The sequence below is a fragment of the Ixodes scapularis genome, unplaced genomic scaffold (assembly GCF_016920785.2).
Source record: "Ixodes scapularis isolate PalLabHiFi unplaced genomic scaffold, ASM1692078v2 PGA_scaffold8__174_contigs__length_109621045, whole genome shotgun sequence".
NCBI classification, from domain to species: Eukaryota; Metazoa; Arthropoda; class Arachnida; order Ixodida; family Ixodidae; genus Ixodes; species Ixodes scapularis.
In genome coordinates this window covers 8302210-8374298 of record NW_024609883.1, presented here as the reverse complement: position 1 = coordinate 8374298, position 72089 = coordinate 8302210, and the positions used below count along the sequence as shown (strand labels likewise).

Genomic DNA, 72089 nt, shown 5'->3' with positions numbered 1-72089 from the left:
CTAGAGCCCTGACGCAGACAGGGCGAGGATTCTGTCGGCCCCGGTGACTTCGAGGGATCCGCTGCGCTGCGCCCGTCGTCCGTCTGCGTGCATAAAGAGGACTTATGCGGTAACCGCTTGCCAAGTGCTTGTTACGTCAGTTATAGTTTCTGGTAAAAATCTAAACGGCCCTTTTCAGGACCCAATATTATGCAAACGGAGTTTTTTTCTGAATGCGGCACCCCGTGTTTCTGTAAAAAATTCACAGGAAAAACCCAGCCAAGGTATGTAATCCCCTACCTGGATATCGCGTGTGTGATACAAATAAAAATTGTTCTTGCTTATTTCGCGCCTTTGGTCCCAATAAATGCCCCGTTGCAGTCGTCTCGCGGTTCCGCTGCTTGCTCAATCGCCGTCGCCCTGCCTCAGTTTCGTCGTCTTTGTCAGCGGCACACCGGCGGAGGCGGTTGATCTGACAAACCGCGTTCGGCTTTGGCTATTAGCGATGTGCGCCGGTGCCCTCCCCAATCCCACTCCCTGATTATGTTTTGGCTAATAAATCGCGTTCTAATCTAATCTAATCTGACAAACCGCGTTCGGCTTTGGCTATACTCTGTTTCACCTTATGATATACCGCAGCAAAGGCTACGAGCGCGAGCTCCTTGTTCTAAGGCACGTCTCGGCGGCACAAGCTCTCGTGCGTTAAGAGCAGCTCCCAATGCTATAAGCTCGCGGTTCTAGCCTTCTCTGCGGTACAACATAAGGTGAAACGGAGTATAGCAGACGGAGTTTGTAAAATCGCGTCAGCTGTTGCTGGCTTTACGCGGCGGTACCGTGCGTGCTTCCATCCATTCGGCGTTCGTTGCCATGGTGACGGGGAGGAAAGCAGACGAACTTTATGTTGCGGAAGAACGCTGCGGCGTAGCGATACCTGGTGCGTTCTAAGGCCCTTCCCGCATGCTTTTCAATAGGCGGAAGGCGAACAAAAGGAGTTCGAAATAAGGACTTAACGCAGAAGGCTGCACTTCTCCAGCGCCTCATTATTTGACAAGCCTTAGACGAAAAAGGCGTTTTTCTTCGGCCATCCCGCGTCCTGGTTGGCTAGCAGTCGTAGACGGCACTGGCTACATCTGTCGACACACTGGGGAAGACTAAATTCACATTGTTTAAATATCCATCTACTTTTTTTAACCGGAATGGTTAAACAAAAGTGTTCCACACCGGTTTAATAATTTTGTTTATTTTGACGCGCCGCATAATGACGATTACCTTCTAATTAGTTGACTGGTTCAATGAAAATGACAGAAAAGTTAGGTGCCCCTGAATCCATTAAACTGCTTTAAATCAATACAGACAGTAAATCTAGGGCTTCATCTGCTACTAGAATTCACCTGCCCCTATCGGTGACGAGTTGGCCTCACGTTCAGATTTGCCCCTGCTGGTCACTTGTGCTGTGGTTTGATTTTCGCCATACAGAAACAAGTTCGATCGTAAACGCGTTTCGCAATCGTCATATATCACTGTAGTCACCCACAAAATGAGAAGGGCAGGGCGCGTCTTTCGGATGCCCCGGCCGTCAGCACGCGCTACATGCCTTTTACCGTGCTTTGGCTGCGCGGGCGCGCGCGCTCGAGGTGCATTAGGAAATTGGCAGACACTGGACGGCCAGTCCTTGATAGAGATCACTACACAAGGTTTGCTTCAGAGTCGTGACCCTTGACCCATCTTGTGGCTTAAAAATGATCGTTACCATTCATCCGAAGCTTTAATTCCGATCACAAAAAACGGTGTTTCTACCTTCAGAAATGCTAAATAGAGACCACAAAGAGCAAAATTATGTCGCCTGTGGCTCCCGTCGCCATACCTAAAAGTCAGGAAGTCGCATTTTTGAATCTAACTATCTCCATAGCCTCCTCTATACTCACAAAGCCTGGCAGTTCGACGACGGAGGCATTTTACAGTGCCTGGTCGCAGATTTGGAGCGCGAGGATCTGGTAGCACAGATCATTTCTCGGGGAGCCTGTAGTCAGCGCACAGCTTTTGCAGCGGCGAGGACCCGAAACATGGTTTTCAAACCATGGCCTGCGAGATCCCGAAGCGCGCGCGCTTCGGCATTTCGAAGGCCATGTCCAAACCCGACAAAAAAAAAAAAAAAAAAAAAAAGGCGTTAGCGCGAGGAACGCGAGGAGCACGAGCGGACATTTCATCGCTCGGGACAAGTGTGTTTTGGCGTCTCGCCGCAGCAGGGCGCCCGTTACATCCCTCCCCTCTCATCCGTTGTCTGCCGCTCAGACTTCTCACTTTCGGCGGCCGCGTCCCGTGGCGATCTGCCATGCTTTGTCGGTATAGAAAAGCTATCCCCCATTGCGCTTGCTCTGTCCAAAGTACCAAAATGGCGGTGCTCACAAGAATATCAGGGAACGGAGTGCATGCTACCCTAAGCTTGGAATATTTAGTGGTTGTAGTCCTTTACAGACAGATTCACTTGTGAGGGACAAAAACGAATTAACATCGAGAAGCAGCAAACATAAATTTCGTAATCATTTTGTCCTTGCGCATGATGTCATCGTTGGAGGGTCCCCGACCCGCCCCAAGCGGCAGACACGCCAACTCACGACAGGCTTTGTCTTCTCGGAGGTTTCGGTCATCTTACCGTAAAACTATGAACATATGCATAAACGAAACCCCTTGTTTTTTCTCGGTATCTATTAAATTTGGCAGGGATAAAAAAAAATGAGCTTTCTTAACTTAACTATCGCATCTGTCCGTCTTGACTGGAGCGGAGGACTTGCCGACCAGGCTGGACGCTTTCCACGGTTTCCACGTCCTACTTAATCTTTCTCCGCCATCTAGCAGCAAGCCGCGGAGTGAGTGAGTTTCGATAAACGCGAATGAGCGAGGATCCGTGAAAGGGAAGTGAATAGAGGCGGACATGTTAACTGCTCGCTGATTCATTGAAGAATCGGCAGTGAAAAAAGAAAGAAAGAGTTTGTAAAAGATTAAAAAAAGATCAATGAAAAAAAAATGTCGAACCGAATATGCTTTTGTGATGAAATAAAAGTCATGTAAGTACTTGTTGACGGTGTTGGCCGAGTAGTTTTGAGGGCGCAATGATTTTGCTTGTTGTTCGCAAGGTAATGACGTCACGAGAGGGAACTATAGGAGGGCGCCACCAAAACATCTCACCGCTAATAGTGCCAGCATATGCCTTTGGAAAGTGGAAATATTTTGGCCCAGTTACCAAAACAGACACCCAAAGAATTCGCAGATGGATATTCGCTGATAGCATGAGCTGAGAAGCAAATTTGAAAAAAAGCAACACTCCAAGCTTTTTTTAACAGATATGTATTTAAAGATATACTATAATATAACATTAACATCAGAAAACTTTCTTCGTAGATCAACAATTAAAACCAACTATAACCAAGTAACGAGATAGCTGGTGTACTCGGAATATCACGCAGAATTTCTTCCGTGCCCCGAAGGCGTGCTCCAGCGCGGCCTGGCGCATCAGCCTTTATTAATGTCGGACACCTTCAGAAAAGAGGCGATCACATAGAGGCAGTGCGCGTTTAGTTCATCAAGCTGCCCGGTGAGCGCCGTCCTCCTATGCGGCGTCAGGCAAACCAGGGGTGCTATTCTGGTGGCAAACGGGTACTTTTCAAGTTGTGACGTATCGAGAAAGAAGGGGCGGAGCCTAGATCACGAAAGCTTCTTCTTTCCCAACTGTCGAGTTTGCAATCCCGGCCTCGCGCAAGACAAAGAAAGCCTACGTCAGAATGACGCGCCTTCCTATCTAGGGCGCGGATGTCCCCCCGCGCAGCGCAAAAATCCCTACATTTTCTCTTTTCCGCTGTTGCTTTTCTGGGGCGACAGAGCGAGTGAAAAATAGAGAAAACAAAATCCTTGGCTAACAAAATTATATTAAAAAATTACTCCATAAATTTTAAAAATAATGTACTGTTTTTTTTGTTTTTGTTTTTTAAACCTACGTGAAATATAACTTGTCTTGAAGTCTTCTGTTTCTACTTATTTACTTCGGTGCTTCAATTTAAATATGGCTGAAACCATGGTTGAAAGAGAATGTGTTGTTAGCGTCGGGTGCATTTTCCTTTGCGTATTCTGGCCATTTTGATGGCATTTTCGGAACATAGAAGAAAGAGTGAGTAAACGTGTGGCACGCCATCAAGCGACGACAACGACGACGGCAACTACCTCATCGACACCATATAACTTCCTGAAACAAGAACGACCGTGCGACGTCAGTGCAACCTGCGCTTCAAGCATCTATGCCTTGGGGTGGTAGCCATCTGCATCGAGTGGACTAGCTCTTTGGAGACGGCTGCCTTCACCAAAGTGAGCCACTGCTTTGTGCACCATCCGAACGGCGCACGTCGTCACGTCGGCTAGGTGTTGCTGGTTGAGGCTACTGCTTCAGCTGTCACCACCGAGAGTGGAACAGCCTATCTAGACAATAACCGCAAGAATATTTGGTTCAACTTGTATATACCCATTACATCATCACTTTTATTATAGACGCGGCACCGTGGGGCGGCTCTCCTGAGTCAGTACATTCCTACCACTATCTCAGTAAAACTGCAGTTGGGAATGTGAAATGATTAAGGAAATAAAGTGCACCTCCATGCATTGAAAGAAAACTTCGACGTACGCGATAGGGGTGGTCAAGCGCTAGGGAGATGTGTGTTTTAGATTGTGGACTTCATTGATGGGGTAGTGCGGTACATGCCTGACCATTGCGAATAACGAAACAAGATTTATATCAGCGATCAGATAGCTTACTCTGTCATTTAGTTGTTTCGGGGATCTCGACCACGACGAGGGAAATATAAATAAATATGTCACTCGAGTAAAGGTAGACCGCGAACAACAGCCGACCGTCCTCCGTGCTCGGAGAAGCGATTGATGTAGGTTGAGGATATCGGGTAATTCCATCAAGACTGAATTGTTTTCTCACTAATATATGACGAACCTATTTTTACAGTAGACAATAAATGTTATTGTAAATATTGAAGTAACTATGCTTGTTTTGTTTACATGCAGCAAGAAGATATCACCAAAAGTGTTTGTTCACCCAGAAAACGTTTCATGACATGCAACAACAAAGTTTTATTGGTCAGCTCGCCTGACACGATAAGCTAAGCTTAAAACATCCTTCTCAGACCTCCCGCGGACCGCCATTTGAGAGCCACGGACGAGAGCATAGGCCAAACGAACGTTTGAAGTTACCGCTGTTATGAAAAAAGGCAAACATACAAACAAACAATTTTCCCTCTAGGTACCATGTGCTCCTATTGGCTACACCATGCGCGCCAATGTAGGACTGTTGCCATGGAAACATTTAAGTGTTGCCATAGAAACATTCTAGAAACTAGAACACCTCAGTTGCTCGCTATACAGGCACTATTCGGCTTTGGCCCGTGACGACAAAATGACGTATGTCCTAGTCCAAACTCGATCATTTGGGGCGCTAAATCACGACAACGTTACCCTTGGCGAGTTTGGAAACACGAACAAACAAGATGGCGGCGTTATTGTTCTACTAGGCTACAAGGCTGTGAGACATAAGCGATGTTGGCTGGACCCACGAGCATGACCACGTCTGGCGTGATAACGTGTTCTTTTGCCACCGGACGGCTCCTTTCGGCGATGGCAGCGGCTGCTCAAGTGCACAGTGAGGTGACGACAAAAATCGATTGTGTTATCCTCGGCAAGATGAGAAACTCGGTTCTTACTGTTAGCTGAGATGGAAGTGATGGTGTTTTTTGTCGCTGGCTGATTTGTAACAGTAAGAACGACGTTGACGACGTTAATCACAGCCGGTCATTGCGCAAGCCGCAAAGGAGGTAGAATACATTCATGGGAGTGTGGTGTGGAGGCTTTTCTCCAGCCTCATTGCAATGGTGCAGTTGGCTTCAACGACCACTGACTAGGGCACGGTGCTGATCAACGAGTAGCTATGTTACTGGGGATATAAAACTCGCGTTGTCTTCGAGTATACAACGGTTATAAAGCCGGCCGCGAACAAGAACATGATCAAAGGACGGTGTGGCTCCTGTGGTCCGATGACTTTTGTCGCCTCCAAGACCGTCAGCGACCGCTCCGACGAAACACCCAGGCATGACGGTAAGCTCACGGTGGTGTCTGTCGTGGTGAGAGGTTGTGGCTCAAACGGCCGATGGAGGTGATTGCAAGCCTGTTTTACTGCATGTTTTGAGCTTGTAACGGACTTCCTTGTAACTTCTGTGTAATGCGTCAACGATGTAGAACCTGGATAATAAACCCAGTTTCGACAGATCTGTGTTTTGGTCGTGAGAGAAAAAGAGAAAATTGAAAGTTCACCCTTTGCTGGTGGTACGTAACGCGGCCTATTAAGGCACGAAGATTGCTGTGTGTATGTTTGATGTGCGCGCATAACGTCATGTCTCAAATGGTATTGCAAGTAGTTATTGTGGAGAAAACATATTGCCAAGCGCCTCATTTTTGTTCTCGCCAAGCTGGGATAGACCCTTTAGCAAAGTGTGTCTTTTGCTGAATGCAGGGGCACCTTGCACAATGGAAGACACAAAAGACACCAATGTTGGAACCCTTGAAATGCTACTACGTGTACTTCATCGTACGCATGTAGTACGTCTAACGATGTTTGTTGTTCCACAATTGCACAGCGGGAATTCGGAGCTTCTAAAAATCGGCACGTGGATATTGACAGGTGCCTAATCGATCGTCACGTGCGCAGTGTGCCAGTTATTTTTAACTTGTAGCATAACAAAAGCTACGAGCGCGAGGTCGAATCCTTGGAAGCTACTGACATTGCGCTGTACTTCGTGCCGCGAGAGCAGCATCATAAAGCCACGTCACGTGCAACATGTCAGCTCGCCACGTCAGACGCAATTTTTCTTCTCTGCGAGACTCGTTCCTAATTTTTGTCCGCCGTACTACAGAAACATCAAAATGAACGGTGCTGACGCAGCCGACCACCCTCGCATCACCCGGCCAGCAGGACCACGCGTAACTCAAGTTCAATGTGAACTAATAGTGGCGTTCATGGAAGAACACAGCTCTTTAGTGAACGCCGCCACGAACTTGGGGCCCGGTGAGACCTTTCAGACCCGTAGAAGCCTATGGCGCTCTCTGGCGGCTTTACTCAATGGAGCAGGCCGTCCTCAAAGAGACGTCAGGGGTTGGAAGAAGTACTGGTGCGAGCGCAAGAAGCACGCTAAAGATCGTGCAAGACACGTCGAGCTGGACGCCCAACGGACTGGTGGGGGAAAGACCATCGTGCGTCCTCTCACCGACCTGGAGGCGCGGATCGCTTCACTTCTCGGACTGAACGCCATCCGGGGCAGTGCAGCCCATGCACTGCCCCTTCCAGACGCAGAGGTAAGCATACGTCCAACTACGAAAGAAAGAATAGAGCGTCAAATTAAACAAATTGATACGTCAAGCAAGCAGAGTGCTTCAGTTCTTAATAACCTCACGCGAGCGCCGACTGGCCGGGAAACATATCACGAAGCCAAGTGACAAAATCAGACAGATTATGCACATGCGCATATATCACTAAATCTCTTTCAGCGTCGTCTGGTAGACCGTGGTGGCCTAGATGATGACGCTGGAAGCAGCTGTGTCATGTGTGTGCACGCGCCTATAGTCTTGCGGATTTCACCTCTTCTCTGTGAAAAGGCGCTGGCAAAACAACCGGTCGACGCTCGCGTCATATTCTTAAAAATTGTAGCACTGTAGAAGCCATACTGGGAGAGTAACGTTTCCTGAGCTGCCAGAAAAATTATGGCAAAATTTATTGTCCGCATGTTCCCCAGGTGTTGGACGCTGGGCCTCCCGTAGCCCCCTCCGGTGCTGCTCAGGCAAGTCCCTCCGCAATCAACCTGCCGGGGCCCTCCGGGATTAACCTGCCGGGACCCTCCGGGATTAACCAGCCGGGGCCCTCCGGGATTAACCTGCCGGAGCCCTCCGGCGTCAACCTGCCGGGGCCCTCCGGCGTCAACATGCCGGGCCCCCTCGATTCAGGCGCGTCGGAGCCGTCGGATGTCGACCTGCCACCCCCGCCATCAAGGAATGGTGAGGCGGAAATGATGATAGTTTACTCTCGATTAGTTGATGGAATATACTTGTGGCTATGGCCATATATTGTGCCCGCAACAGTTCAGTCTTGTGCACGTGCCTATCCACGCGCACACATAGGATATTTAAGAAACCCTACGTTCACGCCATTTCATTTTCCCTGATCTGTGTGTTCATTTATCATGCGCAAGTGGCAGGCGCGTAGCCGGGGTTTTCTTTCGGAGGGGGGGGGGAGCATAGCCCCCCCCCCCCCCCCCTGGCTACGTGCTTGGCAAGTGGTATTCTAAGAATACAGTAGGGAACTCGTAAACATTGTTAAAACAAAAAAAAATGGGAATATAAAGGGCGTTTCTTATTAATTACAGAATTAAAAAAAGGAAGGTAATAGGCACGTGGATGCCGTCTTCACTGTATGTTTGTAGGGCGTGGCGGGCAATAAAAGTGAACGATTAATAAAAACGAATCCGATCTAGACACTTCGCAATAAAATGACCACCTTGAGATATTGTGACATGGCCAATTAAGCTGCTAATTAAAAGGTGATTTATTGTATTCGGTTAATTAGTCAACAAATTGTGACGTTTATCGTGTCATCTGATGTACGCCAAACCCCACAAGCACAGTAAAGACAGCATTCGCGTAGATGTCACTTTCTTTTATTGTGTAAAGGATAAAATAAAAGCCCCCTGTATGTCGACTTAGATTTTCAGGGAAGTGGAAGAGAAGGAAATTTGTACAAATGCTTGTTTCACGACGTTACTATAGTTACCGCTCCAAAGGTTCATGCTGGCAGCGTTTGCCGCTCGCGTCGCGTCACGTTTCCCTGGTTCTAGCCTGCCTTGGTGTGCCAGGCCATTTTTTTTTATCACTTTGCGAAGTCGATTTCTGTTTGTCACGATTCCAGATCGATCGCTATTTTTTAAAGAACAGTACGCAACAAGCACGGTATGTTTTTCTGCCAAGGTATACAACGGAGGAAGTTAAGGCTACAGGTCTTCAACTAGTGATATATACCTCAATGTCATGCAGTTGCTCGTGTGTCCCACGTCTATAGGCTTTCAGGTGGCACACCGAGACCTGCCCGCCGCCGGTCTTTTCCCCCGAGGATCGCCCGCGCGGGCCTATCATCAGGCGATGCAGCTGTGGCTGCCGTAGTAGCCTCACAACAGCTACTAGCTGAGACGGCTAGAGCCAGGTTGGAGCTGCAGCGAGAGCAGGGACAGCAACAGCTACAGATCCTACAGCGTCAGGCAGAGCAGCAAGCACAGGTGGGGACGGAGGTCTTACTGCAGCCCCAGTGGCGTCCAGACAGAGGGAAGGGGGAGGGGGGCAGAGGGGGTGTGATTGTTAAAGGAGACGTAATTGTCCCTTCCTCCCCCCTTTCCCAGCTCTTCCGACACCTATGCACAGTGATTTTCGAATCCACAATTGTAACATGTGTGCCCTTCCTTATAGAGTTCAGCAGAACTACTGCGCTGCCTTCGCCATGTGGAAGCTGTAATGCTGCATCTGCTCTCTCGGTTGCAGCAGTAGCTACGACGATTCAACCTCTCAGATTAAATAAAAAGAATGCCCTCATACATTTTTTGTTTGTTTATTCAACTTTTGGATTCCATTTAGAGCTTTATTTTAGTAACAGTGATATACTATGGTTTTAAATAGCCTTCTATTTTATGACATTAAAATAATAAAAAAAGAAAAAAGAAACTAACGTCAACCCTACACCTGCGGTAATAACTAGTAAAGATTTGCCTTGTTGGATTGTCACATACCGGGGGACCCCTGGAAAAGCCTGTTGTTTATTTCGAGTAGGACAATAACAAAATATTTGGTTTTCGGCATAACTGACAAGACTTCTCAGACTATACAGATTCCTCGTGGCCCCCACTTGAGACAAAATGATAGATACAATGCGTTTATCGTAAGTGTATCGGAAATGGTGACAGGGGCATCTAAATTGTTGCGTGATGTACAGTGCTTATGCAGTTATAGGGCCCACGCATACCCTCAAACGGCAAGATATGTATACTTAGTGTCCAGTGTTTAGCTGGACCAAGCAAGTTTTATTTTTACAAGATTATTGATGGGGCACATCTTGTATTTTATGAGAGGTTCTTGCAAAAATCTTCTGGATTAGCTCTAAAGCTGCGACAAAACTGGCACTCGGGCTGCTACACAGGATAGATGTAAAAGCCGTTTTAATGAATGCGAGGCTTTTGTACAGGACAAAATAACAAAAACTGACGAGTTAAGCACAGGAAGTTAAGACGCGTCACAATGCCCATCACTGTGAAACACGGCAACGGGAACGTAAAAACCAACGCTATCAGAAATAAATTTTTAAGTCAGGGTAACACTGCATAACAACATGTGCAGACAGAACATATCATATTAGAAAAATAAAATAAAATGGAAAAGTTATTGCATGTAAACATTATTATTTGTGTTTTGAGTGTTTAGATAGTATTGGTTATTTGCCACACCAGACAGAAATACCAGTTTACGTGGAGCCTCTGTCATCGACACCGTCCAAACTGCTAGCCTCAAAAGGTAACGGAAACCAAGGTTTCTATCAAATTACTTTAATAGGAAACCTTCCCAGTATTGAAACTTGTTTGTTGACGTATACAACATAGGAACGACATAACATTTACGTATACATTAAATGGATCATTTATTATAATGTAAACTAGCGGTCTTTTCGGCCTAAGCTCTTTTGATACATTCCTTATGCTTCTTCGGACTCGCTCAATCACGTTATTACTTCAGCACGCAATCAGTCGCGCCTCCTAAAAGTTACAATCCTGCGACCAAATGACATCAACAACCACTCGGATCATTCTAGATAAAATGTTACCAAATGCTCAAAATGCGAAGCTATCCAATGCTGGCTAATCAAAACAAGGTTTCATAGGCAAGGGATATTTACACAAATAGAAATTAAACTGTTCTTGATATTCAGTCATACTGGCGTAACATTGTGACCTGCCATAGCGATTAGATGACCAGATGCACGTACTGCATTTTCGCTCGTCCATGTCTAGAGGCACAAGTAAGGGTATGAGAATTGGCACAGAAAATAAAAAGTTTTATGGACCTCAGTGTGAGCGTTTGACGGTGCTGTATAGCTTGGGGCGCAGGTCTCTGTCCTGTATACGAGACTCATGGCCTCTCACAACGAGCCACCTGGGAAGCCCTCGCAGCCTGTGCCCTCTCGTAGAGTTGGCCAAACTGTGCTGGAGCTGGGGGGTTAGCGATTGGCTCTGGTCGAGGGGTCTGGTTGCTGTCGTCCTCAGGCTCCGGCTGTGGTTCCGCCTCTCCAACGTACAGGCAGACGTTGTGGAGAATTGCACAGGCCGAAATTATGGTGCCGGCGATGTCTGGCGAGTAGAACAAGGTCCGATACTTGTGCAAGCAGCGGAACCGTTGCTTAAGTAGGCCAATGCACCGTTCCACCACGGAACGCATTGACGCATGGCGGCTGTTATATCGCCGTATTGCACGGCTCCGTCTGCAGGCCCGAGCATTGGTGACAGGCGTAAGCATCCATGGCTCCAGGGGGTAAGCGCTGTCGCCTGCATGCAGAAATAAAGACGAAGTACATAAATTCATGTTCCCTCACGCCGCTCGCGACATTATTTATTTTGTATGGAGATGCAAAACACCTCTCAGCTCTATCTTTAATATACACTGCAGCACCATTCGCAGATGTAGCCACTTGTTGCCAAAAGCGTGTGCCAGCCTAAATCAAATATCGTTCAAGGTGACGTACAGTACATTCTATTTTTCCTGTGGTATAAGGGTATCAAGTGTATCATGTCTAACAAGACTTGCATACCCACAAGTGTGTATACTGTTGTGATATACCTTTATACATAGCATAAGGTCGAGATATACAGTGTAGGCCCAATAGATTGACTCTTTACAAACAACACAAAGTGGCTCCGCTTGCCAGTCTGCTACTTTCGAAGTTTTCGTGTTGAAGGCACAAGGGCCGGATGCGCGAGCTGCGCCACTGTTTAATCATCGGGGTACTTCATCCAGGCCGTGTCTCCTGCAAGAAGGACGATCGCGTTTCCCGCAATACTCGGGCCAGTAAATTGCGGACCATTGAGATACTTTGCTTTCATACAACCACTTCATGTGCACCAGAGTACCTGTCGCACTTTTTACAAGTGACTGCATGCCGGGGTATTTGTACTAGCGTATTCGCCACTTGTTCTACTGTTCTTGTAATCACTGTATTGACTTAACTTTCGTCGTGTTCCTGTCGCGGTTTGTGGCTAAAATGGCAACGTTCAGACTTTATATGATTTTTTTAGTGCTGCGTTAGCTAACGCTGAAGCTATACCGTGTCTCACATTTCACTTTTATCCGTTATGTGATGGTGCTCGCACATAGTATAGCTATAGGTCACGTAGTTTAGTAATTTTTTTTTGTGGGAGCCCGTGAATAGTACTGTCCATCACTCACGGAGTACGGGTGCCCACACATTTGACTACGTTATCTAAGAAAGCTGTCCCCGTATCATTTATTTATTTATTTATTTTATTTTATTTACAGATACTACTGCCTTCTCAAGGAGGGCGTTGTAGGACGGGCTTCTAAACAATGACTGAAACGTACAATATGGGACAAGGCCAGTGCAACGAACATATTAAAGAGCAGAAACCGTGAAACCGACAACCGAAATACTGCACAACAATGAAACGAAACAGTGAGCATCATTACACTTTGCCATGTACATTTTAGCATTTACGCTAGAAAGCGAACAAGACATTGAACGATTTTATATACACAAACGACCAACACAACTTAGTTCGAGATATATAGCTGCCAAACTATTTCAGGAGCAGTGCATTGAAAAATTGGCTAACAGACAGCAGTCACAACAAAATCAAAACAATAAGCAATAAGTAGCCTCGAGGTTATTTAAATAATGAAAAGAGCGAGGCTTTAAATGATTGGATGGAAGTCGTGTTTACGATGTCAAAAGGCAGCTCATTCCATTCAGTAATGGTTTTAGGAAAAAAAGAAAACTTTAAGCAATCGGTATGGCATTGATAGTCTGTAAGTGATAAGGCATGGTAGCTACGTGTGCTTCGCGCAGATTTTAGAGTGACATAGCGTGACCTGTCTATTCTAAACCCATCGTTTATCAGTGTGTATAGGAAAGTGAGTCTGTTAATTTTCCTACGCGTTTGGAGGGGCTGGATACCGGCTATGCTGTATAGGGCACTCACAGAATCTAATCTTTTGTATTTGTTGTAAATGAATCTTAGTGCCCTCTTTTGTATTCTTTCGAGTTTATTTATGTTCGATAATGTGTGTGGATCCCAAATAATGTCAGCATATTCTAAAAGTGGCCTGATGAGAGATTTGTAGGCTATTAATTTTGTTGCAGATGTAGAGTGTCTTAAGTTACGTTTCAGATACCACAGTTTGAACATCGCCTTCTGACACAGCGAGTCAATGTGGGCATTCCATCTGAGATTCAAACACCCATGAACTAGGTTTTTGAAATACAACCACATTTCGTTAACATTATTTTCTGGCGAAGAGTACAGACTAAGAAAAACGTCATGTTTAATTGCAAATTGGTCAATAACACTTTCGTCGAGCGCGTTCTTAATATCGTACACTCTGCGTGTGCTCCTACGAGCAGGACTAGCACAACCTACACTAGAGGGATTATATTCAAAAACAACAATGCGATGATCTGAGATGCCTTCCGAGACCTCACATGAAAAGGTGCGCTTCGCGACATCACTTGAAACAAACACGAGATCAAGAGTATTTGACGATGAACCTTGAACACGTGTGGCTGTAGTGACGGTTTGATACAGGTTTAGATTGAACGACATTTCAGTTAACAAGACAGAATCAGTACAGTTGTGGTTCAAAGGAGAAAGATTTTCCCAGCTAATATTGGGAAGGTTAAAGTCACCTGCAAAAATAACGTGCTTATTTTTTTTTACAATGGGCGTGAGGTGTGAGTATACATTTTCTAAAAACGACAAGTCAGCATTAGGGGGACGATAAACACCACCAACAATAATGGGAGGAGAAAATGAGTTTATTCTAGCCCAACAAGACTCGGTTCCATCAACATCATTCATAACCGTAAAGTTCAGCGTATCTTTTAACATTATTGCGACCCCTCCACCTCGAGAGCACCGGTCTTTTCGAATGATTTTAAATCCGCTGGGAACAATTTCAGAGTCACTGATAGAGCTATGAAGCCATGTTTCAGTGATGACCAGTACATCGGGGTCATGCTCAGCTAACAAAATGTCAAGATCGTCAAGCTTGTTCAAAAGGCTACGAGCATTTACGTTAATCAGCTTAAAACTACTTGGCCCTGTAAGTTGACGTCAAGGTTGGGAAAATGAAGAAGCTGCATGCAGCCTTTCACGCTGAGCAGTATCACAGTTCCAAACATAGGCGTCACCGTTGATAAGGAGCTTATCATAGACGAGTAACTTTTTGTTTGTTAGCTCTCTCGGCTTGGGAGCTCTCCCATAAGTTACGACGCAATGACTGTACACGAACAGAGTAATCTTCGCCAATAGCGATATTAGTACCTTTTAGCTTCGTAACATTTTTCAAGAGGGCCATCTTATCATTGTAGTCAAAAAACCGCACTATAACTGGTCGCACTTTGTTTCTTTGATTTTTCCCTAGCCTATGCATGCGTTCGATGGAAGTTACCGTGACGCCTAGCATGCTTTCGAAGATGTTGACACTTAAATACTCTTTTAAACCGTAAAAGGTCTCTTGAGCTACCTCAGGAATACCATAAATTATTAGGTTGTTGCGTCGTGATCTGTTTTCAAGATCGTCCAGTTTCAGTTCAATGTGCGATACGGAAGATGTTAGACCTGTTATTTTCTCCTCGCAATCTTGTATTTTCTTTACTTCCATGCTCAGGTTTTCAATCGTCCGTTCGATAGAATCTAAGCGATTATCAAGTTTTGCAAGCGCTTGATCGAATGACGATTTCCACGTTTTGATGTCCGCTACGTCTTGAGCCATCTTGTTTTGACTCTCGAGAATCTGCGCAAGCAATTCCTGAGTTGTAGGCCCAGGGTTCAGTTCTACATCGCCCGACAAGGCCAACTTGATTATGGAGTTTATAGCGGAAATGAAATCAGAACATGCCTGGGGGCTTGGCAGCAGTAAAAGACAGATGTTATTGCTTTTGTGAGAGTCAGAATCAATTAGACCAACCTGCACGAGAACGAAGAACAGTTTAGGCGTCATGTTGGTTTGCTGCTGCCAAGCCCAGTGGCGGATGCTGGCCTCAGTCGCTCTTTTATACCCCGGAGGCGCTGGCGCTGTAGTCGAAGATGGTCTTGTGACTTGTGACGATGCAACTCTGGGGCTTACGCGCTCTTCAGATTACCTACCCAAGAGGGCCTCGCCGGGTCCCAGGATTCGACCTTGCATCAGCTGTCTACGGAGCCAGGAACTCTTCCACACGAAAGAGTCATGAGTTGAGCCAGGCATTGTGGGGTCGATGCACTCGATGCGCATATCGGCGTCGCAAATCTGTTAAAAAAAAATAAACAGCTCTGATAAAAAACGACCACATTATGAGCTCCTGTGCTGACATACGGCCGAATGTCCAAGAACTAGAGAGATGAAGCCGAATTGGTGTCTCTGCACCGACTCATCTGCAGGTATAGGTGGTGTTCACGTCACTGGACGCCATAGTGATGCGCGCTGTTCATGTCACAATCTCAAAACGAGCCCCTTCCCTCCTCCCCCATCTTAATTTGCCAAGGACGACTATCTTGATGATGTGTATGGGCGTCCGCAAGCACTGCGGAGGCTCGCATTTAGTGTGCAGTTAGTGCGTGCTCAGCAAAGACAACCACCACTTCAGGTGGTATTCAATGGAGGCAATAGTTGTGGTTGTTAGGATGGCTGGGTGTCTGTCCGTGTCCCGGTTAAGTTATCCATTGTTATATCCGGTGGGACCACCGAGTGCCGAAACAAACAATGTTTAGTGCGATCAAATGGTACCAAGCACTGGCCAAAGCTCACGTGCGTTGGGAAACGCCGGACCGCATGAACTGAAAAAAAGGTCGGTAGCTTAAATGACTAATATGTCATCAGTCTACACCATCGCGTGTGTACAAGCCCCTCTAGTTGTCGTCGCTGTTGAGAGCGCGCTGGTCCCACAGGATATAAATATGCGCCTTCGCAGTTCTTCCGAAAGGTGCATTCCACGCCATCAAGATAACCGTCGTTGAGAGACTAAAGGGGGGAGGGGGGCCATTCTCATCCTGTGCTGTGTAAATGATTACCCTGAAAATTTGCGCAGTATGCGCACTTATTGTGATTGTGTGCACTTAGAAATGGACTGTATAGGTGGTATTCACTGGACGCCATATTTGAGGTTACTGCTCACAGCACACGCTCGTGATGAGTTCTTATTTATTGTCTCCCAAGGAAAACAATTTTGATGGCGTGCGGTGTGCACGCTGGAAGCGTTGTGGAAGCCTGCCGTCAGCTCGTGCTCAGCGGCAGTGAGCTCAGCTATGGCCGCCAGTGAATACCAGATATACTAGAAACGCAACATGAACTTACCACCATGACGTTAATGGCATAGTGATGCTTGCGGCACCAATACGACGCCGGCACAACGGTGTCGGTTTCCTTTGGTCCAAGTATAGCTACGAAGGTTCCGTCGACGCATCCCACGATGTTGGTTAGCTTGCCGTGGTGGCGACGGAAGCCTTCTTTCGCGGCTGCCTTGGCCGCCTCGCTCCTTGGGAAATCGACCCAGCCGTCCCCTCCCAGCTTGTTCACAATGCCGTTTCCCACCGCCGTCACAGCTCTGCTGACCGTCGATTGAACGACGGCCAGGCTTTCGTCGGTAGCTATGGCACCTTGGTAGCCACCCGTGGCGAAGAACCGAACCGCGATTAGAACTTGCTGCTCAACGGTCATCGTCGTCTCCGTCTCTCGTTGGCGCCGTATTCCCCCTTCATCGCGAAGTTGATCGCACAGCCATGTCACTGTGCTCTTAGACAGCCGGTACTGACATCGAAATGTCTCTTCCGACATCGCGAAAGCATTGGCGTGTTTTCTGAATATCCGTTGTTGTGCGCCTTGGTCCAGCGAACGTTGTACAACGAGAAATGTGGCCATCTTATTTGGTTCAGCTATCAAATGTTAGCGCCGCAGATAATATAGTGGAACGTCAGTCATACGTCATATTGACGTCATCAGCCAAAGGCGAAAGTGACTGTTTGTGACGGGCTGAAGTGTTCGAGTTTCTAGAATGTTTCCATGGCGACAGTGCGAGCTCTCCATGCGCGCTGTGGCCAATAGGAGCGAGCGGTTCGTAGGGGGGAGGAGTTTTTGAGAAACACGAACGTGACTGTTTGCGACCAGAATAGCACCCCAGCTCGCCCTTGACCACACCGGTGATCACGAAGTAGTTCTCCAGGATGTACTTCTCCGCTTCTCGAACGAGTGAATCAGCGGACGACGCTGAAAACCATTCGGGAGGGACAGAAAGTTCGTGCGCGAAGTACTCGCTCCGCCTATATAGCTGGAAGGCTGCCGCAAAGCTCTTGTATGTCGCAATCTTGAGGACGAACTGGAGTGCGCGGCTCAGGAGGGCGCAGTTCCTGCGCAGATATTGGCTGACCCTGAATCCAGGAACGCTAGACGCTGGATAGAGAGCGGAGAGCTTCTGAAGAACTTGGTTGGAGGACAGGCCACCCGCCAGGATTACAAGGCCGAGTTCGTCAAGGGGAGCATCGTTTAGGATCAAAGCGCTGAGTGTATTGTTCTCCACAAGCATCGTGGCAATCCTTCTGCAGAGGCTGACACCGAGTTTGTTAGAACCAAAGCGGAACCTCCAGATGCTCGAGTTGGACACCAGGCCGCGCACGAGCCACATCAGGGACGTGTTGCGAACCTTGTCCGAGACAGTGACCGAGCAGATGGTTGTCGTGACACGAAGTAGGTTCGCCAAGGCCATGATACTCCTCAAGCTCAGGATGCTGTCGATTTCGAATGTTCGCACCGATCAGTTGGAGGCCAGGGCGCCGAACAGAAGACTCGTGTCGAGTGCGTTGGTCTGGATAGAAAGGTCTCGAAGCGTTTCGTGGCATCGCAGCTTCTTCGAGAGTGTCTGCATCTAGCAGGGGTACACCACGGACAATTTGATGCCTTAGAGCAATCGTTTGAGCGACAAGGCTTCGACGAATTCGTTGAATTGCGCCGCTGACCCGGGTCAGCAACCTGGCGTGGCATGAGAGTACTTCAGCGTCTTGTTGGAGGCGACGAGGCGCGCAAACGCCACAACTGCTTCTTCAGTGAACAGGTTCCCGTCAATGGAGAGCTCCGGAAGCGTCCGGTTGTTCATGAGTGAATCAGCGATTCCCACTATTTGCGACGAGATGTTTCGATGGCGCCCTCGTTTGGTTACCTTTCGTGACGTCATTACCTTGTGAACAAGTTCGATGGTGTTTGTGACGGCCACAGTAGAAGCCTGAAATCATAGCGATCTCAAAGCAACGCTGCCAACACCGTCAAAATTGAAGTTCTTACATTCCTCTTATTTCCGTTGATAAGACATCCTTTGCTGACGTCATAGTTAGCATTCGCCAAATTGTGGTGGGCCGACCACAGCGAGGCTTTCGATCGCTCACGTCGCCAATACCGTCGCTCCGGATGAAACTTCTGCACATGTCGAGTGTCCGAAGCGTCTTGTTGGACTGGAGCATCCGAGCGAGGAAAACGGCACCGGTGTTATCCAGGTGGTTGCACTGAAGATCGAGGTAGGTCAAGGTGGTGTTCAGCTCAAGGGACGAGGCGATGGCTTCAGCGCCTGTGGGACCGATGGAGTTCCCGCCTATCATGAGGAACTCGAGTGTGCTGTTCGCCGCAAGGGCTTGACCAATTGCAATAGCGCCTTTGTCATTTATCTTCGTCTTGAAGAGGCTCACACTGAGCAACTTCTTGTTTGTCCTCAGCAACTTGGCTAGGCGCTGCGCTCCTCGCAAGCCGACCATGTGGGAATCGAGCTTTAGGCATTTGATGGTCTTGGAAGTCTCGACGGCCTTGAGCAAAGCAAGGCTGTCATGGACCCTCAGCCGAGTGTCGGAAAGATCGAGGTCTGTGAGTCGTGTGTTTGCTCGATCAATGCTCTGAACCAATGCCGTCATTTCGGTGGCACCGAAACAAACGTGGCGGAGTTTTATTCGGATGGGATCTCTTCGGAGCATGACGCGAACAAGCTGACAGAGTTGGGGCTTATTCATTCGATGTCCGTCAAGGGCGATTTGCGAGATGCCAGCGGTGGGGTGGACCTGACGTAGAAGTTGGCTCTTGTCGTCGAACACTTCGCCCGTGTAGCTGAGCTCGACTTGCTGAACACAGCGGTGATTGTTCAGCAGCCGCTTCATCAGTAAAACGGACACGACACGATACTCCGACGCACTTGGGTTGCAGTTGACGAACGTTCGAAGCGTCAGCTTGTCGGAAGCACTTTCTAGAAGTTCGATGCCGACAGGGTGCAGGAGACTGTTCCACACGCCAAGGTTCTTAGCGATCCAGCAGCGCTCTTGCCGATATCCCACGATCGACGCAGATGTAAAACTATGAGCATTTGTGCAGGGAGAATTTACGTCCATGAACCGTTCCCTAAAGTATGACTCCAAGTCGGGAATGCTTGTGGGTCTCCGCGAATCTTGGAGGCTCGAGGACCGTTTCCGCTTTCCAGGCGGCGGCCTGCTTCGTGACGTTCGTGCTCGCGTTCTGAGTTCCGAAACCACGCCAAGACACAAAGGTTGTAGAATTTGCTCACTGCTTGTCCGGATGGGGAGGGCCCGAGTCCTGGTGTTACCGATGTTGTAAGCCAACGTTCGTGTAAGGCGAAGTTGGGCTGCTTACCCCACTGCAGCTGTACAGTACCGTTCCAGGCTCGTTCAGTCCCGCGCTCACGCCCGATCCTCTTGCTTGCCCCACGCGACCGCTCTTCGTCGTTTTTATGGTTCTAAATCGAAAGCTCGCGAATAACGTTTGCTCTAGAACCCAGGAATGCAGGGTTTGCGGCACATTGATACATTGGACCCATGTAAATCTAAAAAAACATCAACAAAAACTATCTTCAAATGCCGGTCTAAAAACACGCCTTTTGTGCAAGGCTCGTCAAATTATGAGGCGCTAGAGAAATGCAGCATTCTGCGTTAAGCGCTTATTTCGAACTCTTTTTGTTCGCCTTGCGCCCATTGAAAAGCAGCTCCTCCCATCAAAGACGCCGTCCGAAACTCCAACGGCTCCTTTCTTGATTTTTTTTCTTTTTAACTTTGTTACTTCATTTTGTTGTTCGGTTCGACTGCTCCCTTCTCTGTGACGATGCTGTCTGTGGACATACGTTTGGCAGGACTCTGGTTTGGCGTTTGTTTTGGCACGCGATGGTGTGGTCCGACCGTTCAACCAATGAGTTTGTTAGAACTGTGTCACGAGGTATAAAATGGCGGATGAAATAAAAATAATAAATGCAAAGAAGCGCGCAGTTCCCCCTCGGTGCTTTATTCTTCCAGAGGCGAGCAAAGAAGTGCCATGGCGTTCAACTTGTGCCGTCTTCATGGCGCCATGAAAGACCCTCTTGGAGCAATTAATTTGGTTTAGCGCGTTGGCCTGCTCCTGGCTCCTGGGGTTTCGTGCGTGTCTAGAGTGCGAAGCTTCGATGACAAGCTGCAAGTCCGCGCTAGATCTGCGGATGGCTACCTGGGGGGGGGGGGGGGGGGGGGGGGGGGGTCCGGTACGTGGATGACTTGTGAGGTGCCCAAGAGGAAGTCGGTCAAAGTTCAGTGCCGGGGCGAGGTGTCTGTACCGAGCGGTTCCTTTTTCGATGGATCGCACCTGACGCTTCTCCAAGTCGTGAAAATCATCCTCCGGATGCCAGAACCTACCGTGCGCCGTCATTCAGCGGGAAGCTGATATCGCAAGTAAGACAATAACTGATTGGGCGAGCCTTTGTCGGGAGATTGTGGTAAATGCCCTGTTTAAGCATTCAGACATGATTGGTGGCGAAGGCGTGACTGTAGAACTAGACGAGAGTATGTTCGGTCGGCACAAGTACCATCGCGAGTATTTAATGGGTTAATGGGCCAGTGGGTTTTCGGCGGTGTGGCGCGTTGCAGCGGGTGCTGCTTTCTTGTTGCCGTGGAGACCCGTGACGCTAAAACCCTGCTAGGGCTAATAGCCAAGTGGGTCCGCCCTGGAACAAGAATAATCACTGATTGTTGGGCTGGCTATCGGAAGCTTGCAGATGACGCTCGCTTCACGCACCTCACCGTCAACCACAAGCTGCACTTTGTCGACGCGAACACTGGTGCGCACACCAATACGGTGGATTGCACCTGGGCCCACATCAAATACTCTCTTCCATCTGGACGGCGCGAGAGCCACCATTTCACTGGTCACCTTGCAAAGTTCATATTTTGGAGGAGAGACAAGGCGCGCGGAAACACTGATAGATTCCAGTCGTTCGTCGCCGCGGCCGCCAATATCTAGAGCCCCGACGCAGACAGGGCGAGGATTCTGACGGCCCCGGTGACTTCGAGTGATCCGCTGCGCTGAGCCCGTCACCTGCCTGCATGCATAAAGACGACTTATGCGCCAACCGCTCGTCAAGTGCTCGTTACGTCAGTTATAGGTTCTGGTAGCAGTCTAAACGGTTCTTTTCAGGGCCCCCATATTTTGCAAACAGAGCTGTGTTTTGAATGCGGCACCCCGTGTCTCTGTAAAAAGTTCACAGGAAAGACCCAGCAAAGGTATGTGGTCCCCAACTTGGATATCGGGTATTATGATTCAAATAAAAATTGTTCTTGCTTATTTCGCGCCTTTGATCCGAATAAATGCCGCAGTTGCGGTCGTCCCGCGGTGCTGTTGCTCGCCCATTCGCCGTCGGCGTGCCTCAGCTTCGTCGTCTTTGCTAGCACCGCACCGGCGAAGGCGGCCTTTGATCCGAATAAATGCCGCTGTTGCAGTCGTCCCGCGGTGTTGTTGCTTGCTTGATCGCCGTCGGCGTGTCTCAGCTTCGTCGTCTTTGCTAGCGGCGCACCGGCGGAGGCGGTTGATCTGACACACCGCGTTCGGCTTTGGCTAGCAGACGGCGTTCGTAAAATGGCGTCAGCTGTTGCTAGCTTCACGCGGCGGTACCGTGCGTGCTTCTATTCATTCGGTGTTCGTTGCCATGGTGACGACGAGGAAAGCAGACGAACTTTTTGATGCGGAAAAACGCTGCGGCGCAGCGATACCAGGTGCGTTCTAAGGCCCTTCCAGCATGCTTTTCAATGGGCGGAAGGCGAACAAAAAGAGTTCGAAATAAGGACTTAACGCAGAAGGCTGCATTTCTCCAGCGCCTCATAATTTGACGAGCCTTGCACGAAAAGCATGTTTTTAGACCGGAGTTTGGAGATAGTTTTTTTTACAACGACATGAGTCTAAAGTATCAATGTGCCAAGATAATTTTGCGTTTTGGCAAATTCGTCTTTTCTTCGTTAGAAATATCTTTAAGTCCTGCACGAAAGCAAGCGATACAAAAATAGGAGCTTGAAACAACTGATGCTGAATGTAATCGTGGATATTCAAAATTTGACTAGCGGCTTCGTGCTTGGTGCCATGAAGGATATCGTTATGAAACGTAGAATGGCTTGATAGGCTTGTGACAAACGCTGCGCAAAAACGGACAGATCTGCCCATCTGGCCAATATTGGCTTTTTTACATGACAGTGGAATTTTGTAAAACAATTCCCACCTTGCAGTCATCATATTAAGTTTCGTGCTCTACCGAGCAAGTTGGGCCACTACCTTTTTTATTCGCAACTTTCAGGCACAGTTGAACCAACTTGCAGGGGGCAGAAAACACCAACTGAACATCGTACCTCAGCACAACGTTTTTCAAGGGGTGTTAAATCTTGTGTAGGTACGGAATGCAAAGCGGTCTTCTGCTCGTTTTCTTTTTTTCCGTGGTCGAGGTCCTCCCTATAGCTTCCTTAAAAAGGCCTCCGCAACACTCAGTAAAATAGATGTTGGGAAATCCACCGCGGTCAGGCCGTTCTACCTGCCGGCCCAAGACTATCGTTATCCACTTGGTGACACATATTCTCGAGAGTGACCTTTAAGCAAGAAGAAGCTACACTTTTTTTGACGACATTGGAGTGCGACGAATGAAATGGGAGGTGACCCTTCCTCGAACTTGGGTGATAAGACCATGCAGACGTGTCTAGCAATCAATTCAAATTTAAAATAAAATAAAAAAAAAATTAGAAAATCTTCACTCTGAAGTTTGTTAGTAAACGTGCGCCCTTCCGATTTTTTTTTAAATAGTTCTAAAACGGACTTGTGGACGCTTGCATCAGACATAATCTCAGATTTACTAAAACAAAACGAAGAAATCATCTACGTAACGAAGCACCTTACAATCCCACTCCTCATCCAGATCGTCAAAGATGGCCGCCTTTCTTTCCTCCCCAAACGCGCCCACGCCCTTTTGTTTCCCCCGACCTAGGTCAGTGACGGCACGTGCTTGGCTGCCATGTAATCGCGCGTTCCTTGCGAGTTTTTCTTTTTTGCCCTTTGTTTTACGCGTTCCTTGAGTTCCGATGCGCCCTAGACGCCTTTTGGAACACTCGTTTGCCGTTTGCAAACTCTTCCTTCTGCAAATAAAACTTGCCGTCATATATGAGAAATGATAAATCTTGACACCAAATAAAACTTCGGCAGCTCCAAGAGCCTGTAAGTACACACGCCACTAGCGTTCCGGAAGCCTATTGCGCCGTTTTTCGCAATACATACACGTACCAAGAAAAACATGGCTTTACGAGGGAATGGAGTAAAAAGACCTTCAATGTCTATAAAACTTCTCCCACGCGCGCACGCACGCACGCACGCACACAGACAAAGAAGTCAAACGAGCAGAAAATTAGGAAATTTATCAGAGATTATTCGTTCTTCAACAAGCACGTTAAATATGCACACAGGCCTTCGCCACGAATTAGCGAACATTCCCGTGTTGCTCACAAGGTGTTGAAAGAGCCCCCTGTACGATGCAGAAGAACGGACAAAAAACAAAAAAATTAACCATATTTAAAGGCTTTGCCATGGTTTTCTGATTATTTAATATTACAGCAGTGTGTTGGAATTGCACGTGAATGATGCGGAAAAACTTGTGTTGCTGTCTTCTGGAGGTGTGCGACTCCAAGGCCCGCATAATCTACATAGACCCAGCATGCCTGGTGGGGCCCATGACAGCTGTCTGGAAGCGGTCATCCCTTCGAAGGGCAATGGAAAGCGGCCTCCTTCAGCCTAGTGAATTCCCGCTGAGTAGGAAAATAAGGTAACGTTTCGCAACTGAACATGACAGTGGGGTGAATGGTGAGGCCGTGGCACTGTTTGTCATTTGGGTCTTCGGTCTTATGCAATAATTACCAAATCAACCAACAAGGATGTATGTGGACAAATAGTGACCAAACTGTACCTTACACATCTGTACGACTCTTCATATTTCTAATTATCGAAGTAAATGACCTATTGCCCAAAACAATGCCATTCATTGTTTTCCAAATTTTTACAAGGCAAACTGAAAAAAAAAATTTTATCTTGTAAAATGGGAGATAAACAGGCAAAACATAACATTCCAAGTGGCTGTGTAGATAACATAATTTTGTCGAAAAGGTTGGAAATTTATTATCTGCTAGGAGTCTTTCAGAAATCAACGCGGTCAGCTCCCATATGCCCGGTGAGAAGAACATTCACGATGTTATATGCCATAAAATTGAGGTAAAGAGTTTCCTTAACATTGCAAAATAATATTTGTCCCATAAATGGATTGCTCCAGTTTACGCAAGCGTTAGCATGGTTCATGTATGGTTCAGGTTGATGGAGGTATCTGGATCTGCGGGCGAAGAAGGAAACATTGTGAAGATTGGTCTGTTCCTCATCCCTGCCTGCAAGATGTGTGTTCTCTCGAGAATATATGTCAGGGGTAACCAGAGTGACATGGGGTTAGAGCCGCAGACAAAACAGCAAAAGTTCAAAGAGCCGCAGGAAAAGAAAAAAAGGGAGGGGAGGCCACTTAAAAAAAAACGATATGGAGGGAGCACTGCTTTCCAAAGGGGAGAAGTATAATTGTTGACTACAACAAATAACAACAACCAGCAGAAAGTTACTTTAACCGCTCAGCAGAAAGGAATGCTTCGGCTGGTTCGCTAGCCAGCCACTGCCCCTGACGCCCGTTATGGGTATAGGCTTCGAAATTCTTTCTGGAATAATAAGGCAAAAAGTGTCACTGGACATATCAACGTGTCAAAGAGCACTCCGGCTGTATATACGTGGTGTAGTACAAGGCTGTCAAGTCTGTGAGCTCTTTCTTAAATTCTAAAACTATATTCGTCTTTGGAACACAGGAGTGGAAGGGGGCACGCTCACCCGAAAGCCGAGAGCCGCACTTGAACCCGCGATGAGCCGCAGTTTGGCCACGTCTGATATATGCACTTTGGAGTGGTGGCCAAGGTTCATCTGACCACGCTTCATTTATTTTGGTGTCTGATGTCATGCGTGCTTGTTGTGCATGCAGGAGACAGTGGCTATGGCCTTGCCCCATGGCTGATTACGCCAGTCTCCGGCACGCTCCAGCCGAACTCTCGGGAAGCGAGACTCAATGGGGCCCACTCCTCCGTGCGGTCTGCGGTGGAGCGCTGCATCGGCCTGTTGAAGAACAGGTTCCGTTCCCTCTACAAGCACCGGACCCTGTACCGCCCACCGCAGACCGCTGCCACCATCATTGCAGCCTGTGCAATTCTGCACAACGTTTGCATTGCTGCTGGGGAGTTGGAACCTGAAGCCGAAGAAGGAGACGACGTAAAGGGCGAGTCAAACAACGGTGGGCCTGAGCCACAAGAACCGCCTCCTTGGTTGCCACGGGTAAAACACGAAGTGTTCTCAGGACACTGTAGCCTCTAGCACAGCTTGTTTGGTCACCATTCCACAAGCAACAACATGCCTTTCTGGTGGTAGCACTGTGGGCAGTATGAGCTGAAACATCCGACCTGGGATTTTCTGCGTATGCACTCCCGACAAGCTCTATTATCTCCAGTTTTGTCAAATAGTTTGAAGTGTAAGACCTCCACTTTGCATTCAATTCCTGGTTTGCACCATAGCTCTGTCAAAAACAGGCAGGCATGCCAAAGAAGTGTGAAGGACTGTGTCAGCTGATATTGTCTGTCGCAGTACATACATTACAACACGGCTAGAGAAACACATTCAACATTCTAACACTACGCACATAAAGATAATGAACAAATTGAACTTCCACACATTTTATGACAGCTTCAACATCATTAAGTTTTCTTAAATTATTCAAGGTCATAAACATATCAGTCACAGTCAGTGAAACACTATAAAATGAGTTTCATTCAGGCGATGGGCGAGAGCTTGAAGCACTTACCAACAATGGAGAGTTTTACTCACCGTAATAATGAGGCACACAAAAGCTTACGACGAGATCTTGCCTTGGGCATGACACTTTGACATTTAAAAGAATGTGCAAAAATAACACACCATGAAGGTCTTCTTCTTCCGACAGTGTGTCCGTACCCAGTTGACATAATAGCCAGTTATGGTTACGCTAACATTTCTTTCCGAGGTATCGGCCATATATAAAACTAATGTAACTTCTCTGGATGTTTTAAACTTGACTAGATTTTAAAGAATTAACTCAAAATCTAGGCAGTAGATACAAAGTCCAGACTGGAGCGGACATAGCATACAACTCGAGCGCAGATGACGTTATTTTAAACTCTCAGGTAGCTCTAGAAACCATGGCAAGCATCCTCGTTGATGAAGCGAGCATAGCATCATTGTGCAAGTTCATCCGAAGTGCGGAGTCTGATAACATGTCAGGATCACATATGACTAACTTTTTGATTTCTTCGGATATGTCGAGCGTGGAAGGACATGTATGCACTCTGTTTTAGACTAAATTGGATGATGTTAGTCTTTCTCGAATTCAGCTTGGGCCGTTATTTGAGCACCATACATTTACTGCACCAATATTCCTCTGCAATTCTATACAGTCTCCCTCAAACTTGCGATATATATTTGAACATGAACGTGAACGCCTCGTGCACTGGCGTATGTGACGCTACTTGCAAGACAAACGAAAACACATCGAAGGGTTTTAGTACAGACAGATAAAGGGGGATCGGTGGCCGAGTGCAATAAAATAAAAAAAGGATCGGTGGCCGAATGGGCTGGAGCACACCAGCTCGGAGCACGTGGAGCGAACGCTCGCGCTGTAAAACATAGGAATCCTGAGCTCAATCCCCACGCCTGCCCGTTTCGACCTGGGCCGGTTTGCTCATCTTGCGGCTGCGGCTGCGGCCGCGGCCAAGAGGGATTTTTACGTCACGTGACCAGCTCCATGGGGACAAGGAAGTACCTAGCGTCCCTGCCTAATGGCGGAGAGACCCGCATCGCTTCAAGCACAAAAGCCTAATATCGCTCGCAAATACTGATTGCAGGGACTTGCGACTGGAGTCCAATTGACCGCCCCTTTATACTGTAGGAGCGGCAGGTAAAGTTACGGCCAGGGAGGGTAAATAGGAAGCAAAATAAAGAAAAAGCCACACGAAGTAAAAGCGGTAGCAGTAAATTTATATACCTCCGCCGGCGCAGGCGCCTTGTGTCTTTTGCTATGGTCGAGAGGTTAAAGCGCCGGTACTTGTCGTCGCGGCGTGAAAGTTCCTGGTTCAAATCGCGCCAGGTACATCTTCTTTACTTTTTTTTTTATTTTGCGCGTGTCTTACTTTTTAACTGTGATCTTTTTTTAGGAAATCATCCACTTGCAATACTGCGCCTTACACGGTTTTTACTGTTAGTCCCACCTGTTCAATCGAAACACTGGGAAGAAAAAAAAGATCAACGCAAGTTAATGCGCTAATTCAATCATTTCATAATTTTCATTAAAAGGAAACCAAGGTAACAGCATCAGTATGGCTTTCACACAAACGAAGCCGAAACAAGCATCCTTTCCTCAGCAACATTTTATCTGTTTTTAAATAACGCTCTTGCTACGCTTCCTTTCAAAAACAAGAGACGCCTATTTAGGACTAATAAAAACTGCAGTTATGACAAATTAAAAGAAACTAACAAAAACAAAAAAAAGACTAGCAACTGTGGATACATTGATTGAGCGAAATCCTACAGGCAAGGCAGCAAGTCAAACGTCTGAGAAAGTAGTAAAACCGAAATAAAAGAGATCATACTTTTACTTGTATGGAATATGATAAAAAGTATATTTATACTCTTTACATTTTGTTGTGGCAATCGTTGTGTAATATTAATACATTACTTGTTAAATTTTAGTTATATTAGCAGACGATCACGACCGAATGGAAAAATGAATCAGGTGTCGACATCGCAAACCCTCTCTCTAATGCAAACACCTAAAATTACTTTGAAAGAACCAATGGAATTCATAATAATTAATTTCATTTATGATCCAAAGTCATTTTAGGTCCCTCTCTCTAATGCAAACACCTAAATGACTTATGATCAACATATATAATTAATTATAACTAATTTAATTTCTTGATCCAAAGTTATTTTAGGGGTTTGCATTAGAGAGAGGGTTTGCGATGTCGACGCCCGATTTGTTTTTGCATCGTGATCGTCTGCTATGAATGGCCTACTGATCACAATTAAAAATGTGATCAGTAGGCCTACGTAGAGGAAATCATTAAGTACCTGTTTTCTATGTGTAGCCATTCATATTACAAATAATAATTTTATCTTGCATCATATTTAGATGAATGTTTGATATATTCAAACAAAATTTGTGGCTTTCTGGAGTTTACATTAGTGAGAGTCTAGTGTACTAATTTTAAAACCGGCATCATTCAACATGGTTATAATTATGGCCTATTATCCTACAACATCCGGGATAATGGTCTCATTCCTCGACCAAACATCAATCTTTGCTCCTGTAGCTCACACGGTGACAGCTGTTCACACAAGTGTCATTGTTCAATTTTAGTTGGATATTTAGCAGTCAAGTTCTGATTGTACTTTCTGCTTTGAGTTGAAGTTGTGAAGGACTAGGACAAAGCTATAAAGGTTTCAAAACTGTACATCAGCCACAAAGAACATTCAGTTCCTCAGCTATGACTGGGTCTCTATTACACTGTTGATTATTTGTAATTTAAAACATACTGCAGCCCTTTTAGTAGGCCCTTGTAAGCGGCCCTATTAAAAGGCATTGTTATAGTTATGGCCCTGTAGCTATTACCTACACTATTGCTTTCCATCTTGAAGACGCTTGATGTGCAAGGAGATACATTTTATACTAGCTATGCTAATTTGACAACTCATGTGCTCCACGCCATATTGGAAGACTGTGGTTAAAGCTCTCTAGGAGACAGTATCCTTTGATTTTTGAACCCTATACATTTGCGACAGCCATATAAGTGCTTTGTAAAAACCATTTAATGGTAAGCGAATTCAATTGGGAAGAATTACCCTGCTCAGCCATATCGGACATAGCACATGTGTAGGGTGATGCATCTCCAGCGCATTTTCCAAAATTACTCACATATTATTTGAGGGAGGTCTGCTTTTTATCTTCTGTTAGGAAAGTTCACATACGTTGACCATGCATAAGCTGCATATTTCTCTGCTTTGATATTTATGTGGTTATTGGCCACTGTAATTTCTTGTGAATCTATTTTCATTAATTGCTTTGCTGAGGAAGCAAATAAAAATGCTCAATAGTTCTGGTATGCCGAATTGTGATAAATTTCTCAAATGTGTCCAACAACAGTGGTTAAACATTTTGCCTAGTGATATATTAGCTTCCCAGATAGCATTCGAGATAATAGTTCAGCGATGTGGCGGACATTTCCAGCATAACATTACAGGTCAAGCTGGTCATTTTGCTATATTTACAGGCCTTTTCTCATTCACGGCTTCATCATGTGTGGAGGTTGTTCAGGGGAAGATGTCGAGAATATTGACAATAATGTTTCCATGGACAGTCACCTGTGTGGAAATCGATCGAAGAGAGCAATAAATCATTAACCTGTTTCGCACATACCAATTTCCACAAGCTAGAAAATGTTGAAGCATAAATTAAAAGTTTAATCATGTAAAAAGATCCGTTCAGAAATACAGGCAGCTCTTCCTGTTCTGGTAAAGAGGTTCTTGTCCTGAAAAGTCAACCGAAATTGTAATGTTTACTATGAGAGCCGAAAGGAGTGTCAAGAGAAAGGGAAGCAACCTCGCTATTAATCAGGTGCGTTCCCAGTCAAGTCCGTGGCCACTTTCTGTGCGTTGAATCGCCAGGAAGGCAATCGGGCAAAGAAGCCCCGTGGCCTGCGTGCTCACACATACCAGCTCGTTTGTGGCCTGTTCGAGGGAAAAAACAACTTTTGTTTAACTTTATTAAATCATTCCACAGAGTGCAATATTTGATGGATTAATTGCCAGCTTCCATACACAACTTTTCTTCACTGCATAATATGGTGCTGTTTGTAACATGTGTAACGGGCCCGAGAATTTTCTTCATTCAATTGTCGTACTTGATCCTTTTATGTTGGCACGCACCATTCCACCATCCACCCGATCGAAAATGTTGCCGTCTGAATTTAATTTATCACCCGTGAGGTGTTTACTAAGAGCACCGCGCAGGTCTGACTCTTGTGGTTGGAGTTCATAGCGCGATATTGTTTGTTGTGTGAGGCCGAGAACGAAGCCAGGTGGTTCCCTCGGTATAACGTGGTTTGGGGGCACAAGGGCGGTGACTGTAGCTTGAGTTTCGCCTGGTAGGTTGCTGTCGATCGCGGGTTTTGTATTGTTCCGGCTACCATTGTCATTTGCTTCCTCTAGATTGTCGAAAGGAATGTCAATGTCGAAGTCTTCCACTTGTAGGCTCTGGACTGCATCGATCGGTGGCCAATGTTCAGTTGCTTCAATTGGTTGCAGGGGTTTGTCCGTGTCGACATACTCATCGTCGACATGCTCATCGTCTATGTACTCAGCATTGGCATACACGCGTACTCCCTCCAATGTTGCAGGGTCGGCAGTAAGGACCTCGCCATGCGAATTGGGTCGAGCAACACCTTATGTTTTTTTACTTGATGTTTACAAAGCAGTGCATCATGTATCCACAAGTATCACTCACATTACTGTATATCGCAGGGTGAGACAGGTGTAGAAATGTTTATTCCTATCAAAATGCACACAGCAACATCACACATTTCATGCGGAATCTGTATAAATTGTGGTGGTTTAAAAAGCGCAAAAGACTAAAAAGAAAACGAGAGGACAGGACCCCTCATTCTGTTCTTCGTCCTTTGCGTCTTTAAACCAGCGTCTAGATGCTCAACCAACTAGCCCCCAAATTAATCCTGTATAAATTGCTTGCTTCCTCCTTGTTCGCAACTATTGCGATGGATAATTTGTCAGATAACCAGTTGCACATGTAATTCATAACTATGCCCTGCTTATCCACTGCCACTTTGCACAGCGTATCACTAATATGCTGATTCCCGCTTTGTGGTAATAGAATCATAAATACTAATGTATCGGAGCTTTACATTTCATTTACCTTTCACAAAACTATGTACTAGTAGAACCAGGTTAATGAAGCCAATATGTAAGCTTGCCTAAATAAAGGATATCTGCCCGATGAAATAAGGGATTAGGCTGGCTTATCTGATAGAAAGGGGATGGGTTTGGTACATCCACCACAAGGGTTTACGCATTATGTGTGCTACGTGGTTTGCAGTTGTGTCACAAATATGACCAACCTATTGCACTGGATGCGTAATGTGGAAAGTAGAGATATTTTATTTTTATGGTTATCTACTGCTTCCATTTCTTTCAGGCAATGATAGCACACGTGTAATTCCTATATAATGAACTGCCTCTGCACTCACTTTATAAAGATGGGTGTCCAATGGTTCATGCTCCAGATTCTTGAGGGAACTCGCTGCGTGCAGCTTACACGTTTCAAGTTTACTGAATGCATTTGCTTTGTGACTCCCTCGACCTGCTGGTGAACCGCTTGAATGAGGCGTGTGACCTGGGTCACTATGTCGGCCTGGGACTCTACGAGGAGATCGCCTGACTCCTTTCTGGACAAGGTGGGGTGATAGCGGAGACTACGGGCACCACATACTGGGCGTGGAGTTGGGCCTAGAAACCCTGGTTAAGGAAAATTATTATCGGATTAACATATCATGTTTTCTAATCGAGATTAAACTCGGAGACAACCTCAGAGATGCGCAGATTGTATGTATAATTCATTCCAACAAATTTAGGTTAATTGAAAGAAACACTTGCCTCTTGCCTCGTCATCCGGCTTAGCGACTGGGCTCGATGGTCCCCGAATTCCGTCGAGGTTGATGGCCCAGTTTGAAGAAAATCTTCAGCCGGTGGCTGAAATAGTTTTGGCAAGTTTATTAGTGGCTAGAACGTGCTAACTATTGGCCCACCATCTATCGATCCACTTATCCCGCTATCTTCAGAACCTTTTTGATATATGCAGTCAGACTTAAAATTAGCATACAAATTTACTGTGACCCTCTACATGAGAGCAAGATGGTGATGTACTCTAGGGCATTTTAGCAAGGTTTTGCTCCACCATGCACAAGGGCAGCAATGTTTGGGGCTGCTTTTCGCACTGCTAATCGGCGCACCATAAAAGTAGGCAAGCGAATGCAAAATGATGTGATCTCACCTCCAGTCCCAGCACTGGACCGCCGCAACCTTGGGCTGTGTCCGCACCGAGGATTCCAAGAATTCGCTCCTCCTGTGGAGTCAGAGGCGAACCTCGGTGTGGCTCTCCTCCCATGCCCCTCCCGTCCTCACTCAGGATACTTGCTTCGCCTTTTGCTACTCTAGCTTTCGCACTAAAAACTGCTGCCACTCCGCCTGAGTCTTGTTCGCCGTGGCTGTTTAGGTGCCGCATAAGCTCGGCCCACCACAGAGTTCGCCGATCTCTGGTAGACTCTGCGGTTAGCTCGGGGCAAGGCCTCGCCAATTGTGGGGGGCTCTTCATAAAGCCATCCAGAATGTCCGATCGTATGGCGGACACGCGCGGTTTTAATTTTCTAGATTTTGAAAGGGCCGGCCAAACGGGCGGAGTGGGTGGCGATGCCATTTTCTTACACGTCTGTCTGGCTGTTGCAACGATAGCAGACGACTTTTTGTCAATATCTTCAATGATGGAGTTACTGCCACCTTCTGCGTCAAAGGGCACGAGAAACGTTTAGTCGACTCAAATTTCACTGAAAATATTGTCTGAAAAAAGTTGACATGCCTGCGCCACCAAGGCGACGACTCGAAAACAAAACTGAAACCACTGTAACTCATCGAACCTGTCCCTCGTGGCGGCGCTTTGGTACTTCCGAGTGAAGCTGCACACTCTGCAGACGACAGGCTTTGCTCGAGATTTGGCAGTCTGGGGCTGTTTACGTTGTTATCGCGAAAATTGAATGCAAAGAAACGATTTATGCCTAATAGCACTGGCACCGCTGATCTCTTAGTAGGCGGGATCGCGGATAGAGGCCTGGATTGCTAGGGTCATGTGGCGCCACCGGCAGTCATCGCTTGACACGAGCTAATGCATACTATAGGAGAAACGGGAAAACTCTATTATATTACTTTAGTAGGTTGTTCTCGACCACGAAAATTTCATTGTGTTTTCCGCCAATAACAGTTAATATTCCGGGCAAGAATATCCTTGTTAAAACAGAAGTTCGGGCGAGTTGGTAGTTCATGACGCACGAGGACACAGCGCACCCGTAACTTAAACCGTAACGTAAAAAAAGAGCATTCTCCATCGATATTAAGGATCTCTACTATTCCTTGCCCCAACCCCATCTCCTAAGGTGTATCGAGGACTGCATAGACACATATGGCATTACCGCCTTTCAGAATGCGGCAGGCCTATCCCAAAGCAAATTCTTAAACTTAATTGACATCTATCTAAAATCTACCTTCGCCACCTGGGATGGACATACGTATCTACAGAAGAGAGGGGTGTGTATTGGTTCGTGCATTGCACCTATCCTCAGTGACCTGTATCTTGCACACCTTGACAGGAATTTAAACCAAACTCTCGACGGGTCAAAAGTTAAAAAAGTATTCAGATATGTCGACGATTATTGAATTGTCCTCGCCACCGATGACCAAAATCTGACAGCCTTGGTACCACACATTCTCAACAGTTTCAAAAGGTGCATGAACCCATTGGAGATTACCCACGAACTTCCAAGTGAAAGAAGTTTGAGATTCTTAGATCTTCGTCTTTGTACGTCACCGTACCATACGTGCTGGACTTACGAGCCAAGGGGAAAGAAGCCACTTCTGCCATTCAACTCAGCGCATTCAAAACTCGTAAAGAGAGGCATAGCGCGGTTGTGCCTTAAAAACTCTCTTACGAAGTCATGCTGCCATTCCATCCAAAGGAGCTTTGATGGGCAAGTGTCGAGATTAAAACGCGCTGGATATCCACCATCCTTGTTAATATCAGTGGCGGAAGGACTTTTCAGAGAATTTAAGCATGATGAGCGATTCAGGAAAAGTCGTCGAGACAGGGCAAAAAGACCAGTGATTGTACCATATCTCCATCATTTTTCTCATGGCCTCAAGAAAATAGCAAACAAAGTAGGCACGGACGTTATTTTCCCCGCTCCGAACAAGCTCTACAGCCTGTGCAAGAGGGTAAACACTCCTTCAAGAACACCGACGTCCTGCACAACGAATCACAGAAATAAGTTCGTTCGATGCACTGAAAATGTGGTCTACTCCTTCCCCCTGTCCTGTGGAAGAACATATATCGGACAGACGGGTAGGTGTTTAAACCACCGCCTTAGAGAACACAACTTGTCCACCATCAACAAGAACTCTGGACATGTTGGCATACACATTCGGGACTGTGGGTGCACAGCGGAACTTGACAAGTGTGTGGTGTTGGCAAGGAGCCGAGACCAGCTCACAAGGGAAATAATAGAAGCGGAGAACATTGCCAGGCAAAACGGCAGGTGTATTAGTAATCCATCTATAGCGCTGTCACAAAAAGAGCTGGATTACTTAGCTTTGCATCATTGATCTACAGTAATTTCAAATTTCAATTTTAATTTTTCATTTAATTTTTCATTTAATTTTTATTTTTCGATTTCTGGCATAAAACTTTTACAGTTAACCTTGAGCAAAGAAAGAAAAAGATGAGGCCTAGGTTATGCATTAGACGTGAAAGAAGAGAAAAGGCGGGAATATACAAAGAGTGAAGTCAGCGCTGTGTAAGTGGCCCTTTCTTTTGGTGTGACTGTGAACGTTGTCCTAGTGTTTGTTACGGGTGCGCTGTGTCCTCGTGCGTCAAGAATATCCAACGCGTTAGAATACTATTTTTTTAAAATAAATGTGTGGTTGAGGGTCATGGGTGACTTTGTTGGGCGTTAACTGTGATGTGTTTAGTAAAACAAGGGTTACCGAGAGTTGTTGTGGAGTCATTCGTGATCCGAAGTCACCAGAGCTTAGTAAACGATAAGTTGGAAGGCCTTTACTGGGGATATTCGCATCATTTTAACCGCGTGTACGTAGTACTTCTGGTGAAAGCTTTTTCTTTGAACTGCTGTGAGGGTTTCCGTGGCAAACTAAAACTCGGAGCGTGCCGTTCAGTCATTCAAAGTGTCATTTATTTAGCAACCGAAACAAGCGACGTCGGTAAACCCGGTGGTGCTCCTGCCCACTTTTTTTTTAAAGCGACGTTGAAACGCCTGACGAATGTCTATTTGATCTTCAAGTATCCGATATAATGATCGCAGCACGTCATAAAAAAACTCGTCCTCGAGCACCGCCTACAAACTTACTACTTCGGCGTGTTTCTCGTTTACAGTTGCGTGTATTGCCTGTTGTCAAGCAATGGGCGCCGGTGATGCCAGCGACGGGCTCCCGATCCGTGATCCGGACTTGCACTGTTAGAGTTCTACTGCATTGCACCCGCGGGGTGCTGCACGCAGAACCTGCCCCGCATCAACTTGCCAAATGCACCGAGTGCGGATTGATTCTGTCGCCATAGATGTAGAAAAGTACCGACATCAAACTGAAACTAGCACCTTTCTGTTCGACGTGATGGCTGGGAATGCGAGAGTACAGTCGCTGCCAACGTTTATCTATAAACGTTGGTTGCTGCAAAGTGTAACTTATATTTGCAATGACTTCCAATTAAGCAACTTGGCTGTGAGAGATATTTACAGACGACGTAAGTTTTCAAAACCAGCTGACTACAAAACAGCAGACACTAGCGAAGATTGATGACACTGTACGCGCAAAAGCTTCCTTCGTTTTAAGGGAACTCCGCCGATTGTTTGGTAGACTTCGATTTGGCTGGAAATTTGCAGACCGCATCAATGACCCTTTCTCAACTGATAATCAAGATATTAAAAAAAAAATCCGTGAAGTTTTTGAATTTTGAAGTTACGCCGGCCGCGAGGGTTTCAGAGGCGACTCTCTACTGGCAACAATGAAAAATCCCTACTTTTCCCTACCCGCGTACGTCATGGATGTGCAGGCGGAAGAGCGACTCGGGCAGCCGCATAGTGGCTTTCCGGACGCCAGCGATCGAGATAATTTTTTCGCAGCTCCATGGTTGAAAGTTCCTTTGCAATGGGTAGCAATCTTCTCCGCGATTGATTGTAGAAACAGTGCCGGGAAAAAGCTTCTTTTTTACCCTTGTTTTCGTGGGAGAAAAAAAAAAGCGTTCCCCGGCAGCAAGGAAGGCCAGACACGTCAAGGTGCTTTTGCGCGAGCTGTTTGCCGAGAGAACTAGTATCACGCGAAACATTTTCACTTTTGCTCGGAATACTTTATAGCCGCGTGCTGCGAGTTGAGAATCCTTCAGCAGCTGGAACAGCTTCAATAGCGGCAAGCGCGAACTCATTCCGGCTAGGACCATTACGACATCCGCCTAAAGAACAGCGCTAATAATATTGAGAAATATAGTAGACAATCTAGCACTATCGTCGACATTTTGTACAGTCACATTTGTTGTTCACAATTGGTTCAGTGATTTTTTAAATTTTCTATCAACACTATAATTGTTTCGGACGTCGAATCTAGCTCGGGCTACTATCGGAGTTCCACTCACGCGGCCGACATGTTGAAAACGAGAAGTGAAGCGTCTAAACAAAGTTCAAGACTGAATTTAGACATAACTTTCGACTTATTGCTCTCTCTGTCTGCTATTACAGAGGTTTACGAAGCAGGTGTTGAGCTCCATTAATATACGATTGAGCCTTGCCTGGTTTGTCAAAGGGTTGGCGTGCAATAGTACCTGCAGAAGAAGGGATCAAAACGTTTTTAATTTCTTCTATTGCGGAAAAATTTTGTATAGGGCTGAAAAGTTTTTTTTTTTTTTTGAACCATGAAAATAATAATGTCGTTGAGGGGAGGCATGCTAATTTACAGCAGATGGAAACTGTGCTAAGCCAATTTAATTAAAAAAAGAACTCGTATATAAAATTACCCCCTTCGAAAGTGCTCTCCTGGATGGGTGTTTGAACGCGTTGCATTTTACTCCAAAAGTAAAAAGAAAAAAATAGGGGTACACATTTCTTAGTAACTTTTGTTAACTTATTTTGAATTAAAAGATGTTTTTATATGTTTCTGTACCTCACGCACTATTGTGTCTTTAAGAAAATATTCTTTATTTGGAGATGAACAGTGTATTTGTGTATTTTACACGCATTCCATTGCGCCTTGATGTTTGGCTTCGTGGTTGCGGAGATCTTTTAATCGTCACTTTAACATAATCCTCATGACCAGTAAGCTGCGATATTATCTACACGAATGCAGTTCATTCTATTTTATACATTTTATAGTTTACGAGAATCACAGTCTACATGTCTTAGATCCCAGCCCAGCACACACATGTTCATCGCTTTGGAAGGCAAGCAATGTACGCGCCACACGCACGAACATTGAAGATGGCTGGGAAGGAGCGCCAAAGGAACGGGGACAAGTGAAGTAGTGGACGACAACACGGGGCGCACTCTCAGCGGAAAGTTTATTAGAAGACACACATGATTAAATACCTAAAAAAAAAAACCTTGTCACTTCCAGCGTCCGCCCCTCTTTCTATAAATATAGAAGTTCTTTATCTGATAAGGCCACTGACGGCTCGCTGATGCAGATATCAGCCACTCTTGTTTCGATGACGAATGCTTCGTGAATCTCTCTGGTTGTTTTTTTGCTGTGTCGCCCCAGGAAGATTGTGTTTGACAACTTCGAGGTGCACGGGCATCGATCACAATGCACGGCCTTATGGCCTGACGGCGTCTGTTTGATAGCTGCCGCGTGCTCCCTCGCACGATCATTAATGCAGCGGCCGGTTTAACCTACATACGAGCGCCCACAGGATAATGATATATCGTAGACGACAGATGTTTTACAATCCACAGACTTCGTTTGGTGTTTCTTTTTTGCATTCCTCACTAGCCTCTTCCGGGGCATTTATGCTTCAGCACAAGGCCGAGAGTTTCTTCTGGGCCGGAAAAACAACCCGAACGTTGTAACGCTCCGCAACTTTTTTTAAGTTGTAGGAGATAGCGTGAAATTAAGAAATGATGGCCGGTCTGGTTTCTTGCCGTTAACGGGCGTTTAGGCGAACACATCCATATTTCCTTTTCAGGCTGTCCGCTGCGTCAGTCAGAGATTTCCGCGGAAAACCCACACTTACTAGACGATCCACCTGTAACAGGAAGCTCCTTCCCATCTCATGATGACAAGATTTGGCCAATGCAGCTCCGAGACAGGACTGGGCGATACCTCGTTTTACAGTTTGGAAAGTGCGGAGTCGTAGGGGAGTACACCCTTCTTAATACGGGGTTCATAAGGCCAGCAAATGTGGTCTTCTAGAAACATAAGTTTCAAATCTAGAGACTGCAAAGAGCCCCCCGAGGTTTTTCCATAGGTAAGCCTCAACCCATGGGAGCAGGCCGCAGAAACTTCCATCAAATCAACTGCAACTGTATCAGTGAGCACCTTAGGTGCGAGGACAATGACAAGGTAATCATGAACATACCTAAAAACTCTAAAATCGCCTTCATTCTCAAGTCTTTCAGCTATAGCTTGGTCACAGTGTGCCAAAAGAAACATCACACAAGACGGGGGTCACTCGCGAACCAATGCAAATACCCTGTTTTTGCACATACACCTCACCATCAAAAGAAAGAAAGGTATGTTCAAGATAGAAAGACAGGAGTTCAGTGAATCTCTCCACGCTCATACCACACGAGCTCCGGAAGGCCATTTCTTCATTCCTTTCGATGCATTTGGTTACACCTGTAAAAAGGGCCTGATGAGGGACAGAGTGAAGAAGATCTTCTACATCAAATGGAAAGGCATCTCACTTCCCTCTAGACCAAACCATCAGGAAGTCAATCATCTCATCTGAGCTACGGACCAGGAACCCATCATGCAGTTTCAATGACGAAAGGTGCTTTCTGAGAAAGGTGGAAAACTGGTACTGCCACGAGTCTCTTTGTGTAGCTATCGACGTAAAAGGGACGTCCCTTTTATTCGTCTTAGCAGCGCAAAAAATGTCCAGGGACAGCTTCTTACTAGTGTTCACGTTCTCCGCTAAAACAGGAAGGCCTAATTCACAGCATAATTTCTTTGCCCTTGACTTCACCTTGTTCAGATATCCGCCGCCCAAAAATACAGCTGTTTGAACGATAACAATAGGTGCCGTTATATAAAAATACGTGATCTGTGCGTCAGCTCTAAGAAAACGTTGCTTGAACGATAACAATAGCTTTTGTTAGCATAGAGGCATACACGAGCCAGAGACATTGTAGCAAGCGCATAGCAACCACGCTGCTGTTGACCGCACCTGTGAAAAGCTTGCCGAGGTGGCGTGTTTCTATAGCCACAGATAGTGACGCCGGTGCTTCACGTGAACAACCAAAAACTCTAAGCGAAAAAAAAAAAGACTAGGCTACGGCTATTGTTATACTTGTAAAATCAATTCCGACTCGACTAGTTGAGGTTTTGGCTTTTAAACATTATTTGCCGGTTCCGCGTTTAGTTAAATAAAGGCTTACTTTCGATCAAGTAAAACGCTTAAGAAACCTTTTAGAAATGTGATCTTTAAAAAAAAAGCATTAAAACTGCGCTTTCTTTTCTAACACGGGGTACTCTTTCTCACTAAAGAAGATTTTGTAGTCAGCACGCCTGGTCTCCAGTATTAAATTCGAAGCTGATCTCATTTAAATATTTACACTGATCCCCGAAGGCACGAGACTGTAAATTGCTTACGGTTTTATAAATAATTCGTAAAAAATAGCTTAGATATATTATATTCTAAACATTTTCAGGTTTTAACTTTAATGCAAAGCTTCAAGTTGCCTAGTGGACCAGAAGAAAACTAGTACACGAGGGTAGAAAACGAGAAGCTGATTTTTTATATAGAAATTTGGAAATAATTGTGGACTCTTTTTGGCCTCTTCGAAAACTCACTTCACCGTCATGCATCCGAAGTGTCCATCAGGCGAATCAGGCTCACGTATTGATTGCGTCACTAGGACTGCGCACGTTAACTAACAACCAATGAGTTGGTGAATTCTCGGATTAGCGTTTGTGGTCAATAGGTGCTGTGCCGGAAATTACAATATTTTAAGCACGTCCGCAACATGCGGAATTATGTGCAGTTTGTTTGTCCTTATGCGCCAGTCAAGCATGCTGCAAAAAAAAGTGTGGTGGCCTGAACGAGGCTTTCACTGCACGAGCGCAGGTGCTCAGACTTGGGTTTCAAAGCGCGGGGTTTGGCCTTGTAGCTTCTTTACGCCCGCACAAAATGTTCTTTCTGAGGCGCCTTGTTATATACTCCCTTTCTCGCCACCGCCCAAAAATTTGCTGAACATGTTCAGCAAAGATACCCAGTACGTCCTTTCTCCGCTTTCCGCAGGTGAAGAGAAAATGGTCCCGGAAAAATGTCCCGGTGTGACGACCCTAAAATCTGCGTTTCGGTCACTAAGTCGTCACGGGCTCTGTCGCTGGAGTGAGGCACCCAGGGCTGTCGATAACAAAACTGCACTTTTATACAGGTAAGGAAAATAATTATGGCTTACAATCACTCACACTCTCGCAAAATAATTAGGAATGTTCCGAAAGAGTTCCACGCCACGACGCGATAACGAGTTCGAAGGGCGAACAGTCACGACTTGGTTGACTGCTTGGGTGGAGTCTCGGAGGGGAATTGGACGTCTCGAAGGGAAGGTGGACGTCTCGAAGGGAGCTTGGATGTCTCGCAAGCTGTCGAAGTCGCGCAGAGTCCAGGAATGTCGACACTCTCGTTGGTGTCGCCCCGCAGCCTCACCGATTCCCTTTGTTCCGCTTCCCACTGGCCTGGCCTCGCCTCCCACCCTTCGTCTCCGCCGCCCCCAGTCCTCCTCCCCGGGCTCTCTTCCCTTTTTGTTCCTTTCTGCAGGCTTGTCCATTTTCCCCATTGAAGGGTAGTCGCCTATCAGTTTGGTCCACTTCACTCATCAGAGGGTCGATGCCCAGCAGTATCAGAGGGGTGCATCCGCGTTCCTCACCGCTCCCGAAGGGCCCCTCCTTGCTCGCTCTTCTTCTCTCTCACACAGTCACACACGCCCACACACCCGCGCACGCGCGCACCTGGCCGGATCTTGGGTTGGGGCCGAGCGCCCCATTTCGGAGATTAACCCAAGACGGGTGCGCCACACCGGGAATAAATGCTCCCGGAAAAAGTGGCCCTGGAGAAATTGGGTTCAAGTGGAAAATAGAAAAAAAAATAGTTCCAAGTGGTGCAGAACAAACTATTGCAAAAGGAATCCCTTTGAAATGGTAAATAATAACCTCGCCAAGTTCTGACCAAACCGCAATCACATTACAGTTCAAAGTTTTGTCCTTTTCTTTTTTATTTGATTAAAAACAAACTAGGGAATTCGCTTCAACACGGTGACGTGAACATCTAAAGTGCATGTACAAATGTTAGGATTGCATGCTATGGCCGACTGCACACAAGAACTTTTCAGCTGTTGTCATCTCATTGATATATGATACTCCTCACAGAGATTTTTGAGCCGGCGTTGCTTTTCGACAAGTGATGGCTTGCTCCTCTTCTTGAAGAAAGTGCCGCCAGGGTCCTCGGCCATCTTCATGGTTAGTGTCGATACCATTGAGAGTACTGCATCAATGGCCCTCCGCACTTTTGGATGGCTCAACAGTGTGGAGGGACATTGACATCGAGGGCCATTGACACTCAACATCAATCCATTCCACGTTTCAGGCAAGTGTGTCTAAGTGCACCTCCCTACTTCTTTCCATTACAAAATTAAAAAGAAGCATTTCATACAAAATTAAATTACTGTGTTGGTGGCAAAAAACTTACTTCCAAATCAATAATTCTCTCTCATTTCCAAATGTGTTCTGGGGGAATTATTTTTCTCCTTAACCTTTGGGACGGTTTTTCTACAACTTTTCGCTTGGGGCCATTTTTTCCGGGGTCATTTCTTTCGGGGCCATTTTTAGGGGCTCTTTTTTCAGAAACATTCATTTTGGGGACATTTTTTACGGTGACATTTTTTTCCGGTACCAGATTTTGACACAGGAAAAAAAAAAACTTCAGAGTCAACCAGCAAAAATAAAAATATAAATAAACCTGTTATTCATTGAGTGCAATACTAAAAACCTGAAATAACGAATAACGTTTAACGCATAGCGCAAAGTCAAAGAGCATTATGTGCTTTCGCGGGGCAGTTTGCTTTTCTGGTTCCAAAAGGAAACACGATGAACGTAATCCTAATCATTATTCCTGTGGCGGAATTAAAATTTTAACCTCGTATCAGTTTCCCCCAAATGACCGGTTTGGGTAAAAACGTTTTATCGCCGAAAGAGGGATGAAACTCTTGGGCCAGTTGCATTTGTTCCCTTGCGTGCCCAGAAACGTCCTCCCAGGTACGGGGCGCTACTCCGCCTGTCGATAAGAAAACACCCAAGAACACCCAAAAACACACAAAAAATTATATATATGTTTTGTTATATTCCACCACGTGGTACTCCATGCTTCTTTTAATTGCTTCAGAAGTTTCTTTCGTTTATAGGGGGACGTCGGCTATACCATCATTTAATTTTAGCGGCGAAGCTCCAGCCATGTCCGTATTTCCGTCCGCCGTCGGGTGCACGTGCTCCTGCTCGTGAGCTCACGTGCTCACGAAGACGTGAGCACGTGCTCCCGTGCTCGTGTAGGGCAAAAAAAAAAAAAAGAACCGCATCTCCACGTTGTGAATGATGTTGATTGGGGTGAAGCTCTGGTGGTGCTTGTCTGCGTAAACGATGAGCCGCAGCATGCCGAGCCTTTCGTTCGTTTTCATCCATGTCAGAAAGAGAATGTGTGGTATGAAACGTGGTTACATACGCATTTGAGCATTTTACCGCAGCGTGACATGGATGAAAACGAACGAAAGGCTCGGCATGCTGCGGCTCAGCGTCTACGCAGACAAGCACCGCCAGAGCTTCGCCCCAATCAACGTCATTCACCACGTGGGGATGCGATTGTTTTTTTTTAAAATATATTAAGCATTCCCTTCAAGCTTGGTGCTTATTAAATGGAAGCACACACTATAAACTAATACATGGCTTGTAACTAGAATAATCGCCACTACTTCACCAATATTTTTCCCTTGACTTCTACGGTTTTAGATTAATGGTTACTTTAACGAAATTAATAAATAATTTCCAGTAGAAAATATATTCAATAACCTGTTACGTTTAAATAAAAACAATAAAGCAGTGCGCACGCAGGTCGGCTAGCTCAACAAAATGCCAAACAATACACGTTAATATACAAAGAACACTTTTTCCAACAAGAAAATGACGTAAACACAAAGATGCGTGGGTGGTTGCATTCGGATTCAGGCAACGGGTGCAGTCGTTTTTTTTTTTTTTATTTACTTCAAATTATCATATTACGTGCGCATGTTCCAAGAAAAACAATCCTTTTTATTTTAATGTCTTGACAAGTTTAGTTCCTGAGAAAAAGCAAAACTATTTCAAAGAAGCGGGAAAGAATGACGAGGAATCGACAATAGACTTCTTCCAAAACCGAGGCGCCCCATCGCGGCGAAATACCACGCAGTGCACTCTGGGAACTAGTTGGGCACTCAGTTTTGGTTTCGATTGTGCAGCTTTATCTCATACTATCACGCCGCGACCGAACGCGCTGCTTGCTTTTTTGATTATCTGACTTTTCACGACCGTACAATACACTCATTGTCGAGCGATACAAACGAAGACCGGGGCACTTTCCTTGGTTCCCGAAACACCGGATATTGTGCGAGCGTATGCAAACGTAGTAAGACGTGGCTTAGACACCTCATCCCTCGAGTGCTTCTCTGAGCTCAATTTCAATAATCCCGTCTCGTACCAGTGAACTACAACTGAAATATGGTCACCTTGAACCTTACACGTAGTTTGTTTGCTAAACGTCTGCTTCTTGATACTTTATGGGGCGTAGAGCAAGCCGCATCCTCACTGGAGTATTAAAGTTGAGCCCAGCGTTGGACGCACGAACTTTTAAGGAAACAATAAATTTGACCTCACTAGTGCACAAAAGTTACCATGATGTCTTCCTCGTGTGATCATATATCTCTCACTCAAATTTTATGCTGAAGGCTGAGATCGGCTAGCTACGACGGGGGTCCTAACAAGCGTCCCCTAGTCCTCGCTAAGCCTTTTTAGACGAGCTTTTACTGACGCCCAGGATCAGTGTCTGAACGGTGTCTGAAATTATCTAGGCATACTCAGTCAGAAAAAAAGGAAACACATAACAAATAGTATGGCCATTAGCAACCGTCAAATGTGCTTTGAATAATTGCGTTCGTTTGGCGCACCGCATAGGGGTTCGTGCCCGTCGCCGCTCTTCCGACGAATGGTGCGACATTCTTCACACAAGTGTTCGACTTTTGCTTTCTTAAAACGGTTTGTATGTCTGAATGTGCCTATAGGATTGGCGGGATAATTTTATGCGCAAACGCGTGTTGAATATTAGTGGAATACAAGCGTGTGGTGAGACTGGTGACTTCCCTTCGTCCAGTGCTGCGAGTCAGTACAGATAGAAGATGAGAAGTGTGTTCAAATGGAGCTTTTCAATGGCGCCTCCGAGTTTTACCTCACGTAATCAGGCGTATTAAGAAAAACAGTAATTGCAAAAAACTATATTTTGTCTATGGACGCACGAAACAAACTTCCTGACCAACAACACTAATGTAAAGGCGCGAGCTCGATGTATGCATACTTATTGGTTGCTACAGCATATTGATTCGTACACAGGCAAGATCCCCGAGCTTTGCAGCGTCGAGATTCCCTGCACTGGCTCGTCCAGATACCTCGATTGGAACGCTTACAGGAAGGCTCAAGTACGAAAATACAACAAGCATGTGTTAAGACAAGCTATACGTCTCAGGCTTGTGCTAAAGCTTCGAGGTCTGGCCATTTAGGTTAGTTTAGAGACCGAAAATGACGCTCTCGGGGCCAGAAAACATGAGATAACTGCCGTTAATAGTCCATGCTCTGTGTATAATTTCTTGTCGACGTGTCGCTCGAAACCGAAACTATGCCTGCCAACCCGCGCCGTGTTGCATGCAGGGGTTTGGGGAAGTAGTCTATTGTCGTGTGTGGCGTTTTCGGATCCCTCTCAATCTCAAAATATTCAACAGAGAGCATCTATATTTTTTACTGTGATATATATGCAAGCAGGTAAAACTACATTCTAACTACTATTTATTATTCGTCGCTCCAATTTTTATAAAAACCCTTAAACATGCCTCCGCAAAGAACTGTGACTTAAACTGCGGATTTTTTTTTATTCGACTAGGTTTAGTATCGCTTTTAATATAATACCACGTGTAGAACCTTTAATTGCCTTCCAAATTATGCAAAGTTTGTGTTCTTATCGAGAAATACTGAAAAATAAAATATAAAGCTGAGAAGGTTTTCATTCTTTGCTGGAATTCAGCACGTTAAATAAGAAAAAGATATTTTTTCTTCTTTTTTTTTGCGTTGCGTTCTCTTCACACCCTTCTTTTAGCCAGAATACATTCCGTGAGAGGTAAATGCAGTGGTTCTGAGTTTTCAGCCTCTAAATATGCTAAAAAAGAGCAAATGTCTACGGTGCGTTTATGAGTTAAATTGACGATTGTCATGTGTGGCGTTGTTATATCACTCTGAATCTCAAAGTATTCAAACAAGAGCTTCTATATTTTTATTGTGAAATATAGGCAAGCATATAAAACAGCAGTTAAATTACTATTTATTATTCGTCGCTTCAATCTTTGTAAAAATCCCCAAACATGCCTCCGCGAACTGCTGTAACATAAACTGCGGATTTTTTTTTTTTTTTTTTGAGTTGACTATGCTTAGTATTGCTTTTCAAATAATAGCACCTGTAGAACCTTTTATTGCACTCCACATTATGCATAATTTGTCACCACATACGAGAACTGAGAAATAAATTATGAAACAAAGGTTTCTACTGTAGTAAGGTGGTTAGTTGGGCGAGTTGGTAATGATTGATTTTAACCATGTTCAAGGTTTTTAATTTTTGTTCAATTTCATCACGCTGTATATAAAAGAAGTCTTTATTTTTTCTTGTGCCGCGTTTTTTTCTACACTCTTCTTTTATTCAGCATATATTCCGTTAGAGGTATATGCGCTAGTTTTGAGTTTAACGCCTCTAAATATGCTAAAAAAAAAGCAAATGCCGATGGTGGGATTATGGGTTCTAGCTGAATATTCTATTTTTTATTATAAGACTCTAAGGGAAGTTTAATAAGTAATCATATTAAATACATTGATGTGGTTAGGCGTACAATGATCAGTTTGGAATTCCAAACGTCTGAACACTCTATAAATTCTCAACTGCCGAAAGCAGGTTTTTTGACAATTTCCGCCGGTGCCATTGTTGGAGAGGTCTCAAGCCTAAATTCTATGCGCGACATAAATTAATCTTTACTATGTTATAAATGTCAAAGTATAATGTTGTGAAACATTAGAGTGAAATACACTTCCTATTGGAAGCCTAAATTTTAAATGCGAAATTTGATATATTAAATGCGAAATTAATGTTAATAACAAAACAGTATCATGTTTTTTTATTTTTATTACTCTTTATTTTTGCATTTTTATTTTACCCGGCAAACAACACGCGTTTTTTTTTTAATATTATTTTTTATGCAGATGCTGAAATTGAACAAAATTCAAAGCCTTTTCTATTTCAAAATTTATTTCTCACTACTTGTACATGATTAAGACAAACACTTTGCATAATATGGAAGGTAATGAAATGTTATAAACGCGGTATTAATTAAAAGGCGGTACTAAACAGAGTTGACGAAAAAAATCCGCAGTTTAGGTTACGGTTGTTCGCGGAAGCATGTTTGGGGAGTTTCACGAAGATTGGATCGACGAATAATAAATATTAGTTGGAATGTAGTTTTACCTACTTACATATATATCCAGATAAAAAAATATAGAAGATCTATTTCAAATACTTTGAGATTGAGAGTTATTTAAAAACACTACGTACCACAATCGTCAATTTAACCCATAAACCCACCATCGGCATTTGCTCTTTTGTAGTATACGTAGAGGCTCAAAGTCAAAACAGGGCCATGTACCTCTAACGGAAATGTGTTCCGGCTAAAAGAAAAGTGTAAAGTGAACGCGACGCGAGAAAAACAATTTTTTTATACAGCGTGCTGAAATTGAACAAAAATAAAAATCTTCTCTGTTTTATAATTTATTTCTCAATACTCGTACATGATTAAGACACAAAATTTGCATAATGTGGAAGGCGATGAAAGGTTCTACACGTGGAATTATTTAAAAAAAAAAACAATACTAAACATAGTCGACTAAAAAAAATCCGCAGTTTAGGTCGCAGTTGATCGCGAAGGCATGTTTGGGGATTATTACAATGATTCGAGCTTCGAATAATAAATAGTAGTTATAATGTCGTTTCACCTACTTGCATATACAGCAGAATAAAAATATAGACGTTTTTCTTTGTACTTTGAGATGGAGAGTGATTCAAAAACGCCACACACGACAATTGCCAATAGCTCGTCGTTCTTTTTCGCTTCTGAGATTTTTTTTTTTTTTTTCAGAAACTAGACATGTGAGGACATTAAAATAAAAAAAAAGATTGTTCTACTTGGAACATGCGCCACGAAATATAAAATTTGAAGCAAAATAAAAATTACGACTGCACCTCGTTGCCTGCATCCATATGAAACCGCCCACGTAAGTCTAAATAAAATCCAGTGAACATGTGGTTTGTCGTCGATATTGTTGTGCGATTTCATGTCAACAGTTCTATTGCACAACAATTGTTCTGAGGTTTGTTGTGTTTCAGCATTGTTCATTGTTTTTGCTGTCAACTATTTTATGCAATATACCCTTGGCAATACCTTTTGTTACGTCACCACTTCCTATGATATAAAAGATGTAAAAATTGCTCTTCAGAATACACACTACCACTTCACCGTTCTTGAGGTAAACGAATCCCGTAAGTTTTTTACTGTAATTTAGATATTTTCCATGACCAGTGTCTGTCGCAGTAGAACTGTTTTCTAACCGAAGTTTAGTGCGTCTGCTTATAATAATACGTTACTACTGTACCTGTGGGAAAGGCTAGACGTTTGAACGCAGAAGAGCATACATTTTGTAGATGAAAAGAAGTATGTGTGGATGCCGGACTTATGCTCGTCCTTAATTAGGACAATATCCACTTTCATACGCACGAAGCCCATTTGAGTTTACGTATAACTAAGCACCAAAAGTAAAGTTAGAAGAAAGCGTAAAAAAGGCAGCCTAAAACCGTTGGAAGTATTTAAGAAGGAGCCAAGCTGTATTGAAAACAAAATTGTGAGAATAAAAGCCATCTAAATTGCGTACTGGTTTTCGTGAAAACCCTAATTTAAAATTTACACTTCCTTATAGTTTGTCCTATCTTCTCCCACTTTTTCAGTTTTTAGTCGCGTTTCCAAACTTAGTAACGAACAAACTTGTCGATTGAACTCGCGGCTCCGCTGAAATTAAATTTTGTACGCTAAGGAACGCACACGTTATCTGTCTGCGAAAATTTCAAAGCCAATATGCGCTAAAACGGCACGTGAGCCTGAACACAGCTCTCTGATCAGATATGTTGAACAAGAACGGTGCACAGTTGGTTGAATAAATCGGACGTTTATGTGACTGGCAAAGCTTCTGGAGTAGGTTTAAAATTGACAATACATATAGATATATCTTTTTTTTTTAATTTGCAGGTTTGTATTAAAATAACCCTGAAAACCCAGGTAGCATGCCAGAGAAAGGCCCAGCTTGGGCGAAAGGTGGCAAACGTAAGGGCCTAACTTGGGCCTAGTTAGGTTTTTCTCCATGGCGCTTCTCAGTGCCAAACAACGTCGCCTAACTATAGCCATAGTTTGGCGATACTTGGGCACGCCAAAGTTTGGCTTTACTCTGGTCCACCAAAGGAGTGCCGATATAAGTAAAATACTCGAGCTATAACTGCCAAAGCAACGACTTATTTGGGCATTTCGCACATGCCAAAGGTTGGCTTTTCTAAGTAAGCGCCATACTTGAACTAAAACTGCCAAAGTAACAGCCCATTTGTGGATTTCGGACATGCCAAAGCAGAACTTTTGTCTGGCTAGCCACTGGAGTGTCAAATAAATGCCAATAGTGCCTAAAGAAAGTCCAGAAGCCTGCCCAAGTTCGTAATTCCTCTGGTGTGCCACAGAAGGTCTCTTTCACATGCTCCACACACACAAAAAGATTAAATTAAATACCCGTTGGAAACATGATGGTCAGATGTCATTATCTCCAGTCCCAAGCAGCACGGCGATATTTGGAAGTGTCGGGCCAGTACCGGCCGAAAGTCGGTTCCAGTATCGCCCAAATCCCCAGTTTTGCACCAAGGTTTGACATCCGGCAGGTATTGCCGTACAGTTGTTTTGCCCCGGCCTAGTCTTCTTGCGGTATCGTGCGAATACTCTACGACGCATATGCTTTGTGTTCGCCGCACGTCGTGCAAGTCTGTGTTGTATAGGACGTGCCATATCATTTGTTGCATATTGATCACGTTCACGGACGAACAGACTGTTTTTCATCGCCCCAGAAGTTTTTGTAAACCACTATCATTACACACAGCTTATCCTCGATATGTTTGCAAAGGTATTGTTTCTTTGTAAAACGAAAAGCGAATTATAAAATAGAATTAACACTGCTTTCATGTCAAGCAGAACTCGAAAATGAAAACACAAAAACGGAGCAGATGGAGAGGGAAACAGAACTACTGTCAGAAGCATGCTTGCAGTGTACTTACTAATAAAAGAGCGATATCATGTAATCCTTGATAGATGCATAATCCGACTCGGGCAGCCTAAATACACAGTCAAGAAACAAGGTTGCGTACATTCAACTGACGTCTGGTCGTCGGCGAAGAGCAGTTTTTGTCGAAGCGCGTCTAACAAACACAGTACAAGAATTCCTCGGACCCCGGCGAAAAAGATGGCCATTCTATATATAAAAAAAATTGCATGGACGTATTCCGGCTGTTTACGACGATAAACCACGGCTGCGCCTGCAACACTGAAGAGCGCATTTCGGAAAAAGCACCTACGTGGCCCGCCTTGGAAAACTGCGACAACAACAGCCCCAGAGATCCCATCAGCGCGACTGAGAAAGTCACGTGACAAATTTTCGTTCAAGCGTTTTTGTCCTACACGTCCTACGTTGTGAGGTCACGCGTTTCGTTCCACCCTTCTGATTTGCTTCAAGCGGCCGTCGCGCTCGCTGACAGACACCCGAAGACACGAAAGCAGGTGGGGAGGCTTAACAAAAGACGAGGTCGATGGGGCATGAACAATGCAGCTAAACTTCCTCTGCTTTCAGAAAAGCAAAGAAAAGACAACTTAAAAAAGAAAAAAAAAAGATCTTGCAGTGCAGCCAAAGCTACAGGGGAGAGAGTGTATTACGACGAGATCAAGTGGAGGGAAAGGAGGAAACGGGGAAATTCCAGTCCCCTCTCTTTCGTTGCTCCTTTCCCTTTCTTGGACAGGTTCGCATTCTGTCTCTTGTTTGGCGACTTTGGCCCGTAGCTGCCAGATGACAGCCGAACTACCAGGCAGTAAGCCTAACTCTGGCGCTCGTTTGGCGATTTCGGGTCGAAGAGGACAGATACCAGCCGAACTACCAGGAAAACAAGCCTAACTTCCGCACATCCTTTGCGAATTAAGGCCAACGTTCCCTGACTCTTACCAAAGAAGGTCAAATTTGGCTCTATTTGGGATCCTTCGGGTTTTTCAAGGACCGAAACTTCCAGATATTTGCCAAATTTTGGCCCAGAGCTCTGTGCTACCTGGGAGCACAGTTGGTGTGGTCTGTGCAGGTGAGTTACACAGTCAGGTGGACAAATTACAGGACACTGTCTTCACGAGAGGCATATAATTAACTAAAGCGTTGTTATTTATTTTGATAGCGTAAAAATAAAAATTTGCTTCGAAGTATAAACTTGCTTACCGCCAGTAAAATACCCTAAACAGGTAAACTGAAGAAATATATGGAGCACGCGGGAAGCACGGTAGTGCGCTAAAATTCACATTTGTTCAACAGGCGCATAGCTGACGGAATGGAAACGCGGATGAGGCGGAAAATGAAGGTCGGTCGGCGCGTGCACAGCCGCTCGTGCACAGCCGCAAGGCTGTGCACGAGAGGGTAACAAACGATACCGCCGTGCGTACCACGCGATTGAAGTTTTTCTAAAGTTTGAAAGTGTCGCAGTACTCGATGACGCTCAGCAAGTCTGCAATGAGAACCCTACGTTAACGTTAAATATTTGAAAGGTAAATTATCCAATTTATGTAATTAATTGACTTAGCGTAAACATTAGCACTTCATATTTACCCCCTGGCCGCGTACCAAAGCTGTACTAAGCGCAGTGATGTAGATTTCGTGGTAAAAAAAAAGGAAAAGAATCTGTAAAGCCTAAAACACAAAAAGGATTGCTTTAAATTTATCAACTTACTTTTGTTTGATTTTCACAAACGTTCATAAAGAATGACGAGGGACCGACAGAACTCCAAAACAAAATAAATTTACTAACTTACTATGTTATTTCTATGAATATTATAAACTCCTCTAGGCTTTATATGTATATAATTAACACATTACATACCTAAGAAGCCCCGTTGAATATTAACCATGTTGAATATACCTGAGACTGGGGTAGAAAAACATAAAAGTTGAAGAAACAAAACGGGACAGGACGACGTCTCAAATTTCTCGAGTTTCTTCGACTTTTATGTTTTTCTACCCCAGTCTCAGGTATATTCAACATGGTTAACATCCACCAGCTCGCCTGCACCCTTACTATTGTAACCCCGTTGAATGCTCGACTTTCTGCCCATTTATACACTAGAAATAAGGAATAACTGCTCAGCGAATTCACCTTCCTTTTTGAAGCTTGTTGAAACAAGCGTCTCATGCCACCATTATTCGGGTGGCACAACGAGTTCATTATTAAAAATAAATATAAATAAAATAACATTGTACATTCTAAAGCTTGGCCCACATTCGTAAATCAGTCAGGATTCGTTCAGACGGAACGAATTCTAACTAAATTTTCACCTCGGCGCTTTTCTTTTTCCTTTTCTGCCTATCTTTATCACCTGTGCGAGAAGGAAATAAAAATTTGGGGAGGAAGCATGACAGGGCAAAGTTAAGGTAGAGTTGTTGTCTTGGGTCGGCGTGAAAGAATACGATAAAAAATATCTCAGGGTAGGGGGACACATTCTACATAGAACTTTATCTTTCCATTTTCGAGACATGTATCAATATTTTTTAAGTACAAGAAAACAATTTGTAATTGCAATTAGAACTTGAATTTATTCAGTGCTACAAAACATTTAATTAATCTTAATTTGTCATTTTTGCAATATCATATTGTATTTTGAGAAGAATTATTGAGACGTCTCAGTTATTCGCCCATCTATTTGAATCCGTCAAAGAAACGGTACAAATATGTATGTCTTTCTTAAGTTCAAACTGTCATGCTTTGTTTTTTTGTTTTTTATTGTTTTAGGTGGAAGATAACCTGAAAAGTATGATGAAAATAATGTTTCTGGCAATCTTTGCTGCGCTGGTCACTCTGCACGTCGACGTTGACGGTAAATATAAGATCACGTATAATATAATATCACTGTCTGTCCTATATGTGTCTATAGACTTTAATAGGAATGTACAGATAAGTACCATCTATCATAGATTGAAAATATTTATATATGGTGGCAGTATATGATTATCGAATCCGGCCACAACACATACTCTGCATATTGGGACGCAAGATATTTGCTCGTTCTTTCAGTGCCTGTAACCGTATATGCAGGCTAATTATAAATTGGTTTGACTGTGAACAACTGTTTTTGTGCAGTGTTTCGCTCATGTTGCCATAGTAATCCTCCTACAAAAAAGTTTGGAATTCGAACAAGGGTAAAACTGGTCGACCCACTGAGACCATACGGTATTATAAGATTGTTGCACCGGTTTAATGCTGGTACCCTTTTGACACGGGTACCCGTCTAATACCGGCACCGGTTGATGCAGAAACACATTCGATACGGGTGCACGTTCAATACGGCATTGTATTAAAATATAGCTTTTGGCTTCTGAAGAAACTTTATTCTTAGTCCCATATATGTGCCGTCTAAATTAGCTTCACCCCTTCTGAAAAAAAAAAAAACATTTGAAATTTTAACAGGTTCATACCAATACCCGATCAACCCTAGCGGTATCTGTTTCGACCTTCGCTTAGCAGCATATCCGAGCTGCTCATCGGTGTAATCAAAATACTCGCAGGTTTAGTTAAATGCTCAACAGTTTGGTAAAATCGTTTGCGGGTTCGATAAAACCACTTTCCTGTTCGAGCGTAGCGGTAGGCGAACCTGTCGGTACCGCACCGAGACGAGTGAACCGGTTTGAAACTGCTCACTAGTTTGTTCAAACCAGTGAGCAGTTCGACCAAATGGATGAGCAGTTTGAACAAACCACCTAGTAGTTTGGTTATACCGCTGCTTCGTCACCATGGGGGTGGATGGCCCGATGTCAGGGACTTAATGTTGGGACTTAAACCCGTTCGAACGTGTGACCGATGCTCTCTGCCGACCACCTCCGACCAGGCTCTCGCGAAAGTTGTACATGGTAAGCTCTGTTTACGCTTGTCGCCACTATACTACATTTCCCCTTACCATACACCGCAGCGGACGCTACATCATTTAGTCCAGCTGTCCAATCGTATCACGAGGCTAAACGTCGCTTTGTCCTTCCTGAGGGTGAAGCCCGGCACTCCCACTGCTTTGGGTTGGCTTCGATTGTTGTAGCGTCCGATGCGGTCTTTTGTAAGGTGAAAAAGAGCATATTGTGTCAGTTATTTTGTTATGAATACAATAAGAACATCGGTGTCCCTCCATCTCGTTTTGCCCGTGTGCTTACTTCCGAGATTTGCGCATAGCTCGTGCAGCGAACATTCAAATATGGATTTGCGGTTAAAGGTGTAGTTTAACGATTCTTTATGGTAACTTATTTGCTTCAAAAGTGGCTCAACACGCCGTTAGACACGACTGTACCAGTCCCCCAGATATTATAGAAAACAACAAAAAAATTTTACGAATGTTTTAAATTTTCAAATTTTGATCTCACCATGCTTCACGAACCGAGATCTCCTACTGGCAACATTGAAGTGTGACGAAAGAATCGGTACATTATGTGCAGTAAACTACGTTCCCAACTGATTACAAGACGTTTGCTGGTGGGAAAAAATCCTCGGAAGCTCATTCATTGAGAAGCAAGAAAAAACACTCGACATTCTCCGTTTGAGCCCAGCTGCGTGGCCTGAAATTCTGTACCATTTGTGATGTCACACCCTTGGACAACACCCGGAAATTTGAATTTTGGTTTCGCGATAATATTAATTTCCGGTTTTCCTAATAGCTATTTTGAATTTCGATACAATGAATAACATGGCCTGGGGTCTAAAATCCGGTTAATCAGAAAATTCAATTTGTGTTGGTAGCAAAAGATAGAGCTGCAGTACCCCAGTTGATTCTCCAGTTGATTTTCTGCGTACCCCAGTTAATACTCCCCAGTTTATACTGTATATGTAACTAGTCGGGAACGCCATATATATGTAACTGGTCGGGAACTTTCCCTATTGTATGGAATAACTGATGCACTGAAGACCTTGAGTATTTCTACATCCAAATTCTACCATAAACCCGCACCTTTTGAATGAATTACAGCCTTAGGAGACCGATCTTGCGAGATTAGTTAAAGTGGTTTCCAACGAATATTTTTTAATCATACTTTACAACTAAATATAAGTATAAAATTCTAAAGTTATTGGTCCCTCTTCTTCAATTACAGGAGGTATTGAGTGCAAGCTTCTTTACAGGGTTTTAGAAAAGTAAACTAATTATGATCTTCAAACTTACTATTTAAGGTTTATGCTGAGTGAAGTGTGATATGTTTCAACCCACCGTGGCTTCCTTCCTGTTGCTGTTTTGGAGCTTTCTTTCTCAGTCGCTTTGTTTGTATTACATTTGTGAAATACCTAAAAAACGCGACTTTTTGAAAGTTGTAAACCATAAAGGTAGATTATATTTTCTCGCTATGTTTAACGAAACTGTATTTTTTATCTTTGAAAGCCTGCTATAATTTTTGCAAGATGTCAGTCGTTTTCTTCTAATTATTTCAGTAGAATAATAACTGTTTTCCGTGTTCCGGTACCCCTGAATGAGAGCGATCTGCTTTTTATCTTCTTTAGTGAACAACATAGATACTGTTGGTACTTGCTATTGCAGAGTCGAGCGATTACATGTTAATATTCCATTTGTCAACGTTCATTTAATAAAAATTAGGCACTATAGGTAATTACCCACAAAGATACATTGATATAATAATAATTATTTAGGATAGATGTAGCTCCAGGGTGTACCGTTCTTTGTATACACCTGGTGTTTCTGCGAAAACTTCTAAAAGTACCTAAAAGTAGGGTGGTTTAGGAAAAGCACTATTTTGAGAAAAACTGGTGGACGTCACGCATTGCAAAAATTATGCCAACTAGAAAAATAATTATTTAAATTTCAATATTTAATTTTTAGTTCGCGAAAATAATAAACATGGTTTCAATTAGAAAAACAAGGGAGGTTCGGCGCGCGCAACGTGCCACTCGTGTAGCAGGCGTAAGAACGGCGATAAGAAAACGCGTATTGCACTCATATCATTCATTTTTTCGCAACATCTTTACGTACAAAATATATTCAGATACTTTAATCTGGACGGAATGGTACATGCTTGATTGGTAACAAATTAATTTTCACGATCCTTTATTGCAGGAGGGATTGTGGAAGAAGAGCACAGATTTGATTGCTACTGGAAAATCGCTAACGCGAGTGATAGAGTGTGTCGCAACCATGATCAAGATGTAAGTAAAATTTCGACATTTACTTTATTATGAGCCCTTATAATCGTCCGTAAAAGAGAAATTTACCATGAATCAACGGCCGGGGTGTTGATTAGCATTGCCGCAATATCCTGAATACATGTGAGAGGGAGTGGCCGAGACTTTCAAACCTTTCTGTCAGGCTGCGGTAGAGTGTCTATGAACAAAATAATTAAAATACGCAGCCAAAATTTTGAATCACCCTCGCTTGGCACAGCATTTTATTAATCGGCCTATAAAAAACAACCAAGGTCTGTAAAACACTCAATTCGCTCTTGCGTAAGTTGAAGCGTGCTGGCGCCAGTGTACAAATTGCCCTCAAACACTTCCAGTTCCCAGCTAGACGGCGGGTTTCGCTGTATTTGCGAGATTAAGACCACGCGATATTTTTTTTTTGGAAAATGGTCTCTCATGTCACTCTTGCAGAAAATTCAATGTTATGGTGGAAGAATGATGCATAAACATTACTCGGACTGGGGATGCGCCAGGGCTGCAGAATAGATAACGCCACTGAGTTTGTTGCCAAAAGAAAAAAAAAAGGCGAATGGAAAGGAAGATATTGCTCACTTAGCATGCAAACCGAGAAACCGTGTACAGTCACGTGGGGTTGGTAAGCGCCTGACGAAGACTAGCGTCGCTTAAAAAGCGCTCTTTTGGAACAAAAATGGTCCCCGCGCGGCTATCTGCTTGCCGATATGTTTTATAAAACTCTCAGTAATGAGCTTTATATGGAGGCTTGCACCACTGCAAGGTAAAATGCCACCCTTTCTCTGGCCCGGAAATCGCCAGCTTTTACCAATTTATTTTAGTTTGGACTGTAGATTAGAATGTTAGGGAGTAAAATGCTGAGCGTTGAGGGATGTCAGCTTCGAGTGTAAGTGGCAGTAACTGCTAAAAATGGATGCAAGAGTGAAAGAAGAAATCATGACAAGTATGAAACATATGGAAATACAACGCAGAACCTGAATCTAAATCAGCAGTTTATAAACTTTAGAGAATAAAAGTTTTTTTTTAATATTCATAAACATATGAGCCTCCTGCACCGGAAAAATATAAGGAGCGTTACCACACAATTGATTGACGCAACCGAGCTCCAAAAGTTTGATAAATAGTTATATAGGAAATAAAAAGAGGAGTGTAAAGTTTGAGTTTTTCCTTTTATAAATACCCAAAGTAAATAGAAGAATAACTACGTTTTAACATTGCAAAACTTGAATCAGATTAATTTTATTTTATTTATTTATTTATTTTTTTTATTTAGAGGATACTACAAGCCATCGAAGGCCCAAGTAGGTGTAGGATACAACATATACATTCACACATAAAACGAAAGCAAATAAAACGACATTAAAAGGTTTACAACTAACTAGCCAATATACAGGATATATTATTTAAAAAAAAGGGGAGGGGGGGAAAGCAAGCATCAAGCAGTATGTAATTCCATCATGCACTAATACAAAATGACCTATCCAGATGTAGTATGAAGGTTTATACAGTCCTAATGTCCATGCGAAAAAGATGAAGGTGCATCAATGTACAAAGCAAAACATGTTAGTTATCAAGACGCTCGAGACCTTCTACAAAGTTGGTGTCGATAAATAGTTCGAGAGGTAAACCGTTCCAGTCGCTAATAGTGCGAGGGAAAAAGCTAAACTTAAACATATTAGTACGCGCAAAAATGGGTGTTAGTGAAAACTGATGTCTGTGCCGCGTAGCTCTTGACGCTATAGGGGAAATATATTGCAATGGGTCTATGCGAGTCTGCCCTTGCTGAAGAGGAGACAAAAATTTCAACCGCGCTAGTTTCCTTCTGGCCTGAAGAGTCTGTATTCCGTTAGCCTGCTTAAGTTGAGATGGTGAATCCAGCCTTCTATACTTTCCGTAAATGAACCGAACCGCTCGACGTTGCACCATCTCCAACTTCCGGATATCTTTCTGAGTGAATGGATCCCAAACGATATTTGCATACCCCAACTTGGATCTGACTAATGAATAATAAATTGTATGTCTATGGTTAGCTATTGTATTGTTTCACAGTATTGACACGAAGCTATAATTTATAGAGGCGAGTTTGTGCTGTACCGCGCGCCTAACGTTTTCGAAACGTCGCTATGTCGTTGTCCTTGATTTCCAGCTAGTGTCTAGGAGGTACTGCTAGAAGAGTTAACGAAATTGTTTTCCACGCGCCAATTATTCAGCATGAAAGCAAAGTCTTTCTAAAATGCATGCTATTGTAATCTGCAAGGTACAGCGAGTTAGGAACAGGTCACGAGTATTCCAATGAATTTCTTTTCTACTTGTATTTTGGACCGAAATGAATTGGCATCGGCTTTATAACGCATTTCATTTTGCCCTTTCAGGGATTTTTCTTTTTCAACTTTCTCACTTGTTCAGCACGATGCAAATCTGGTAACATCGAACGGCGACTGCCTCCCGGAATAACGTGCGACGAAGAAATATCCGAGAGGGACGGTAGCCTGGTGAGACATTTATTATTAAGTCGAAAAATAATTTTAGGTTACCCTTACCAAGGATAATTGTCAAGAACTTGCTGGAGCTGACGCCCTTTGTATCTGGCAATGAAGTGGGGGGGGGGGGGGGGGTAAAGCCTGGCACCATGACAAAACAGCACACGACATAACAGCACGCGACGAAACAGCACGGTCAAAACAGCACGGTCAAAACAGCACGCGTCAAAACAGCAGAGCGTCAAAACAGCACGGCGACAAAACAGCACGCGTCAAAATAGTACGCGACAAAACAGCACAGCGTCAAAACTGCACAGCGACAGAAGGGCACGTGCCAAAACAGCACGGCGTCAAAACAGCACAGCGTCAGAACAGCCCATCAACAAAACAGCACAGCGTCAAAACATGACATTGACAATATAACTAGGGTTCGGCGTTTTCGGTTTTGTATTATTTGAAATTCCGCGCACTTTTTTTCGGTTTTTATTTCAAACAAAAGTTTTCGGTTTATTGCGGCGAATATTTGTAGACTCATAAACTTCTCAGTTATATTAGGCTTATTGACGAAAACCAGTATACTAACGAAAATGCAATAATTAAAAGCGTTTGTGTAAAATGTATATTGAGTACCACGTACTGGTCTTCTTATTTGTTGCCGTCTTTGGCAGCCGACGTGACCTGTTCTGTAAAATGCACTGGGGCCTTATCATATCTGACATTATCGTCGTGTGCTCGTATTTGTACACAGGACTAGCATGAGCTCCAGTACCACTTCGGTCGGAGAGGCAAATATCAAAATGGAGAAATTAGCAAGCATTGTACTCTGTGCGTTTTCCCCCCTTTTCACGACTGCGAGAGGTGATAAATTCGCGCCGACTTCAGAAGTGACTATAAAACACTCGTATTTATGCCCTCCTCTAACAGATGGAAGCTAGGGGTGTTAAACAATGCGCGGCATCTACGGACGCTCTTGATTTTCGCTGTTTGATTTTACGATTAAACTCTCTTCTTTTAACTTAAAATTCGGCACAAACCTCTATCAGGTGAAAAACCCAGATTTCGTCCTGAGGACCCTTGCGCCCCCGAAGCTTATGTTAAAAGTTGAACCGATCTCGCAGACAAACTGAAAACTGCGAAAGGAAGTTGTCATATGGTCAGTAATGAGTAGGGTTCCGTGTTTTCGGAGTTTAGTTGTCGTCAAGTTCGGAAAGTGTTTTTCAGAGTTTATTTTTCGCTGAAAATTCGGAGTTTATCGGAGTTTCTTTTTCTTTTTTTTTTATTCCAAATTCTCCGAAATTTGGAGCTCAAATTCGCAGTGTTTCTTATTAAAAATAAAAAAAAACAATATCCAAATGTAAACGTATGCTGGACAAAAAAAAAAAAAAAAACGCGATTGTATCAAATATTGTTTTCTTCAGTTGGATTTGGCGTTGGTGCCATTACTACTGGCAATACTAATTTGTCCTAGAACAAAAGTGGCACACAAGTGTTATTTCGATAAGCGTCAATACCTTAAAATCAATAACCTACTGGAGGTAGTCGCTGAGAAGCCTGTATTTATTCCATGCTATTTCATCAACCTACGGCGCGGCCGCAAGAGATAGAGTGGAAAAGAATGTAATAGAGAAGTTTCAATTGTCCTCTTTTTCACTTTATGTAATTTCTATGGTCCATAGCTTTCGCGGTTACAAAACCACAACCTCTCCTTCCCCTCAGGCACAAATAGTATGACCCAAACCAGAAACATAAACAGTAACTTTTGTCTTGACCCGATAGTGCATTGACCTGTTGTCCTGACCGAAATTCGAAAGGTATGTGTGGTGGCATTTTCCCAGGACATTTACTCTACGCGCTGATTAAACCATTCATTGTAAAATATATTTGTGTGAGTGTCTGTGTGGGCGGGTAGGGGGATTGGCATATCGAAATTCAGAGTTTATCAGATAAACACGAATAGACGAAACTTTTACCGACGGGTGTTTTTTGAATTTATCCGAAAACACGAAAACGTAGTTATGAGTCACATCCCCCCCCCCCCCCCACACACACACAAACACACATACCACTCCAAACGCCCTGGAAAATTCTGAACTTTTTCAGTTAAGCCTGAATGTAGAAAAATGAATTCGGCGTACGTTTACCGGTTATATTCGCTTTAACCCGAAAACGATGAACCCTAACCTAAATATAGCGTTTGAAGTAAAAAAAAAAAAAAATGCACGTGCATTCCCGTCGCCGCCAGCGTACGTTTTTTTTTGTTTTTTTTTTTCTCCACTAGCTGTTAAATAATGCCATGCAATGTCCAACCCTTTTTCTTTACGTTCTGTTTTGTTTTCATAAAACGGTACCTATTACAGCCTTTTTACATGCGTGCTGCTTTTTCGTTGTGCTGTTTTGACGCCGTGCTGTTTTGACACGTGCTCTTCTGTCGCTGTGCCGTTTTGACGCCGTGCTGTTTTGTCGCGTGCTATTTTGACGCGTGCTGTTTTGTCGCCGTGCTGTTTTGACGCTGTGCCGTTTTGACGCGTGCTGTTTTGACCGTGCTGTTTTGTCGGGTGCTGTTTTGTCGTGTGCTGTTCTGTCGCGTTCCCGTAAAGCCTACCCTGCTGTCATTTTTGTATGTTCGTATGCAAAGCATGAGCCAAGTTTTCTCTTGTGTTCATGTTGTGCTTTATTACTCTTCTTCGGATATCTTTCGGAGGCGTACACAAGCAACTGCACCTAGCACGCCAACGGCATCTGTCATGTCTTTGGCTCATAATCAAGGTTCGTCTCATTTATTTGTAAAGCGCACCGCGATCTTCCTGAAAGCAAGCCTACCAACTCGCTCCTCTCTCCATGAAGAGCTCAGGCTTGACCCCCCTATCTCCGCTTGCGGCTCCGCTCTCACTGGGGTCGGCCGCCTCCTTGGGCGCTAATATCTGCTCCAGGACCATAAAAGACGAAACACTATCGGGGCATCCCCCCATAATAAACCCCTTTCGTTCACCGACCTTTCACTCTCGCCTCCTTCCCTAAACCAAAGGGGATATTCCGAGCTACGGCTACGAAAAACACTCCTTTCCCTTCCCTTCTTATAAAACTCTACAGGGCCGGGCAGTATCGCGGTACAAATGTATCGCGATAGTATCTTAGAGATACTTTTGAGTATCTGTATCTCTGTATCGAGGTAGACCTGAGAAATGTATTTTTATCTCAGTAGTGAAACACATTAACAGTGTATCGCTTGTATCGCGATACTTTGCCAGATTTGGGTATCTCGTTACAATCGATACGCCTTTCGTCATGCATGCCACGCAGTCTTGACCGTTCTGGAACTATCTGATTCACCAAAGGTAACATGTTTTCTTTAGCGGTATTAAGATAAACAAAGATTTCGAGGTAAGGGCAACAGCATAAAATGGCACCGAAAAGAAGCACAAGCATAAATCACCATTCGCATTCGCCACGAATTATACTCACCCCACCCTGCACCGTTCGGGAACAAATTTATTTCTATAAGTATCTGTATCTGTATTCTGGAATCCTTTTTCCCCGGGTTTGCAGAAGTATCTCAGAGATATCTCGTTGCATAAAAAACAAATGGATCTCAGTATCTGTATGTTGGGCCTTAAAATGCAAGAATCTCAGTTTGTGGAGTTTCTGGAGTATCTCTGCTCAGTCCTGATACTCTACTGCTACTCCAGCAGATGTTCGTGCAAGGCGTTTCAGCTAACTTGTGCCTAAACTTAAAACAAGGTTGAGCTCTACGCGTGTCAAAATACCGCAGTATCTCTAACAGCCATATCGAGCAAGTCAAGGTATTGTCGCGAAGTTCAAAACTGCTTAATTAACAAAATATCATTATTTAAATTTTCGCACATTGCTTTGTGGTTGAATCTCGCAATACCAAACTTGTAGACCCTGTTGAGAAATACCATACCATGTTTTTTCCATCAGAGTTGTCTCTGTGTATCTAGTTCTTTCCATCTATTAAGAAAGTGCGAGAAAACAAAAACGTATTGCGAGACTAATGGCTCAAACATCACAGTTCACCCGCGGGTAGTCACGTGGGATTTTCGGTGAACCTCGCGCTTTACATAAAGTTTGATAAATTCGACAGAAAACAGCTGCCTCCATGAAAACTACATAATAGGATTTTGTTTTACACGCACTGCAACGTTTTTTTAATGGTTTACCCTAAAAGGATTAGCTAAGAAGTTAGCTGATCCAGTTTTATTAATAAGCCAGTTTGGCATACCCCGAAAAATAGGCTGTGTCGTTAGCACTTCCCAAGTACATGCGAAATGCACCGCATTGATAGGGCCTTTTCACGCTCGAGCACTTTTGGCGGGCACAGGAATAATGACACTCAAGGGCGCATGACAATTTTTTGTGGTTATATAAAGACGTCACAAGGTCGCGGAACACTGTAGTGTCACGTGACAACATAGTGTGGTGCTAAATCCCTATGGTACAATATATTCTCACCTGAAGTCAGCGTCAAATGACGTCACCTGACGTTACGCCACATTGCTACATTATGGTATGAAATGAAGTCACGTAACGTAATGATGTCAGTGCCACGTGACCTTATATCTTTCGTCACAGTGTCATTTCATGATATCACCTGATGTGACGTTACCACAAGGTGCGCTTCACGGGATACTGTAACGCCCCTATGTCACGGGTCGTCACCGGGCTCTGTAACGTCCTGATGTCATCCAAGGTCAAAATGCAACGTGGCGTAATAGCTCAATGTTGTGTCAAAGTGTCGATGGCTGTTTGAAGGGACGACATAGATCGGTTTCTGAACGTATCGAGCTAAAGGTTTGCACAAAAATGGCCGAAGAACGTCCATTAAAATCATTCAAAATGCACCGAACAAATTTTACAGAGTAGTGAGTTAGAAATGAAAAAAAAAAACTTGAGGCACCTACCTACGATGGTTGTGTGCTCACCAAAGCCGTCTGAGTGGCGCGATGCCCATAGATCTCGCCGTTACTCTCTGCGTCAACAGGTGGGGGCCTGCCATGGAAGGCATCAAGTACCGCATTTTTCAGCATTAACTTAGTGATGACAGCGCTGTGGTCTGTGGCTTGTTTTGGAAGTTTCTCTCCTCGTTGAGGCGCCTCACCCAGCCTAGACTTGTAGGGGAGTCCGGAGGTCGAAGACAAAACTCCTCCGAAAAACGTCGGCGGACGCCCTTCGTCCTCTGACAGCCCCCGTACCAGAGAGCAACCTTCACTCGCTTTTTAGGAGCTAAGCGCACCATGAAGATGGCTTGCATCCCTAAGCAGCGCGGATAAAAGTTACAGACAAGGAAAGAAACCCGGTAAAAACAAGAGACTGCAAAGCAGACGATGTTAACCGAAAACAATTGTCGACACAAATAACACGAGAAAACATATCTGTTTTATTGTTCTCGTTTCATCTTTGCGTTTTATAATTTAATGTTAAAATAAAATAATAATGCACTAAAAATTCGCAAAACAGAAAAAGAAAAAAAAAAAAACGAATTGCTTTTAGCTCCTAAATATCGTCTGCTCTATTGTCGAGGTCGAGGGAAGTGCCCGTCATGGCCGGCTGTAGAGAGCCTAGCTTGAAGAGAAGGTCCATCTCAAACTACGGGGAGCGTTTGCAATGTCATGGCTGACGCCTTCAGCGACGATCGGTCGCAAGACCGCATGCGCTGCGTTTTCGCGTGGCGAGAAGGAAAGCAGGGGGAAAGGCGAAGACGTTAGCAGACGATCAACACTTTCGGCTCCTCCTCGCAGCTCGTCTTGCAAATGCGACCATAAACCACGTGATTCCGATCGAGCAATTTGACACTTTTTTGCAACACAGTCTCTCTATCTGCCTGCGATCTTACGTGTCGCCATCTGTCGGTTGTTGCGCCAATCTGATGCCTTTCGGTAGCAGACGGACGTTGTAGGTAGGGATTTCAATCTTTTCATTCTTGGCTTTTTGCACGAGAAATTTGTTCAGGGAACTATGTATTTTATTAACGCACGTTCTTCGGCCACCTCTGTGCAAATTATTTGCTCAATACCTTCACAAGCGGACTTATCTGGCCCCTTCACCGATCCCTTTGCTTCGCGCTCTATCTCTTTAAGTCGATGTCATAGTGTCGTGTGACGTCACCGTGTCAAGTACCGACATGGTGTCACGTCACGGGATGTCCCTTCACGTCACGTACCGGGCAGCAAGAATTTTGAACCGGTGGGCAGTATTGTGCCTCGTCTGTCATCATGACAGCCTTCTCCGCGCAGGATTTCCTCAAATCTCCTTCGCACTACCCACCAGCCACTCATTGCAGCCTCTAACTGCTTAACCTAAAAATAAAGAAATAAAAAAAAAATTAAAGCTTCTTTTTTATACTGCATGTGCACAATACTGCCCAGCGTTTAAAACTTCCCACTATCCGCTAAAGTAGTCCTCACGCGAAGAATGAGGTTGAGGCAGCTTTGAAAGCGTGCGAACAATCCAGACCCTCCATGAGAGTGTTCCATCAATCACTCGAAAAAATTCATCAACTGCCATGCCAAGAACGACCTATTTCATTTGGTTATGTTGCGGTGGCCAGTGCATCGGCCTGACAGGAAGATATCTGAATGTTCGTTTTAAGAACCACTTTCTGCAAGTCTCAAAGGTCTCCTCTGGTTCTCATAATCATCCTGACTGCGCCCCCCCCCCCCCCCCCCCCCACCCCCCTTTCATCAAAACAAGTCGTAGGCACACACATCACCAAGCTTGGAGGAGGAATGATTGAATCTTGAAGATCAGCAAGCTAGGGGGAGGAATGTTGAATCTTGCAAGATCAGCAAGCCAGGGGGAGGAATGATTGGATCCTGCAAGATAAAGCGGTCCTTCAGTAATATGTCTAGGCCTTCACTTTCGCTTTCGACGGCAGAGCTAAATTTCTTATCGCACAAGCCGTTACAGCAGCCTCTTTTTTTTTTTTGTCATCTCCGCTTTTTTGTTTTTTGTTTTTTGTCTCCACCTTAATTTATTCTTGTGTTTTCTTCCTTTTCTTTTGCCCTAAGGGAATATCGATGAATATCAGTAGATTTCGTCGCTCATTGAAATAATTATGTATATCTGCGTTTGTTTCACTAAACGTTTTTATTCGTCCTTTGTTTCTGTCTTGTCAAAACGTGTGAAGGAAATAGGTGCAGTAGGCAAGAGTAACATTTGAAACTGCGGGTCATACGTGAAATTACATCTAGCGAGAAACATAATTTTAATGCGAAATAGAAATATGTGACCCAATCGCTTGAAATAGAATTAATTCGCAGTTTTTTACATAGTTTAAAATAGTAGATATGCCTTTGTACAAAATCTGTTGCATATACTGACGTGGAATGAGTATATTGTAAAACCTTGATAAATATAAAAACGTGAACAAATTAAAATGTGCTAATTTCATAAAACTTATTTTTCTTCTTCGCAGGGATGTCTGGGTGAATTTGGTCAAAACGACGATCCCCTAGTATGCCTTGGCTGCACACCTGATGTCATCAGTAAGCTGAGCAGATGGCAGTCGGGGTGAGATATCCGGGCAGCATTTCGGTCTCTGGATGCAGAGGTTAATTCTGTCACCACTGACACTGCATATAAAACTGTTATACCTGATTGATGTCAGGGCAGCAAGGTTGGGGTCCCTTTCTTCCTTTTTATGACGAAAATAAAACGCTAATTTCTAACTTTTGCTGTGTATGATACATGAACTACACGCGGTGCTTTTGATCATTTAAAATCATGGGGACCTGCAGTGTCATCATGGAAATAACACCGCGTGTCACAAACGGGAAGACAGGCGAAAAAACAAACGTGCCTGTTTGATTAAATTCCTCCTAGCTCCACCTCGCGTTTGCACGTCGTTCTCTTGGATTCCCATAATGCCTAAATATCGCAAAGTGGGCTAAGCAATTAGCCTTGGAGGTCAAAACAATATTGGAATGCTCGGTATTGTCAAAAGCCTTCAGATCTTTCAAACGTTACCTTTGCCTTATAGACGTATTGCTATGTTACCCAAGCATCAAGGAGAATGCAGGGATTGGTATTCCACGTGGCGCACTTGCTCGAGTCAGCAGTAGTAACTTTTCTAAAGCAAATACCTAAAACAGATGGCCCCTTGCAAGCGCGTTCGTCAAAAATCTATTTTGGTTATGTACTTCGAACCTTTTATACGCCTGGGAAAGACACGTAGAAGGGGATAGGGTGCCTCAATGTATATCTGTTTAGGGTGATGCCACCCTTTGTAGTACCCGATGCTGACAGCTCGCGCTCGCGTGGAAAATACAAAAAGATGGACGAAAATAAAATGTCGCCATAGCACAGTCATCGCCACAAACTCGTACAGGGACACGCTCTTTCACGCGCTTCAGAACAAAAAATAAAAATAAACGTGTGGCACAAAATGGCGACATGCCACCACCCTCAGTACCCTAAGCAAAGCGCACATGAAGGCACCCTAGAAGAGAGAGAGAGAGAGAAAAAATATTTATTTTAACACGCCTAGTCCGGCGCTCCCAATATAGCTTTACCACTCTTCCCCAAGTACGTTGTGGACGTGCTGGATCAGTAGTGGCAGTAGGAGGTGTTGGTGATCTTTAGGTGGAGTGATCCAGCTCTCCCAGGAGTTTGGGTGTAGGTCGGGGGGCAGTTGGTGTAAGGTTGCAGATATGAGGAGTTTCGCGTGTGGACAATCCCACATCATGTGTATGTTGGAAGGGTGGCTCCCGCAGTGGGGACAGTAGGGGCGTCCAGGGAGTCCTTGTATGTAGTGTTTGTAATGAGGGGTCATTAGAGTGTGAGTTTGAGCACGGCGTAAGATGGCACCCTCCTCGCGAGTGAAATGTGGAGGCGGATGGGGGAGAGTTGAGACGGTCATACGCAGTTCTTTGAGGATAGCCGTTCGAGCTTTGTGGAGTTGCTTGCGGTGTTCACGTGGGTCGTAGAACTCAGGCCAGAGGGTAGGAGGTCCCGGATTTCCTTCAGCGCGGGAGAGCGCGTGCGCTCTTGTATTTCCTCCCATGCCCTGATGGCCTGGTATCCATTGGATGGTGACGTTCAGTTGTGGGTGAGTAGTTAGGTGTTGTTGGATGAGGGCGTGTATATGGGGAGGGAGCGTGTTGTCCCGAAACTGTCGACAAGCTCCTTGACTGTCGGTGCGTATGAGAATCCGATCGTGATGATGTGTGGGGATGATGATGGCCTCGGCGATGGCAAGTGTTTCGGCAGCCGTAGGGGAGGGTACACCTTCATGCAGAGTGGTATGGGAGTAGGTATTGTTAGTCACTGCCGTGCGACATCGGTCAGGGTAATAGCTGGCATCAGTGAAGTAAAGGTCTGTATCCGGCGGTTCCCCTTGCTTCGTGAGACGTTTGACACGATCTTCCCTTCGAGAAGAGTGGGCCTCCGGACACATGTTTCGCGGTAGAGGAAGGACATGTAGACGTGGCAGTGAGTCCCATGGTGGGGAGGTTGGAGGGATGGAGGGGAGCTGGGAGGTATCATAGTGCTGGTGGTCTAGTATTCGGCGGCCTTGTCGCGATGTACCTTGGCGCTCATGTTGAGCGTGGCGATGCATGGTAATGCGCTCGCCTAAGGTGTTGAAGATGCCGGTTAGAGGTAGTAGGTGGTTGGGTGCGAACCGTGGAACGCCAAGTGTGAGTCGGGTGCACTTACGGAGCGCGGTTTCGAGTTTGCGGATTTGTGTGGTGGTGAGGGTGACATAAGGTAGGTTGTACATGACTCGGGTGTAGACCAGGGCTTCGACCGTTTTACGCATCTCATGTTCTTTTAGACCTCGGTTGCGCCTGGATACTCTAGTGAGCATATGGTGAATTTCGTTTATCTGCTTTGTGATGAGTGATAACCACTCGTCCGCTTTGCCGTCCTGTTGCAGGAGGAAGCCTAGCACCCGTATGGTGCGGCGGCGAGGTATGAGGGTGCCATTTATATGTAGTTGAATGAGTGCGCGGTAGTCGTCTGCCTTCTGTCCCGTAGCGTTAGAGACAACGATGTATTCTGTTTTTGTGGGGGAGCACGTGAGGCCAAGTTGCGTTATGTGGGTGTGGATTGTGTCGAGTCCGGCCTGCACCGTGGCTTCCTGATCTGCTGGGGAGCCGGTGCAGCACCAAACGGTGATGTCATCCGCATAGATATTGTGCTGTAGGTGCGGGATTTCGTGAAGTTTACCCGGGAGATTCTTCAAGGCTAGATTGAATAATGTGGGAGAGAGAATAGCCCCCTGTGGTACTCCAGCTGTTAAGGTATGGTCAGGGGATATGAAGTCATTGACCTGTATCTGTACTGTTCGATCGGTTAGAAAGGCTTTGACATAATTATACATTCTAGAGCCGGGAGCCGTGTCCAAGAGGTTATCTAGTATTGTGTGGTGCGCTACAGAGTCAAAAGCTTTGTGAATGTCAACGCTTGCTATGGTACGCAGTTGTGTAGTACTGGCATTCTGGTATATATCTTCGTATATACGAAGCATGGCATCTTGTGTGCTAACATGCGATTGAAAGCCCGTCATAGTGTATGCTAAGGAATCTGTGGTCTCTAGATGCCATTGAAGGCGATTTAGAGCCATTCTCTCCATAAGTTTGCCAACACAAGAGGTGAGTGAAATAGGTCGGAGGTTGTTGATCTGGTTGGGAGGTTTTCCGGGTTTCGGGATGGGTATGATGAGGGCCGTTTTCCACTCATGAGGGAGGATTCCAGTGTCCCATGCCTGATTGATTTGGTCGAGGAGAGGTTCGAGGAAGTGCTCGGGTAGGTTGCGTAGTGTGGTGTAGGTGATTCCATCCATACCTGGGGTTGTGTTCCTTTTCAGGTTGTGAAGAGCTGCTTGTATCTCGTTCATGCTGAAAAGGGAATTGATCCCGGTGGAAAGAGAGTCGGGGGATTCGGGAGGATGGTCGGGCAATGGGGAAAGGTTTGGTTTGTGTGGATAAAAAAGAGTTTTTGTATGTCTCGTGCAAGGGATTCAGGGTCTGCTCCTGCATGCATGAGAAGCTTTGTTAGTGTGTGCCTAGGTTTAGCCTGTCCCAGGAGGGAGCGAAGGATCTGCCACACTCGAGGTGTGTGTAGTTGTCCGTTAAGCTGGTCGCATGTCTGGAGCCAGTTCTCGGTAGTAAGGGTGCATGCATATTCCTGCGCCTCCTCAGTGATAGCCTGTATAGCTTTCTTGAGGGGGCGATTGGTCTTGTTCTTTTTCCAGCGTTGTATCATGCGGTGTCGTTTGTCCCACAAGGAGAGGAGGTGTGAGTCTACGTGTTCCTGGTCTGGGGTGTTTATTATGTGCTTTGTGTGTTTGCGGTATGTGGAGTGTAAAATGTCTACCCACTTTTGGTAGGAGGAGGGGGTGGGTAGTTCGTCCAGTTCCGTTCGGAGTTTATCCCATTTGGTCATTTTAGTACGCATTCCTCCCTGGGAGCTCTTTCGGCGTGTTTGAAGGTAAGTGAGCGAGGTCTGTAGGATGCAATGGTCGCTCCCCAAAGTTTTCTGGAGGTTATCCCATGTCGCTGGCACTGGTCCCTTGTACCATGTGAGGTCTGGTGAGCTGTCGTGTTCTACGCTGTTTCCTGTACGTGTGGGCAGGGTGGTGTCATTAAGAAGGGTATATTGATGAACTTCCATGGCCTGCGCTAGCTTGCGGCCATTCGAAGTGGTGCGTTTATATCCCCAGGAGGTGCTGTGGCTGTTAAAGTCCCCTGCTATGAGGACCGGATGAGACTTGTATCCTGCTGAGTGTTTAGCTAGCCATCCTAGGTTTGCGTTAGGGTGTTTAGGTAGCCAGTAGGCGTTCGTGATGATAGTGTCCTTGGTGTTGTGCTCTAGACGACATTGGACAGTGACGTATTCATTGGATGGTGTGTTCAGGTGGGAGGTGTCAATTTGCGTAGCAGCTATGTGTTTTGATACATAGGTGGCGGTCATGATGGGGACTGAAACGCCCGTGGGCGACCGTTTGTCTTTGTGCGTGATGCTAGGTTGTGTGAATAATTCATATCCAGGAATAGTGATTGATCCGTTTGTTTCTTGAAGGAGAATGATGTCGGGTTTGGGGTCAGCCACCTTTATGTACTGTGTAAGGAGGCCCTTTTTGCGACGTACGCCTCTACAATTCCATTGCCATATGGTGTACGTTGCTTGTGGCGTGTTCAGAGAAGAGTTAAATGCGGTGGGTGGTGGCGGTGGAGAATTAGACATCTTGATTCATATCCATATCTATCTTTGCTGCGCCGTGGGATGTTTCTCCTTGGCTGCTTCTAGTTTGTCGTTTGCGTGGTAGCTCCAAGGCATTTATGGCCTGTTCTAGTTTTAATATAGTGGCGGCTTCGTTATCGAGGCGACTAGCCAAGTGTTTGTTGTGTTCGATGATTTGCTCTATGAGTGCGTCTCGCCTTTGGTTGGCCTGTTGCATCTGCTGTGTGGTGGACTGACGCGCCGAAATGGCGTTTACCAGTTTGTCTACTTTAGTCACAAGGGTATCTAGCTTCTCCTCTATCGGCGAGGAAGCGGCTGTGAGTGATGAGTGAGGTTGCAAGTGCTGTGGGGTTTGCGTATAGGACGGGTGTAATGTGACTGATTTCGACACGTTAGGGGGTGGGAGAATAGGGGAGGAGAAGGGGGGTCCCTGGAGAGCTGGCTCGCTCACATTGGTGGAAGGGATAGTAGTTCTTTGGGCCGACCCTGGTAACTTGGGGTTTGGTGTCTTGGGTTGTGGTGGTGTCTTGAGTGGTGGTGGCGTCTTGGGTGGTGGTGTTGTCTTGGGCGGTGTGGTGGACAGCTCTCTTGATGTTTCGTCTCGGGTTCGGCTCTTGCTTCTGCTTCTTTGCGAGGTTTGAAGGGCTTCGAACCGGTTGTGGGTGGGTAATTCTGGCCACGCTTGAGAGGTCAGTGGTGCCAGAGATTGGAGTTGATGTCGTCGT

At 44.8% G+C, this 72089-nt stretch overlaps 2 protein-coding genes across 2 annotated transcripts; both read left to right on the top strand.

Moving 5' to 3' along the window:
* Positions 1-24266: 24266 nt before the first annotated feature.
* Positions 24267-26073, top strand: LOC115309885. Its single transcript, XM_029968127.2, has 2 exons — positions 24267-24435; positions 25688-26073. Exons 1-2 carry the CDS (start codon positions 24267-24269, stop codon positions 26071-26073), a joined length of 555 nt encoding a protein of 184 aa, XP_029823987.2.
* Positions 26074-53302: 27229 nt separating this feature from the next.
* On the top strand, positions 53303-66697 carry LOC115309864. The gene is made up of 4 exons (XM_029968116.2): positions 53303-53366; positions 56589-56677; positions 59056-59175; positions 66596-66697. The coding sequence occupies exons 1-4, from the start codon at positions 53303-53305 to the stop codon at positions 66692-66694; spliced, it is 372 nt and encodes a 123-aa protein (XP_029823976.1). The 3' UTR covers positions 66695-66697.
* Positions 66698-72089: the final 5392 nt, after the last annotated feature.

Bases quoted from the DNA above. Each gene is read 5' to 3' on its own strand.
- LOC115309885 (XM_029968127.2), top strand. From the start codon at position 24,267: ATGCGGAAAAACTTGTGTTGCTGTCTTCTGGAGGTGTGCGACTCCAAG. The intron at 24,436-25,687 runs GTAGGAAAATAA...TTGTGCATGCAG, and splicing joins GCCTAGTGAATTCCCGCTGA to GAGACAGTGGCTATGGCCTT.
- LOC115309864 (XM_029968116.2), top strand. From the start codon at position 53,303: ATGATGAAAATAATGTTTCTGGCAATCTTTGCTGCGCTGGTCACTCTG. The intron at 56,678-59,055 runs GTAAGTAAAATT...TTGCCCTTTCAG, and splicing joins GTCGCAACCATGATCAAGAT to GGATTTTTCTTTTTCAACTT. The intron at 59,176-66,595 runs GTGAGACATTTA...TCTTCTTCGCAG, and splicing joins CCGAGAGGGACGGTAGCCTG to GGATGTCTGGGTGAATTTGG.